The sequence below is a fragment of the Dendrobates tinctorius genome, unplaced genomic scaffold, assembly GCF_039654945.1.
Source record: "Dendrobates tinctorius isolate UK_male_01 unplaced genomic scaffold, ASM3965494v1 ptg000060l, whole genome shotgun sequence".
NCBI classification, from domain to species: domain Eukaryota; kingdom Metazoa; phylum Chordata; class Amphibia; order Anura; family Dendrobatidae; genus Dendrobates; species Dendrobates tinctorius.
In genome coordinates, this window is record NW_027361728.1 from 34051575 (window position 1) to 34123663 (window position 72089).

Genomic DNA, 72089 nt, shown 5'->3' on the forward strand with positions numbered 1-72089 from the left:
GGATACAAAACCTACAAAAGACAAAATAAAAAAAATAAATAAAACACAAAATAAAAAAACCCTGCTATAATTAAATAAGTAAAAAGCAAAAGTGCATTTAAATCATACAGAGTTCTTAGTAATACTGTATTTGATCAAACATAGCATAAAAGCCGTCCCACCATCGACAAGGTGACTCTGTGGTCGGGGCGGTCCTACACTGTCTAGTATTAGTAACCTTATCATGTGTCAAAGTTGACATCTGTGTGAATAAGGGCGGACAAGGACCGGGTCCCAACCACCGGACACCAGTCAGGGGAAGCCTTTAAATACAATTTCCAGCTCAGGAGAGGGAGGCCACAGCCCAGCTTGCACAGAATGAAAAAATACAAAGAAAAAACACAAAAATTGAGCTTGGTTTGAGTTGGTACACATGCAGCATATAAATGCATGTTCACATGGCCAAAAAGCATACAAAACCTACAAAAGACAAAATAAAAAAACCCTGCTATAATTAAATAAGTAAAAAGGAAAAGTGCATTTAAATCATACAGAGTTCTTAGTAATACTGTATTTGATCAAACATAGCATAAAAGCCGTCCCACCATCGACAAGGTGACTCTGTGGTTTGGGCGGTCCTACACTGTCTAGTATTAGTAACCTTATCATGTGTCAAAGTTGACGTCTGTGTGAATAAGGGCAGACAAGGACCGGGTCCCAACCACCGGACACCAGTCAGGGGAAGCCTTTAAATACAATTTCCAGCTCAGGAGAGGGAGGCCACACCCCAGCTTGTACAGAATGCAAAAATACAAAGAAAAAACACAAAAATTGAGCTTGGTTTGAGTTGGTACACATGCAGCATATAAATGCATGTTCACATGGCTAAAAAGCATACAAAACCTACAAAAGACAAAATAATAAAAAAAAGAGACAGAGATGATTATAATAAAGCCAAAAAAGATGGTATTAATATACCAGGACCACCCAAGACATCGAGATTACCGCACCCCGTAAAATCCAGCCTGGTGAGTACGGTAACAACCTCCTTCCCGGCAATTCTTTCCAGCATTTCCACACCAAAAAAGAAAAAAAAAAAATTTTCAATCTCTCATAGTTCCTCCCAACAATTGGGTGACACTGGATGTCACATCTACTTCTATGTATATCAAGAAGGCAGATCAGACAACCCAAAAAAGGAAAGTCCCTAATGAAATTCCCACTACAATTACATGTATGGACAAATTCCACCCTTCAACCAGTGGTGGAATTAATCAGGATGTTTCATCAGACCTGGTTCCCATCACCATGGGATTCATAGCAAACACAAATAAAAAGATTGACAATGATAGTAAGAAAATGGTTGCCCACGGTTCTAGTTAACTCTATTTTTATAAAATTTTAATATGTAGTGATTATAGATTTCATATACTTTTCCAAATTAAAGATTCATCATAGATTAGATCTTGATATAAAGTGATTGGTGTATGACATTTTGACATTGGAGGGGGCGTTTCCACAGGAAGTGATGTCTGTTGTTTGTAATTATGTCATGAAGGCTTTGTATAAAGCCACTGCTGTAAACAGATACTGTAATACTTTGGCCCTGAGGAAGTGGCAGATTTGCCACGAAACGCGTTGGCACAATAAAGCTTTGAAGTATAATCCTGTCCTTGTGTGGTCAGCGCGGATACATTGAAAATACGGTCTTTTTTTTCCTCCTTGGTGACAAAGGTCTAGTCAGTGAAAGAGGTGCTGAAGAACACTGTTAGAACAGAAGAAGACTATAGACACAAAGAAAAGAATGGACCAGACAATCCGGCTTTTCAAATGGACATTTGAGAGTTGGAAAAAAATGATCTTTTAGTTTTAATTTTTTTTCCATCACCTTTTAAAATCCAGCAAAATGACATGCAACTGGCTACTATTTTTTTATTCACTCCAAGCAAATAGCAAAGAATTCAGTGAATTAAATTAGTCTCAAATCGATTTGTGCATTTTTACTTGCTATTATTAAGTTGTAATGCTTGCCTTTTAACTTTCCATATGATAATTGGTAGCAGTGACAAAAATCTAGATCTGTTATTCTGTATGCTAGAAAACCTTTGTCTACAGCAGTCATAAAGGGTGTACTTCTATGTCCAAAAGAAAAGACATTCGTTACAATTTCTGACAGAGATTATCTTTAGGTATGAGCAAATACTTCAATATTCGGCTCAAATTATTATCGCCGAATTTGCAATATTCACCACATTATTTGTTGAATATTCACAGAACACAACCGAATGCCATTGGAGTCAAGAGGAGGCAAAAGCAAAAGCATACGTAACATGTTCAAATGTTCCAAAAGCTGGCAAAGCACATCAAATTAGGGGCAGACACCAGGAAAGTGGCCTTAATTCACCCACAGTCCAAATTTTAGAATGGCACGGCAGTGATCAACAATGCATGAGGTACCAGGGTCTGGGCCAGCATTTATAGCTTTAAATTGAACTTCAAATTAAGATGAGTTGGGTGAGGAATCAGTGTAGGTCTGCTATGCTTGGAGCCCTGATACCACATGCAACAGCTCAACCTGCTTTGATGCTCAGCCACACTCAGGTGGCACAAATATCAGTTTTCTAGACTACTAAACTTAGTGCCCGGGCCTACAACTGAACCTTGGTGACACCGACACAGGGGGAGAGATGCGGAGGTGGTGTGTGAGTGGGAGACACTGAATGTCCTGTCTGTTCGGTATGAGGAGATCCAACAAAGGGCCAAGTTTGTAATGCCAAAAGATCAGAAAGTCTGTAGTAGAGGGAATGGTCCACTGTGTCAAAGGCAGATGTCAGGTCCAGGAGAACGAGTAGGACAAACTAATGTCACTCAGATTTATCCTTGTGTTCCCCCACGTCACAACTTTCTAACCGGCCAACTGACTGTAAGGATCCACAGATGTCTGAGTCTACAGATCTGTTCACACATTCTATTCTATGGGCATTGGAAATGTACTCCAAAGATTTACAGAGTCGAGAAGAGGAAATCATCTGCGCCAATGCCCAATTTTTTTTTAGTTTGATCCAGGACCGGACAAAGTAGGGTCCAAGCAGAATCCACTTAATAGTCAAGAAACATTTACCCCAGGCGGTGGAGGTGATCCTGATGAGACTCAGATACTTGAGGCGCACGCAGACTGTACTGTGCTGTCAGGGCAAAAAGAGGAGGAGGGTGACTCTCAGGGTGAGGAGTGGAAGAACAGAAAGGATGATGATGAGGTATTAGATCATACTTGGTGTAAACCCAGAGGAATGCAGCTGAGTAGCTCAGCAGATGAAGCGGATGAAGGTGAAGAGGTTACATTGCAGACAGAGTTATTCAACCATAAGAATCAATGCATCCTCAGCTCCAGCTCTGTCAGAGGCCAGCACCATTCATGGGTCTGCAGTTGGATAGCTTGGTTCTTGTTTTCAGACCTCCAAAAATGACACAAATCATGTTCTGACTGATCTTAGATACCAAGCACACCCCATCTTTCTTAATCCACCACAACATTTCTGTCTGCACCTCTCTCACAGTCCAGCAGCTTGTCAGGTTCACCTTACTCCACCCTCTGTCAGCACAGCAGCAAACCCTCGTTTGTGAAGTTGTGCTCACATAAAAGATTGTTTATTCCTACACATGCCAAAGCTAAGAGCTTGAATCTCACCATCTTCAATTTACTAATAATAACCTTTATTTATATAGTGCAAACATATTCCGCAGAGCTTTACAAGTCGGCAGATCATATAAAACATTCAAAAAAGTTGCAATGTTTATGATAATTAAACACTTAAAGCAAAAATAATGATGACTCTGCTCTTCAGAGCTTACAATATAATGACGTGGGAATGACACAAAGTATAGGTGCTTATTTACAATGATGGGCCAACCATCTTGTGGAAATGGAGGGTAGATAAAGGTTGCATGAGGTTTTTGAGTACTGTTGAGATTGGTGTCCAATTATGTTCAGAGAAGTAAAGAATAGGCGATATATAAAGGACTTTGATTAGTGAATGAGATAGGCTGCCCTAAACAGATGTGTTTTTAAGGAGCATCTAAAAATGTGTAAATTGTGTTTAGTCCTACTTTCAAAGGGTACAAAGGGTAAGAGGTGAGTTATCTATCTGCAACAAACTTTCCTACATCCATGATATTTTCATTACTAACAAGCTTTCCTTCCTCACTATCACTGAATCTTTGTTCACCCCCTCTGACACAGCCTCTCCAGCTGCACTTTCGTATGATGGATTCCGCCTTTCCCACACACCCCGCCCTAGCAGCAAGCATGGCAGAGGAGTTGGTTTTCTCCTGTCAGATAACTGCTCCTACACCCACATCCCACTTTCACCCTCTGTTACCCTCCCTTCCTTTGAGGTGCACTCTGTGCGCATCTACTCCCCCACCATCCTCCAACTAGCTGTCATTTACCGCCCCAGGGCGATCCAACACCTTCTTCAACCACTTCAACACCTGGCTACTTCATTTCCTCTCTGCTGAAATCCCCACTATCATCATGGACGACTTCAGCATATCCACTGACACATCACACTCAGCTGTCACTAAACTTCTGTCTCTTACTTCCTCCTTTGGCCTTGCTCAATTGTCTTCTGCAGCCACTCACAAAGATGGCCACACACTGGACCTCATCTTCACCCACATTTGCTCCCTATCTAACCTCTCTAACTCACCTCTACCTCTTTATGACCACAACCTACTCACATTCTCTTCCTTTTCCTCTCCAGGTCCATAATCCCCACACCCTCGCAGAAATCTCAAACACCTTGATCTTCACTCACTCTCTGAATCCCTTCTCCCTCTTACAGACATAAGTTCCATACGCAATGTGGATGCCAATGCCGCTTTATATAACACTGTATACACTTCATGGATAAATCATTTGCTCAGATAAATACAGCTAGAATGAAGATGCAATCACTTATTACCATTGTAAAAGCTGGAGCAAAGAGATGTATGAAAATAGGACAATATTGAGAAAGTCGCACTGGAAACTAAATATAAGGAAAAAAACAAACTACCAAAAATCTGACAAAAGAATATAATAATACAAAATATAATTTATTGAACAATCAATAAGACCAGAACATGTGAGGAACACAGTGACATGGAAAATCCAAATCTGCTTGTGCATGCAGAAAAACACCAAAGGACACACATATGTCAGGAAGGGGAAGGAGGAAGTATAAAGCACATATGTAGTGCCTGTTAGCAGAGATAAATATAATTATACTAGCTCATAGCAAAATTGCACATCCCACACTGAGCCTCATGGAATCCACATCACCAGGCATGTATCCATAATGGACAATAGAGTATGATGAAAAATGTAACGTATTAAAGTCATACCTGGTAAGAAAGGGAGGCAGCCCGACTGGTGTGTGTCCCCCCCGATGCGCGTTTTGGCGTGAAATGCCTTTCTCAAGGGGTGGTGGGAAGGGGGAAGTGAAGGGATTAAAAACGCTGTGTCCACCAATCATGGGCAAGTATGCCGATCATGTGACCCACATAACCAATCAGGGCCGCGCAATAGCGGCTATGTAATTAGGAATCCCGATTACCATGGAAACACGCATATGCCTCAGTGTATCCATGTCATAGCCAGACCGCCTCTGATGACGCATGCGCTGCCGTGACAACCGAGGATGCCAGACGGCGTCGGCGTCAGCTGACCTGTGACGTCACAACACGTGACTAATCGCCAGGACAACAGAGACGCCGAGAGCCTCCGGGCGCCGCGGGAGCAACAGGGCGCATGCGTGCAGGCGGTCAGCATGAGATGGAGTAATGGATAATGCTGGCTCAAAAACGGGAAACCAATAATTAATGGTAGATATTAAGTGCATAATCCATTAGATATATATATGCAAATGACACTCAGCTAATGTAACTGACAAAGAAGCCCTATATCAAGGGATAGGGTGCATAAACAGGGATAATAGCAATAGAGCATGCGAGATGAAAAATGTAAATGCAGTATTCGCAAAAAATAATCATAATGCTATTCAAAAATGATGATATTGGTTACAATGGAATAGATTAGAATAACATCATTGCAAATAGATGTACATCTAAATACGAAATTAATGATAGATCATAATATGATATATAGACAATTATTAAAGGGATATATGTAAAGAGAAATACTACAATGATAGATGCTATTATTTACCACCATGGACCTAATTGTCCTAATGTAAAGCACAACCAGTTCCCTTATATATAGAAAATACAATATGTTCACAATTGCATTTAAAGAAATAAAAACAGAATGCCACTTGAACAAGATATCATATAACATAGGAAAATGCAAAACAAAATAGAACTGAATCACACAGCGTGGCAAACGTCTTGATATCATATGGCGTATCCGGATCCACCGATGATTCATGCCTCATAGATATACAAATGGTGAACAAAGCTGAATAATAAAAAATTAAAATGTAATATTAGCACAAAATAAAAACAACGCATAACGGCAAAGCAACAAGGAGACTATACATGTTAAAGCCAGACCAAGATGTTATAAAAATGGAACAAAACTATTTGATTCATTTAGGCCCTTAGGGTGAACAGTATCTAGTGCCCAGATCCATCTTGTCTCACATTGAGACAATTTTTGGCTTATATAACACTGCAATAGCTGAAGCTCTTGAATCGGTCGCCCCTCTCAACATACCAATGCCTGCAAAATCAACAGACAACCCTGGCACACCAGCCTGACCAAAGAACTGAGGTGGGCTTCCAGGGCTGCTGAGTGAAGATGGAAAAGATCACACTCCAATGAGGACTTTGTCGCATTCAAACAGTCCCTCACTACTTTCAAGGCCACACTCGCCACAGCAAAGCAAACCTACTTCTCATCTCTCATATCCTTCCTGTCTCACAACCCTAAAAAGCTATTCAACACCTTCAATTCCCTCCTCTGTCCATCAGCACCTCCTCTCTCTCCCCTTATCTCAGCTGAAGACTTTGCCTCATTCTTCAAACAAGATTGATAACATCAGACTTTTGGCCTACAACCCCAAGAGTCCCTCCTCCTACAAAACCAGCTTTTTGACCATTACAGAAGACCAAGTTTCTGCCCTACTCTCGAGATCACATCTCACCACCTGTGCTCTTGACCCAATCCCATCCCACTTCATCCCAAACCTCACCAGTCTTCCTTCCAACCATAGCCCATCTCTTCAACCTGTCACTAACTGGTATTTTCCCCTTATGCTTCAAACATGCCTCAATCACACCCATCCTTAAAAAGCACTCGCTTGACTCATCCTCTATTTCTAGCTATCGCCCCATATCACTTCTTCCCTACGCCTCAAAACTACTGAAACAACATGTCCATTTTGAACTGTCCTCTCACCTCTCTTCCTACTTCCTCTTCAACCGCTTACAGTCTGGCTTCCGATCTTGTCACTCCACTGAAACTGCCATAACAAAAGTCATCAATGACCTATTGACTGCCAAAGCCAAGCAACGACCCTGTCATGTCTTGACATCACTGACTTGACCCTGTATTGGATCATGTCATACCTAACAGACCGAATATTCAGTGTCTCCCACTCACACAGCACCTCCTCACCTTGCCCCCTATCTGTCAGAGTCCCGCAAGGGTCAGTCCTAGAGCCCCTGCTCTTCTTCATTTACACCTTTGGCCTGGGACAGCTCATAAAATCTCACGGCTTGCATCTCTATGCTGATGACACACAGATCTACCTCTCTGGACCAGATATCACCTCCCTACTAACCAAAATTCCAGAATGTCTGTTGTCTATTTCATACTTGTTCTCTGCTACATTTCTAAAACATAACATAAACAAAACAGAATTCATTATCTTTCCCCATCTCACTCGACTCCCCCAACAGACATATCCATCAAACTAAATGGCTGCTCACTCTCCCCAGTCCAACAATCTCGCTGCCTTGGGGAAATCCTTGACTCTGATCTCTCCTTCAAATCACATATCCAAGCCCTTTCCACTTCCTGCTGACTTCAACTCAAAAATATTTCCCGGATCCGTACATAGAATCTGCAAAAACTCTAGGGCATGCCCTCATCATCTCTCACCTTGACTACTGCAACCTCTTACTTTGTGGCCTCCCCTCTAACACTTTTCCACCTGTCCACCCACTATTCCCCAGCCTCTCCTCTCTGTCAATTGCTTCACTGGCTCCCTATTACCAAGAAACTCCAGATCAAAACCCTAACCATGGCATACAAAGCCATCCGCAACCTGTCTCCTCTATATACCTTGTCTACCGGTACTTACCTACACGCAACCTCCGATCCTCACAAGATCTCCTTCTCTACTCCCCTCTTATCTCCTTTTCCCACAATCGCATCCAAGCTTTCTCCCATGCATCTCCCTACTCTTGAACTCTCTACCCCAACATAACAGACTCTCACCTACCATGGAAGCCTTCAAAAGTAACCTGAAGACTCACCTCTTCCAATAAGCCTACAACAGGCAGTAACCACCAATCCACCAAACCATTGCATGACCAGCTCTGTGTTTGCCTATTGTAACCTCACCCAAACCTTGTTGATTGTGAGTCCTCACTGGCAGTGTCCTCTCTCCTCCTGTACCAGTCAATACTTGAATTTTTTAAGCTTACTGTACTTGTTTTTTATTATATGTACCCGTTTCACATATAAATTACCATGGAATAAATGGCGCTATAATAATAAATAGTAATAATAATAATAATAATGATGATGATTATGATGATGAAGATTCAACAGAGCTGGGCAAAGACCCGATCAGGGGTGTTACCATCTTGGTGTGCCTCAGAGGTTGAATGTTGTAAGAGGCCATGAGAAATGACTAGAGATAGAAACTGTGATGCAGTTGGAGAGGTGGAGCTGTTGAAGTTTCCCAGGATAAGGGTTGGCAGTTCAGAGGACATGAAGTGTGGCATCAAAGCAGAAAAGTGGTCAAGGAAGTGGGTGGGTGAGCCTGGGGGACGGTATATGACAGCTACTCTGAATGAGAGAGGATGGAAGACCCTGATGGTGTGAACCTCCAAAGAAGAGTGGCGTCCAATGGGCTTGTATTTTAAAAATAGGATTGGAGTTGGGGTGTATGGAGTGTTCGTGGAGTTAGCAATGATTGTACAGCGGTATATGCACATATTCCATGCGTTGTAATCAGGAGGTGGATACGCCGTACGCTCACTATTAGTTTTACGAAAACTAATTATTGTGAACAGCCTGCGGCATCAGTTCATCATTGCCCAGTCATGTAATTGTCTGGATGATAGTAGCAAGCTGGGAGCTCTTTGTTCCAAAGATCACAGCAGGTGGTTCTGCATGACTCACGGCATGTGATTTCTGTAATAATTGGATGGCCAATCCAACCTGTTGGCCATGGAAATGAAGCCTTTCCACCTTGTGGATACAGAGGGTTTCCAAAAGCTGATGACCTTCAAAATCCCGAAGTACCAGTTGCCCAGTCAGCATTAACCCCTTCTTGACCTTCGCCGTACTAGTACTGCCCTGCGGGAGCTACGTTTGTGCCCAGAGCAGTACTAGTACGGCGGCAATGCTAGTACTAGTACGGCGGCAATGCCGTACTAGTACGGTGGCAATAGCAGTACTAGTACGGCGGCCTCATGCTGAGCGCAGCAGCGATTGCGTGCGGGTGTCAGCTGTTTGTGACAGCTGACACCCCGCAGCAATGCTCACGATCGGTGCTAGCTCCGATTGTGGGCATTTAACCCCTCTGTTGACACTGTCAGTAGTGACAGCAGCATAGAGAAGCATCGCACAGAGAGGGGGCTCCCTGTGTGCTTCCATCAGCATATCGCAATCACATAGCAATATCCAGATGGTCTCCCTGGAGACCCCCGGCACCAAGATGGCTACGAGGTCGTTCCGGGTCCTACAGGTAAAGAAGCTTATGAGTTCCTGTTAAGAGCAGGCACCGACATGCCTCCTTCCCTGCCTATCAGATCCTGATCTAACATTCTGCACTGCAGAACATCAGATCACTGATCTGATGTTATATAGTAATGTCTCATACTGGGACAATGTAAAAAAGTTTTTTAAAAAAATTTTAAAGTGTAAAAATATTTTTTTTAAAAATCCCTAAATGAATAATGAATATATATATATATATATATATATATATATATATATATATATAGGCCAATAAATACATTTCATTATGTAAATAATGAAAACAATAAAAGTACACATATTTAGGATCGCCGCATCTGTAACAACCTGCTCTGTAAAACTGTCCTATTAGTTAACCCCTTCAGTGAACTCCACAAAAACATAAATAAAAAACGAGGCAAAAAACAATGCTTTATCATCATACCGCTGAACAAAAAGTGCAATAAAATGCGATTAAAAAGAACAGATGTAAATAAAAATGGTACCGCTGAAAACACCATCTTGTACTGCAAAAAACAAGCCACCATACAGCTCCATCAGCAGAAAAATATAAAAGTTATAACTCTCAGACTAAAGCGATGCAAAAATAATTATTTTTTCTAAAAAATAGTTTTTATTATGTAAAAGTGCCAAAACATAGAAAAATTTAAATGAGGTATCACTGCCATCGTACTGACTCGAAGAATAAAGCTGCCTTATAAATTTTACCACATGTGGAAAGGTATGTAAAAAAGCAATTCCTGAATTGCTGGTTTTTATTCATTCTGTCTCCCAAAATTCGGAATAGAAAGCGATCAAAATGTGCCGAAAATGGTACTAATAGAAATGTCAACCCGTCCCACAAAAACAAATCTTCACATGACTCTGTAGGCTGAAATATTAAAAAAATATAGTTCTCACAATATGGTGATGGCAAGAAAAAGTTTTTTTTAGTGTGTGATAGCAGCCAAAAGTAAAAACCCAATATAAATCTGGTGTGGCTGTAATCGCACCGACCCGAAGAACAAAGTTGCCTAATCACTTATACCACATAAGAAATGGCATAAAAATTAAATAAAGCCAATTTTCCCCATGCTGTTGATTTTTTCATTCTGCTTCCCAAAGATCACAGTAAGGCTCAGTGCACATTTATCCTTCATTCTGCACTGAGCGCTTACACTGGGGGTTCTGTGTAAATCTGAAATACGTGATTCAGACAGAACCTAGGATTGCATAAAAGTGCTATTGGCCACAGTTTTGTGCACTTCTAAAAAGAACGACAATGTGGAACAGAGGCCAGATGGAGTCCAGAGTAACTCTGCTGCCTCAATATAGTGAATGGATCCATTGGGGGTTTCAACTGTATCACGTCACTCAAAGATTTAGATGGAAACCCCAAAGTAAGTGTTGAGTGTAGAGCGCCGGATAATTGTGATCCCAAACGTTATGTAAAATGTTCCCAATAAAAGCTTCTACTCAATCCACAAAAAAAGTAAGTTGCCACTCAGATTTGTCATCTGTTACTAAAAGTATAGGGGGATTCCAAGTTACTGGTAGCACAAAGGTTCTGGAAAAGCAAAATGGCTCCTCACCCGCCAAAAGAAATTCAGCAAATTCTCCACTCCCAAATCCAAATGCCCTCCTCCCTTCTGAGCCCGAGTGTGTCTAAACCACATATAGTGCCCACATGTTTGGCATTTCTGTAGTGATGAAAGCCCACCTAATTTACAGGTGCGTGTCTCCAGAAGCATGAGCTGGGCATAATGTACTGGTGACTACAACGTACTGGTCACTACAGCGTACTGTCACTACAATCGCAGTTTGCAATTTTTACTCAGCAACATCCATTGCTGCCTGTTTCTGGAAAACACCCATGTAGTCAAAATCATCACTACATTACATCTGTAAATAAATTTCCAAAATATTATAATTTACAAAATAGGGATTCTGCTTTTCCAGCACTTAGGGGCTCTTTATATGGAATCCACAAACTTGTCCAGGAAAATCTGCGCTCCAGGAGACAAATAACGCTCTGTCCCTTCCAAGTCACTCCATATGGCAAAGTAATACTGTATAGTGACATATGGGTATTTCTACATTCAGCAGAAATTGTGCGACAAATTCTGGTGCCATTTTTACCCATTTCCCAGTGTGAAAATTTAAAACTTTGGGCTAACACGCAATCTTGGTGGTAAAAATGTAAATTATTTTTTCTTCACTGCCCAATGGTAAAAAAGTTTGTGACACATATGTGGTGTCAATATAATCACTGCACCCCTAGATTAATTCATTGAGTGGTTTAATTGGTAAAATGGGGTCACTTATTTGTGGTTCTGCTGTTCTGGCACCTCAGGGGCTCTGTCAATGTAACATGGCACCGTCAAACAAGTGCAGCAAAATCTGCACTGTAAAATGGCGCTATTTCCCTTATTAGCTTTGCACTGTGCCTCCAAAGTAGTTTTCAACCACATATCGGTGATCTCAGACAAAATTGCACAACAAAATTTTGGGTCCATTTCATCCTTTTGCCCTTTATATTTATTTGGGAAAAATGTGATTTTTTATTTCCACGGCTCTACGTTATAAACTTCTGTGAAGCACCTGTGGGTTCTAGTTTCCAAAATGGTGTCACGTGTTGGGGGTTTCCACTGTTTAGGCACATCAGGGGCTCTCCAAACGCGACATGGTACTTGCTAATTATTCCAGCATATTTTACATTCAAAAAGTCAAATGGTGTTCCTTTCCTTTCGAGCCCTGCTGTGTGCCCAAACAGTAGATTTCTCCCCTTTATGGGGTAACGGCATACTCAGGAGAAATTGCACAACAAAAGGCATGGTCCATTTTCTCCTGTTACCCTTACAAAAGTAAAATAAATTAAGTCTAAAGGAAAATTTTTGTGAACGAAAAGTAAATGTGTATTTTTTCTTTCCACATTTCAAAAATTCCTGTGAAGCACCTTCTCGAACTTCTTGAATGTGGTTTTGAGTACCTTGAGGGCTGCAGTTTTAGAATGGTGTCACTTTTGGGTATTTTCTTTTATATAGGCCCCTCGAAAGTGACTTCAAATGTCATGTGGTCCCTAAAAAAATGGTTTTGTAAAATTTGTTGAAAAATCGCTGGTCAATTTTTAACCCATATAACTTCCTAACAAAAAAATATTTGGTTCCAAAATTGTGCTGATGTAAAGTAGACATGTGGGAAATGTTATTTATTAACTATTTTGTGTGATATGACTCCTGGATATAAGAGCATAAAAATCAAAAGTTTGAAAATTGCAAAAGTACAATATGTCACAAGAAAAAAGTCTCAGAATCACTATTCCAGTGGTCAGAATTGTAACAATTGGCCTCTCCATTAAGGTGAAAACAGGCTTTGTTTCAAAGAGGTTAATTATCTAAGAAAGATGTGTCTGTGCTGTGCTACACCAGCATGTTGCAGACAGCATCACCTGTTCTCTGAAAAATTCTACGTATGTCTGTCAAGGTGCATTTCAACACTGACACCTGGTCGAGTGAGCATGGACCGGGGCATCTTGCTGACTTGGCACTGGGTGACTCTGGTGGCTGTGGGAGCAGTCGGAAAAGGGGCTGCCCCCAAGTCTTGTAATCCCCAAGGCTTGCAGGGCATTTAGGGATGGAGAACTATACCACTACACACCATAAAAAGAACTAAACTACTAGACAACAAGTCTTGGTGAAATAAACTGCTAAATACCTAAAGTTATCTGAAGCACTACACACCATAAGATGGAGAACTAATCTACGGGATAGCAGGGGTTGGAGAACTAAACTACTAAACAGATAGGGTTGGAGAACTAAACTGCTAAACAGCTAGGGTTGGAAAATGAAACAAATGCACACCACAACATGGAAAACTAATGTAATAGACAGCGGTGGTTGGAGAACTACAGCACTAAACAACTTGTGTTGGAGAACTAAACTAGTACACTCCAGGGGATGGAGAACTAACACACTACACAGTGGTGTCACCAGACACCAAGTCGTGGAATCCCCAGGGCTTGTGGCACAAACTTCTGTATGTAATAATAATAACAATAATAAACGTTATTTATATAGCACAAACATATTCCACAGCACTTTACAATTCAATAGTCCATATACAACAGTCATAGCAAAGTTAATGAAAATATAACAATTAATGCAAAGATAATGATGACTCTGCCCATAAGAGCTTACAATCTGCAATGAAGTAGGGGTGACAAAGTGCACATGCTTATTTACAATGATGGTCCAGCTATCTTGAGGAAATGGGGGGTAGATAAAGGCTATATGTGCTGTTTACCAGGTGTCTAAAGCCTGTTTCACACATCAATTTTTTTGGTCAGTCAAAATCCGCTAAAATGGCAGATAACGGATCCGTTCCTGTACTGACCACAATGTTTGGCACCGGACGGTTATTTTAATGGATCCGTCAAAGGAAGAATTTTAAAGGAACCGCTGCCTGGGGAAGAGAGAGAGAAATTTTCAGACGTCAGAACAGAGTTTAGGGTTAAATTTGAGGCTGAGTGAAGTCTTGCATGCGCAGTGACAAATGCGGATCCGGCCGCCTGAAAAAACGTTGCATGGTCCGTTTGGGCATGTTGGCGGAAGCCAAAATTTTGGCGGATCCGCAAAAAACCGGAACCAATGGATTGCCATCCGTCAAGATCCACCGGTAATGCAACTCAATGGGAAAAAAACGGATCCGCCAAGAAAAATGGCGGATCCGTTTTTTTTTGCAAAACGGCAGACTTTGACTGATGGACACAAACGGATGTGTGAAACAGGCCTAAGGGGTGCAGTGCTCCTCTGGGAAATTTAATATGCAAACTGCTTCTTCAGAGAGAAAGAGGACTTGAACTTTGTAGCACCACCTCTTGGAAGTAGCGATTCTAAAAGTCACAATCAACCCTTTATCAAGTCTTGCAATATGACTTAGGCCTCTTTCACACTTCCGTTTTTGACCATCAGTCAAAATCCGCCAGGTTTTGAAAAAACGGATCCGCCATTATTTTTTGTGGATCCGTTTTTTTCCCCATTGAGTTGCATTACTGGCGGATTTTTTGCGTCCGCCGGCATGCCTGGACGGATCTTGCAACGTTTTTTTTTGTTGTTGGATCCGCATTTCCCAGAGCGCTTGCCCGGAGAAAGGAAGTCAGGGAGAAAATTAACCCTGAAATCCTTTCAGGCGGACGAAAAATCTCTCTCTCTCTCTCTCGCCAGAGGTTCCTTTAAAATTCTGCATCCGTTCACATCAGTTAGGAACGGATCCACTTTTCCGCCTTTTTGGCGGATTTTAACTGACACAAAAAACTGAAGTGTGAAAGAGGCCTTAGGATAAAAGCCAAATCAGAATCTCAATTTACAGACACGGTGTTGCAGGTTATTGGCCCATGTCAGTGCAAAGTATGAAAACTGATTTGGTAGGTGAGGGGCTCTGGACTTAAAGGGTTGATTGTGACTTGCAGGATCGCTAGTTCCAACAGGTGGCGCTATAGAGTTAAAATCTTCTTTCTCTATGAAGAGGCAATTTGCATATTAAATTTCCAAAAGGAGCTTTGCATGGTGCTTAAGCCTCCTTACCTTGACAAGCCAGAGCTGGTATGTCTCTTTCCACAAAAAGAAACCTCACCCCTTAGACCCCAATCCAGGGCATCTCACCTAGCCAAATCAGTTCTCACACTTTGCACTGATGAGGGCCAATAGCTCGAAACACCGTGTCTGAAAATTGAGATTCTGATTTGGCTTTTATCTTAAATCATATTGCAAGACTCGTTAAAGGGTTGATTGCGACTTGTAGGATCATTACTTCAAACTGTTGGCTCTATAGAGTTCAAGTCTTCTTTCTCTATGAAGAGGCAATTTGCATATTAAATTTTCCAGAATAGCATTGCATGGTGAATAGGCCTCCTTAACATGACAAGCCAGAGCTGGTATATTACTCTCCACTAGGAGAAACCTTACCCCTTAGACCACAGTCCAGAACCTCTCACCTAGCCAAATCAGTTCTCGTACTTTGCACTGACAAAGTCCAATAGCCCAAAACATTGTGTCTGCAAATTTAGATTCTGATTTGGCTTTTATCTTAAGTTATATTGCAAGACTCGTTAAAGGGTTGATTGTGACTTGTAGAATCGCTACTTCCAACAAGTGGCGCTATAGAGTTAAAGTCATCTTTCTCTCTGAAGAGGCAATTTGCATATTAAATTTCCCAAAGGAGCATTGCATGGCGAATAAGCCTCCTTACCTTGACAAGTCAGAGCTGGTATATCTCTCGCCACTAAAAATGATCAATGACCTTCATAGGGATGTATTAATGGATAGTACACATAATTAGGTGCAAAAAAACATTTACTTACCATAAAAGTAATAAACTCTAAAAGTGCACACATTTCACAGCCCCCGCCAAATAGCTCCCAGTTTTCAATGCGGAACTATTATTAAAAAGTAAATATAGGGGAAAAAGCTTAATTTTAAGGTACCTAATATGGTATTAGACACATATGCATTCAGAATTAGATGTTAAAGGTTCACCAGAAAAAAACACATTTGCAGAGCAAATAGCAAGAATTGCCCATCATTTTTGCATGTGTCAGGCAGATTGCATTATGCAAGATTCATAATTAGAAAGCCTTCTGTGTCTGCTTTCCATGATGCATATGGTGCATCTTCCTTCTTTTGGGAGGTGGTAGAGGTGGTGGATTTTCACTATCATCTTCTGGGCAGAATCTTTTGAGCTGAACTTGAAGGCTAGAGGGGATACCAAGAGTTTTCATACTTCTCCTGCATAGCTCTCCAAGCACTAGTTTATGGGTCAATTTTTTCAGATAGGCCCTTCTACGGAGTGGTTCAAGCTGGTTTTCAAGGTAAATCACTTGTGAATTTATACCACCCAAATTCAACATAGTGAAAAATATGACCATTCGCCAGTGCTTGGTGTTTCTGCTAACGCTGAAAGTTGAGCACATCTGATCAGCTGTATCAACACCCCCTTTGGTTGCATTATAAAATGTAATTATTTCCTTTTTTTGTGCCTCAGACCCAGGATGGATAGCATTATCATCATGAAGCATTGAGACAAGAATTACATTTTTCTTTTTGCACGGTACAAAGAAAACCAAAACCTTTCCATTATTTAATGCAATCATACTGGTGTACTGTTTTCTCCAGTTCACAATTACAAACTGTGGCAGCAATTCTTTATTTTTTTACAGTAGATACATATGAAAGATTTTGCATTTTTAGATAACAATTTGAAAACCAATTGTCAGTTGTTATATTGCGACCCAATCCAAATAAGGGCTCAGCCATTCTTTTCACAACACCACTGGGTTTGTTGCTGACATGGTATAGACCTTCTGGCTGTTTTCCTACATAAATTTCAAGATTATATGTGTAGGTCTTCCAGACTTCAACAAGGGCATAAATTTGAATTCCATATTTGCTAGGCTTTGACGGAATGTATTGACGCAATGCACATCTTCCACGAAAAACCGGGGAGTATTTTGTCAATACTGACGTTCTCCCAGGGCAACAGCTTTTCTTACAGTTTTCAACACAGTTTTGGAAAAAAATCATGAATTGGAGCAAGCTGGTAATATGTTTTACGTTGGGTAGTTCTGTCGTTAAACCAATGGCAACAAATTAGAATCTTGAATCTTTTTAAACACATAACAAGGCCAAATTTTTCTATTCCATCACCATCTATATCCCAAAGTTCCTCCAAACATTGGCAATTTGCCCCCTATAAGCTCCTGCAAGGTATAACAATCCAAAAAAGCACGCAGTTCTATTTCATCTGTGCGCCTGATGATTCTGTTGCAGATGAACTTGTCCTTTATAATGTCTATGTATTGATTTGTGTATGTGACAATAGAGTCCAGAGTGTCATCTGTGCATAAACTAATCCAGGATTCAGCTGCAGTTTTAGCAATCCTTGCTTTTCCGTTAACTGCAGGAAGGTGAGTAAGAATGTTTTGAGGTTCCCTGCGTTTAATTTGCATGGGTGGCTTATTGCTGCATTTTTTTTATCTCTTCCCATATAACATGTTTCTATATCATCTTCATCCATATGACTCTCACCATCTTGCTCTGTTTCAGAATTAATTTCACAGACTTCCACCTCATCATCAAAATCATTCTCACTTTCTTCTCCTAAATCCTCAAGCAGTGTGGGCTCTGCATCATCATCATCATCATCATCATCATCTAACAGCATCTTCACTTCATCAACATCTAGGGGGTTTTGACAAATCACATTTTTCTCTCCATTTCAGCAGATAATCTGAAGCGAGAGAGAATATGTGTTAGGAAACTATGTGCCTGAGAAGCACACTTTCATTTGTAGGAAAACCTTACATATTTCTATGAATTTAATATCTACAAACTTTGCACTATACATTCATAAAACAAGCTAAATTAACAATTGTAATGACTAAAAACATAAAATACTAACCTTGTATAGTGTGACGTGTTCGGGAACAATGTGTCTGAGTAGCCAGCACAGTTACTTTATATCTGCTCTCCTGTGATATCAGGTTTCACAAAGCATCAAGAGTCAGGAAGGTATTGGGCAGTGGGGAATTTAGCTGACAATCTCAGAGAGAGAAATGAAACTGAAAGAGCTATGCCTGTCAGATCAGTTGCTCCTGACAGAGGCTTAAAGGGAATCTGTCACCCTTTTTTGAATATGAGCTGCCGGCACCGACATCAAGGGCTTATCTACAGCATTCTGTAATGCTGTAGATAAGCCCCCGATGTAACCTGAAAGATAAGAAAAACACGTTAGATTATACTCACCGGGGGGTCCGCTCCCATGGGTGTCGCGGTCTATTCCCGCGCCTCCCATCTTCATACGATGCCGTCCTCTTCTTTTTTTCCTGTTGTGGCTCCAGCGCAGGCGCACTGCTCTGAGTCCTGCAGTGCGCAGGTGCCGGGAGAGGTCTCTCAACAGGGCAGAGCAGTGTGCCTGCGCCGGAGCCACGACAGGAAGGAAAGAAGAGGATGTCTCCGCTAGAAGATGGGAGGTGCCGGACCACAACACCCATCAGACCAAGACTGGACCGCCCCCCGGTGAGTATAATCTAACTCTTTTTTCTTATCTTTCAGGTTACATCGGGGCTTATCTACAGCATTACAGAATGCTGTCTAAACCCCTGATGTCGGTGCCGGCAGCTCATATTCGAAAAAAGAGGTGACAGATTCCCTTTAAACAAGAAATACTCTTCTAAACACTGTCCAATGCTTAAATGGGGCATGGATTAAGTACCACACTATTAGCACAAATAATTTATATTGTGAAATGTGGAATCCTGGCTGGAGTACAATACTAGCCCAAAATATTTAAAAGATATAATGTGACCTGCCTAATGTAACACGGTATTAATAGAAAAAATTAGATTTTTTACTGTGGACGATCCTTGGATACAGCAGAATCTGAGCACAAAAGAATTACAACCTCAGATGGACAAATTTTTGAAGTACAGTAGTAACAGAACAAATTTATATTTTATCATGTGTACCCCTGTATAGAGAGCAATATCTGCACCAAAGAATGAAAAGATAAAATGTAGCTTTCTTTAGATAACATGATAGAAAACCAATTTTGATTTTTTTCACATGTACCCTTGCATGGAGAACGATATCAGCACCCAAAAAATTTAAAACTGACATCTAGACTACTCTATAATGTTAATAACAGAAGAAAGCATTTTTTTTTACTGCAGATGAGACCTGTATATCGAATATATGCTCTAAACAATTTCAATTTCAGATCAGACAGCTGAATTTCACTGCCACTAAATGACAAGGTGAGATAAGGCACGCTGAATCACGTTAGCAACTGCCAACAATATTTTTTTACAGTGCAATAATTAAAATCACAGAACACTTTCACTGTCACTAAATTACATGGTGAGCTATGGCATGCGGCATGCTGAATCATGTTAGCAAGTGCGAAAAAATATATTTTTTTACTGTAAAACAGCTCTGCTCAAAGCTGAATTTCATCCCCAATAAATGGCAAGGTGAGATATAGCATGCTGAATAACGTTAGCAACTGCCCCCCCCAATTTTTTTTTACTGTGCAACAGCTCTTCACACAATTTCACTGCCACAAAATGGTAAGGTGGGATATGGTGAGCTGTAACACGTTTTCCAACAGAAAATTTTATTTTTTTTACTGTGCAGCTGTACAGTAAGATGAATTTCACCACCACTGAATGAGAGGATGAGATATGGCATGCTGAATCATGTCAGCAATTGCAAAAAAATTTTTTTTTACTAGCCAAGAGCTCAAATCACAGAAAAATGTCGCCCGCCACTAAATGACAAGGTGACATATGCCTTTAACACCCGAAAAGATAAGTGTCTACTCGTGCATGGAGCACAATGGAAGCAGTGCACAACATACTACCTCAAGGATATATCATATGTAACTATATATGGGAAAGGTGCATGGTAAGGGACAGGGCGTCCCCTGACGAAGGTGTTCTGAATGGCGAGTTGGGGTGGCCACGTGGACCCTCTGTGTGGCTGCATTTGCTCTTACCAGGTGATATGTTTGTGCCATTTATTATCTATTGTTTGTCTTGATTCATGCTTGATGAGTTATTCTCCATGAAATTCTAGCCAGTACATATGCCTATTGGCCTTGATTAACTATTTAATGGGCTGACTATTATGTACACCAACCTATGTTGTATATATTTAAATCTTATATATTAGGCATTCATGGTCCACTGTGCCCCTGTATACATTGTTGTGGATTATTGGCTTTTTATATGTTTTACTGTTCCTTGCCTCTCCACAAATAATGTAATTTTACGTTATAGACCAATGGTTGTCCTTTTTGGATTTGTTCCTCCCCCTTTCACTTATTGTCTTTGACTACCGGTCTTAGTATAGTCCTTGGTATTTACTTTTGTGGGATGTTAGCTGCAACTTGGCATAGTATGGTGTACTGTACATTTCATCATTCCATATGACCTATATACTGTACCTTTGTTCACCACTATCCTCTCTTGTTAAGGGACAGGAAAGTAGATGAGATGCTGATGGAGAGCACAGAGGAAAAGGCCATGGGCAAGGTGAAACTGTGCCTTCTGCAGGAGCACAAGCACACACATATTTTTCTGTCCCAATTTGTAGGGGGCTTGGAACACCAATCTTGAAGCCAAACTAATGTGAAAAGGTTGATAAATTAATAGCAGATAATGCTTCCAGTCAGTTTGTCAGCATCGCCCTGTCTTCCATATGGTCCAGTCTCAGTAACTCAAATAAGTGTATTCAAGAACTTATTTATTGAATATAGAAATTCCAGAAAAATAAGAGACGTTTCAGTCAATACCTGACCTTCATCAGTCTATAAAAAAAACACCATCTTTTAATATCTAAAGACCACTGACAACATCTGTTATTGGCCGGCCTACTTGACTCCCTTTCTTTGGCAGCCACCTTGTAGATGAGTCACAGAAATATCATGTGCTCCAGTGGATGGCAAGTGCAGCATCAAGTGGCCTCTCCTCCTCTTCCTCCACCTTAATATCACACACAGTACAATCCTCAGAGGTGGCACCTCAATCACCCTTGCTTCCCCCGCCTCCAAAATTTTCAAATGCTTGTGGGGAACCTGAGATGGGCCATTTTGAAGAGCTGTTCACACATTCTATTCCATGGACACAAGAGGTCTGCTCCAAAGAATGACAAGATCCACGGGAGGAAATCATCTGCTCCGATGCCCCAATTTTGGTCCTGTTGGATTCTGGACCTGATGAAGTAGGGTCTGAGCAGAATCCAGACCCTCATCATCAGATGTTAACCACCAAGGGTGGAGGGGATCCTAATGAGACTCAGATACCAGAGACGCACGCGGACTGTACTGTAGTGTCAGGGCAGGAAGATGAAGAGGGTGACTCTCAGGGTGAGGAGTGTGAGAATAGAAAAGATGATGATGAGGTTGTAGATCCCACTTGGAGTCAACTCAGAGGTACAGAGCTGAGTGGCTCAGCAGAGGATGTGAATGAGGAGGAAGATGAGAAGGTTACTTTGCAACTTCCCACACAGACACAAAGTGATGCAACCATGACAAGCACTGCAATCTCAGCCCCAACTCTGGCTGTGGCCAGCACCAGTCGGGAGTGTGCAGTTCCCAGGGGCAGCAAGGGCTGCCCAGCCTAGGCATTTTTGGAGACTGCAAAAGATGATCCAACGCACGTTATCTGTCAAATTTACAAAGAAAAACTCAGTAAAAGAAAAAATTGCAATAATTTGACAATGACATGCATGAACCTGTACATGTGCAATCAACGTGTGGGAATCTCACTGCTCTAAAATGCAGAATAGTGGGCATCACCAACCACAGGCCATTCCAGCAACCCCATCTACTGCTTCTTCCTCCTCCACCACCATTCCAATCTTCACACAGTAATCCAGCCAGAAACTACAATTGTTTACCCACCACAGTTGGGGTGAGTGAAAGCCGGTCAGCTGTTATGGAAGTAGACATGACTGCTGCTTTTGTGTCACTTAGAACAACATATCTTTCTTAATCCACCATAACATATCCACCTGCACCTCACTCACAGTCCATCAGTTTGCTCTGTTCTCCATTCTTGCCCTCTCTCAGCACAGCAGCCAGCCCTCAGTCCTGCAGTTGTGGTCAAGTAAAAGAATGTTTGCTCTATCACATGGCAAAGCTAGGAACTTGAGCTCCACCATCTCCAATCTGCTGGCCATGAAAATTCTGCCTTTCCACCTGGTGGATACAGATATTCTCCAAAAGTTATTGGCCATCACGGTCCCCCAGTACCAGTTGTCCAGTTGCCATTACTTCTCAAACAAAGATGTGCCTGAGCTACACCAGCATGTCGTCGACAACATCACCCATTCCGTGAAAAAATCTATCTCTGCCAGGGTGCATTTAACTTCTGACACCTGTACGAGCAAACATGGGCAGGGACATTACATCTCTTTGACTTTCACTGGGTGACCATGGTGGCTGTGGGGGCAGGTGCTCAAGGGGCTGCTCCACAAGACTATGAATTCCTAAGGCTTTCAGGACAATCATCTGTATCTAAGGGTTCCTTAAGTGCTTCTGGCTCCTCTACCTCCTCTAGGGCCTCATCCTGTGCCCTCAACCTCTCACTTAATCAGATGCACATTCCAGCAGTGCAGATAGAATCTCCCCTACCTCTGTACTGCGCAGCCCTGGCCCACCGCAACCACGCAGTGTTTAAATAATATGCCACGGAGATCACAGTCACACAGTTCAAGAGTTGTAGACAGGTATTCAGGCTGAGTTAAAGCAATGACTGTCTCCACTAAACCGGGAGCCAGGGAAGGCCGTGTGCAGTAATGGTGCAAACATGGTGGTGGCCCTACATCGTGGCAACCTCACGCACATGTGTTCCATGGCTCATGTCCTCAACCTGGTGGTACAGCAATTTTTCCACCACTATTCTGGCCTGGATGCGCTGCTGCAGAAAGCACTATCTTTGTGTGCTCACTTCCGATGATCGCAACTCGCAAATCATCACTTGCATCGCTACAGAGGTCTTTTGACCTACCGGGTAACCATTTGATTAACGGTATTCCAAAACAGTGGAATTCTACTCTGCACATGTTGCAGTGGCTGTGGCAGCAGTGAAGAGCCCTGGTGCAGTATGTCCTTTTGCATATCCTGGGTCAACACTGTCAGGAAGTGGTGCAAATTATGCTTGCGAAGTGGGCACAACTTAAGTACCTCTGCACCCCTCTGCACAGCATTGAAATGGCTACTAAGATTGTTAGTGCTGACAATGCCATCATCAGCATCACCATTCCAGTCATCTATATACTGTAGCACACTTTGAATAGTCTGCGTGAGGAGGTCTCAGAGGAAGAGTTGGAAGCAGAGGAGGATGCAGAAAGAAAGGATAGCGATATCTCAATTTTCCAACTGTCGTCGCACAAGCAGGTGCCTTGGGAGAAGAGCTAACTGTGATCAAGGGGGGCTCATAGTACAAGACAAAACTGTTAGTGAAGATGTAGGAGCAAAGGAACAAATTGAGTAGGATGAGGTGATGGGCATGCAACACTCAGGAGATGAAGAAAATAATGATCTGCTCTCTGTTGTCCATGGTTGGCGGGAGGGGATGGAAGAAGCAACATTGTAACAACCCTGCTGGCATCACTGCATGGCCTCCCATCCCCTGCACACCAACTTACTTACTGCTTCTAGCCATGCTGTGAATTCTCTCTGTTGCCAGCCCTGCCAGCTCCATGCGCTATGCCTCTTGTTTTCCTGCTTGCTCTCTTCATGTTTCCTGACTGTGTGTATAGGGGGGCGGCGCCTGAACTCTCTGCTTCTTATGCAGTCAGGGTGCACTGGTCTAATCTGTACCCGACCAATCACCTGGAGCCCTTTACTATATAGGGTCGCCACATTCACTAACCCTTGCCTGTGCAATGTCTAAACTCAGTTAGCTCCTTGCTGCTGAGCTAGCCATGCCCTGTCCTATGTCTTGCTTTCTCTGAAGGCTCTTATTGCGTATTCCTGTGTCTTGGTACCTTGCCTAGCACTTCTCTGTCTGCCTGCCAGGAGGCAGAATATCCTGGTCCTTGTGTCTTTGTCCCTGTGTCTCTGTCTGAACTCAGTCTTACCTCGGTCTGTCAGTCTCCTTGTCTTTGGCTTCCTTCTCTGCTGTGTCTTTCCTTGCGTCCTCCCTATATGAGGCTCTGCACCATTGCAGCTCTGCCTGCTCTGCTCTCTTGCAGCTCTGCCTGCCTCGCCCCCTTGCAGCTCTGCCTGCTCGGTTCCCTTGCCGCTCTGCCTGCTCGGCTCCCTTGCAGCTCTGCCTGCTCGGCTCCCTTGCCGCTCTGCCTGCTCGGCTCCCTAGCCGCTCTGCCTCCTCGGCTCCCTAGCTGCTCTGCCTGCTCGGCTCCCTTGCAGCTCTGCCTGCTCAGCTCCCTTGCAGCTCAGCCTGCCCGGCTCCCTTGCAGCCCAGCCTACTCCGCACTCCTGCAGCTCTGCCTACTCTGCACTCCTGCAGCTCCGCCTACTCTGCACTCCTGCGGCTCCACCTACGCCGCACTCCTGCGGCTCAGTTCCTAACCTGTTCCAACATACTCCACTTCTTCCTGCCTAAACCTATACCTGCCCCTGCTATGTGAACAGGCCCCTACCTGTTCCTTTCCGAGCCATGCCTGCCTGTCCTATGTCTCCGAGCCGCGCCCGCCTGTCCTGTGTTTCCAAGCCGTGCCCGCCTGTCTTGTGTCTCCAAGCCATACCTGCTTGCCCTGTGTCTTCAAGCCGTGCCTGCTTGCCCTGTGTCTCCAAGCCGTGCCTGCCTGCCAGTGTACCAAGCCGTGTCTGCTTGCCCTGTGTCTCCAAGCCGTGCCTGCCTGCCAGTGTACCAAGCTGTGCCTGCTTGCCCTGTGTCTCAGCCATGCCTGCTTGCCCAGTGTCTCAGCCTGCCTGTTAGTCACACCTGTTCAAGTGACTTGTCCCCGAGTGGGATCAGCAGCCACAAACACACACCACCCTGGAGTGGCACCCGACAGATACCTGCCTCACAAGCCTGACCTCACCATCAGAGGCTCCAGTGAAAACCGAGGTAGCTGTCGTAGTCACGCCCCTTCCAGAGTAGTCTAGTTTGTGGCACAGTGGGGCCACAACCCCCCGGCTCACGCAATTCAGCCAAGGTGCGAGCGTGACAGTTTGCACAGGCCATGGTCCCCGCTGAGTCCCATGTTCTTCTGCTCGCAGAGCGTCATGAACTTGTGTCCTGCCAGTATGAGCAACCAGAGGTATTTGTTCCGTCCTGCGTGGTTCCGATTGTGGAGACGTCTGAACCAATTATCGTCTCCAATGCCCTCTAAAATCAGCTCCTGGCCTATGAAGAGCACGACCCAGCAGACCCGCCCAGGTTCTATGGGAATCCTACTGAGTGCCAAGGGTTCCTGAAAAAGTGCATGCACCACATCCTGCAGAATGCAGCTTGGTTCCCCTCTGACCGGTTAAAGGTGGGATGCATCATGTCCTACCAAGCAGAAGATGCTCTAATGTGGATTACTCCCCTCTGGAAAGCAGGGGATCCTATCGTCATTAACCTAGGGGCCTTCCTGGTGGCCTTCCGTAAAGTCTTTGATGTGCCTCGGCCAGTTGCTCCTGAAAAGTCTTCCCCGCCAAGCTTCCAGATACAGACCAGACAAGAGGAACCTATGGATGAATCCTCTCATCCATGTATGACCATCCATCACCCACCTGTTCCACAGTCTGCCAAAGCAGCCCCCCCGTGCAAGATCCAAGAGGTCTAAGAAAAAGGGGCGGGCTAGGTTGTCGTTGGAGTCCAGTCCTGAAAAGGAACATCCTGATGGTCTCTGCCCCATGAAGCTTGTACTCCAGAACCCTGGGCCAGTAGGAAAGGCTGCCCTTGGTGAGAGTACTCCCTCTCTATTAAACTCTTTGACTGTTTCTCTGCCTTCAGGGAGCTTTGGTGTGTTTAAGTCACCAGTCATACGGAGTCAGTGTGTGGTCTTGTCGTACAGCTCCCGAAGCCGGCGTGGGCGTTGTCTCGAGGTGGCCGAGCCCTACTTGAGAACAGTCTAGTCCTGCAAGGACAACTACAGCTCCAGGTCGGAGCCTTATACATGAGGAAGTTCATCTTCCACTTGCTGACTGGTATGCCCATGGGTCATTCTGATCCAGAGATTCTAGTACCCGTTTATGTCTGGAAACCTAGCAGGGCACCGCGCTTGAAACAATGAAGTGACAAGAGGTGTCTGGTTCCCTTGCGTCAGAGTTGGTCAACAAGGTCGCCTTCTTCATCTGGTCTGCTAGTCGTCGAGTCAAGGGGTGATGATGTCTCCGAAGAAGGGGAAGCGGTGTCAGTCTCCTCACACGTCTCCAGTGACTATACCAGTGATCTGCTCCCAGGAGCATCCCTGTCTCTTGATTGTCCTCCCCTGGATTACGGGCTGAAGATGGGTCCTAAGTATATGCCTTCAACCCTCGTGTGGCCAGTGAGTGAAGATACTGAGACAGAGATTTTCTTACCCTCTAACCTGGTAGAGGAGGACCAGTTTTTTCAGGGTAACAGGCTGAAGTGGCTCCCTGTATGTATGCCTCCAGCTTCCATTTGGCAGGTGGGTGAAGAGGTTAGAACAGTGACCTACATATCTCCGTTTCTCACCAACCAGGAGGAGGAGGTCCAATTTTTTTGGCATATCGGGCTGAAGTTGGACTCGGTGAAGGTGTCTTCTGTTTCCAGCTGGCCGGCTGATGTAGGGGTCAAGTCTGAAGCTTCCAGGTCCCTGCTTTCTGCCAATCAGGAGGAAGTCCTTGTACCCTCTGTGTTAGAAGCTGTCGGGCACCAAGAGACTGGGCACTCAGTGATTCCGGATCGCACGCCTTCTTCACATCACCAGAAGGATACCCTGTCACCCTGGAATGTGTGTGGTCCTGTACTCCTTCTTCTAGTCATTCTGGCAGGCTTGAGGAAGAGGGGCCATAAAGGGGGGGTACTGTAACAACCCTGTTGGCATCACTGCATGGCCTCCCATCCCCTGCACACCAACTTGCTTACTGCTTCTAGCCATGCTGTGAATTCTGTCTGTTGCCAGCCCTGCCAGCTCCATGCGCTATGCCTCTTGTTTTCCTGCTTGCTCTCTTCATGTTTCCTGACTGTGTGTATAGGGGGGCGGCGCCTGAACTCTTTGCTTCTTATGCAGTCAGGGTGCACTGGTCTAATCTGTCCCCGATCAATCACCTGGAGCCCTTTACTATATAGGGTCTCACATCCACAAACCCTTGCCTGTGCAATGTCTAAACTCAGTTAGCTCCTTGCTGCTGAGCTAGCCAGGCCCTGTCCTATGTCTTGCCTTCTCTGAAGGCTCTTATTGCGTATTCCTGTGTCTTGGTACCTTGCCTAGCACTTCTCTGTCCGCCTGCCAGGAGGCAGAATATCCTGGTCCTTGTGTCTTTGTCCCTGTGTCTCTGTCTGAACTCAGTCTTACCACGGTCTGTCAATCTCCTTGTCTTTGGCTTCCTTCTCTGCTGTGTCTTTCCTTGTGTCCTCCCTATCTGAGGCTCTGCACCCTTGCAGCTCTGCTCCCTTGCAGCTCTGCCTGCTCTGCTCTCTTGCAGCTCTGCCTGCTCAGCCCCCTTGCAGCTCTGCTTGCTCGGCTCCCTTGCCGCTCTGCCTGCTCGGCTCCCTTGCAGCTCTGCCTGCTCGGCTCTCTTGCCGCTCTGCATGCTCGGCTCCCTTGCCGCTCTGCCTGCTCGGCTCCCTAGCCTCTCTGCCTGCTCGGCTCCCTAGCCGCTCTGCCTGCTCGGCTCCCTAGCTGCTCTGCCTGCTTGGCTCCCTTGCAGCTCTGCCTGCTCGGCTTCCTTGCAGCTCAGCCTGCCCGGCTCCCTTGCAGCCCAGCCTACTCCGCACTCTTGCGGCTCCACCTACTCCGCACTCCTGCGGCTCTGCCTACTCCACACTCCTGCGACTCCACCTATGCCGCATTCCTGCCGCTCAGTTTCTAACCTGTTCCAACATACTCCACTTCTTCCAGCCTAAACCTATACCTGCCCCTGCTGTGTGAACAGACCCCTGTTCCTTTCCGAGCCGTGCCCACCTGTCCTGTGTCTCCAAGCCGTGCCCGCCTGTCCTGTGTTTCCAAGCCGTGCCCGCCTGTCTTGTGTCTCCAAGCCGTGCCTGCTTGCCCTGTGTCTCCAAGCTGTGCCTGCTTGCCCTGTGTCTCCAAACCGTGCCTGCTTGCCCTGTGTCTCCAAGCCGTACCTGCCTGCCAGTGTACCAAGCCGTGCCTGCTTGCCCTGTGTCTCAGCCATGCCTGCTTGCCCAGTGTCTCAGCCTGCCTGTTAGTCACACCTGTCCAAGTGGGATCAGCAGCCACAGCCAGACACCACCCTGGAGTGGCACCCGACAGCTACCTGCCACACAAGCCTGACCTCACCATCAGAGGCTCCAGTGAAGACCGAGGTAGCTGTTGTAGTCACGCCCTTTCCATGGTAGTCTGGTTTGTGGCACAGTGGGGCCACAACCCCCCGGCTCACGCCATTCAGCCAAGTCGCAAGCGTGACAAACATTGAGTGTTACACCACAAGCAACACAGCATACACTTGGACCTCAAGGAAGGACTCAATGCATGAGTGTCTTCTTGCTGCACTATCTTCAACACGATACCTGCATTTCTAGTTTTACAAATAGTGCTGACTACTGGATTGCCACTCGACTTGTATTATTTCCACGGTACAAGAGTAAATTTAGCCAGATGCTTCCCCCCTGGAAAGGGATGCGCACATGCTGGAGTATTGAAATAAACTTGTAGACAATCTTAGGAGTGTTTTTTCCCAAGACAGGAATGAGACACACAATGTGCATCCCAGTTGTAGACGTCCAACCCCGGGAACGTCACGTCGTCATTGCCAAAACATTAGCAGCAGCGTAAGTGGCATAAGCAATTTCTGTATGTTTTTTAACACATTTTTTAGACCAGCCCATACACCAGCAGAACACAGTGCAATTTTGAAGCATTGTGAATGACTGAGGAGAATTCTGCTGGAATATCAGGACCTCAATATTAATGCCATCAGGTGGGATTTGGACCCTTTTACATTTCGTTCTTCAAAAATGGAAGAGTTTCCTGAGCTCGCCTGTCATGCCTTTGTCAAACCAGGCAGCCAACATCATTTCAGAACGTGTCTTTAGCACTGCTCGTGGTGTCCTAATGGATAAGAGCATCCAGCTGTCCCTTCAAAGTGTCGAGCACCTAACTTTAATGAAAATAAATAAATCATAGCTCTCCAATGACTTTCGCACCACAGTTGCAGATTGGTCAGACTAGGCAATTGTGTAATTTTTAGTGTCATGTATTGATCTCCCATTAGTGTAGTCTGTGCAATCTCTTTGGTGTCTTCTGTGGCTGCTGTTGCTACTGTTACTGATGTTACAAACATTCTTTTGAAATGTGGATAGTTGGGTCTCTATCAGGTGGGCTGCCTGTAGTCGAATGTGTGCCAGTGGCCTATAATACTGTTTCTGCTCTGTGGAAATTTATGCCACTTTAGTGCTGTGTGTGATAATAACTTTCTGAAATGTGGAGACTTAAAGTTGGGTCTCCATCTGATGTGTTGCCTGTAGTAGAAGGTGTGTCAGAGGCCTATTATACTGTTTCTACACTGTGGAAATTGACGTCACTTTAGTGGTGTGTGACAATAATTTTTTGAAATGTGGAGACACCAAGTTGGGTCTCCATCTGGTGTTTTGCCTGTGTAAGCAGGGTTCCCAGAGAGGCAGGCCTGCACTTACTTTAAGTCACCTACCTGTGTTACTTTCTTTGCGTTTTTCTAAAATATAGTACTGTATGAAACTGATGTCTGTGCCATCTGTGTGGCTGGAATAAAAAAAAAAATAAAGGTGTTGCAGGAGTTGTGAGGTCTCCCAGCTAAGAAGGCTTACATCACTTCCTTAACTACCAAGTCCTCATTGAAACTTAAATTTCAAGCTGTAAATGCTGGGCCATATCCTGATACCTAATGCATGGGCCATGGCTGACTGCTTCTGTGCTATTATAAAAGGTTCTACTGTGGGTCAATTGATCAGTTAACAACCTGTGTTACTTTCCTTACATTTTCTATGAATAATACTGTATGAAACTGATGTTTGTGCAATCTGAGTGTGGCTTGAATAAAAAATAAATAAGTAAAGTTGTTGCATAAGGTGTGAGGTCTCCCAGCTAAGAAAGCTTACACCACTCCCTTAACCACTAAGTCCTCATTGAAACTTTTATCCAAGCTGTAAATGCTGAACCAGGCCCTGATATCTCATGCACGGCCCATGGCTAACTGCTGCTGTGACGTTTGCAAATTTATACTGTGGGTTAATTGATGCCACTGTTGTCTAATTATTTGGTTTTGCCTCCCATTGAATCTAATGGGGTTTGGGTATGTTTATTGCACAGTTCAAAGAAATTCAAACAGAACCTTGAAAGTTTCGCTCATCTCTACTTATAAAGGCTTAATTTTGCCCTATTTTGACTACTAGAATTTCTTATTAAAGTGCCTCCAAATACAGATTGTTATAATCTTTTTAATGATGTATGGTATAATTGCGCATTTCATGGCAATCAAGAATCATTAAGCGTTTGCTGTCATTTGATTGTCTTTTTGATTAAGAAGGTAAAAATGTATATACAGTTTGAACACTGAGATAATAGTAGAAGTCTATACTTATTGCCTTTCTAATGTGGTCTAATATAAGTATGCTGTCCATGGTGCTGTGGCAACTATGTAGTTCACTGTCAATTTTTTGCAGACTTAATTGACATGAAATCTGATGTGTCTAGGGTGGAGATGTCAGTAACCTATTAGATTTTTATTTTTAATTAAAGCAGATTATCACTGAAACATTACACCTCCTTCTTCACATCATATATGAAAGATCACTTACCACAATGTTCAATAAATATATTTGGTGTATTAGATCTTTTATATTTTAAATTTAATTTTATCAGTGTAGCACACTTCATTGATCATATCAGCAAGGGAAAACTAATTTAACAAATTAATCACTAATGGTTCATGTGTTAAATACCATATAAATTCATATTTTTTAATATTCTGTATTTGCACCTAAGGCCTCTTTCACACTTCCGTTTTTTACAATCAGTCACAATCCGCCAGGTTTTGAAAAAAAACGGATCCTCAATTTTTTTTTGAGGATCCGTTTTTTTCCCATTGACTTGCATTAATGGCGGATCGTGACGGATTGCTGTCCGTTACATCCGTTTTTTGTGAGGATCCGCCAAAAGTTGCTGTCCGTCACCATCCTCAAAAATTTCAAAACGGAGCTTGTAACGTTTTTTTCTCTGGCGGATCCTGCAAACACTGATTTAACCCAAATTTCTTTCTGGGTGCCGGACAAAAAAAAAAATCTCTCTCTCTCTCTCTCTCTCTCTCTCTCTCTCCTCCCCCGGCCAGCGATTCCTTTAAATTTCTTCATTTTCAGGATCCGTCTGAAAACGGATCCTGTGCCATCCGTTCACATCAGTTTAGAACGGATCCGCTTGTCTGCCTTTTTGGCGGATTATAACTGATGCAAAAAACTGAAGTGTGAAAGAGGCCTAAGACTGCTCATGCTTTGTACTTTTCAAACACAATAAATAAGAACAGTTGAAAATTCTATTGGGATGTTAACTTTATTTCTTAAATGTTTAGGATTAAGCCCGTCATTCTATCACCTATATTGCCAAGCAGAGTTTAAAGAGTCAGTTCTAAAGCCTTGGCAGTGAATTTTATATTGCAAACGATTAAAACACAGGTAAAGTAAAACATTTTCAAGCAAATTCTGGAATTATTCTTTAAAGTTAAATCATCTCTGCTTATATATAACATTTAAAATACAACGAAAAAATTAACGACAGAATACATTAACAATGGTGCACAACTTTTAGAAATGTGATTAAGAATTAAAAATTACACTAAACATGCCAAAAGGCACTTATTAAATTATAGATAACCCCCCACCATCTCACACACACACTTGTGTTTGAGTTGGTAAGATTTATTGACTACACTATATTACGAGTAAGACGTGTTGTTTTTTTTATGATGCACCTTTCTGTAGGATGAAATCTGCTATCTCTACACTAAAAGTGACAGCTCCAGCAGTACCCATGACCAGTAAGAAACATTTCTATAAGCATAACACAATATAGTCAACATGAAACATACTGCAGTTACTATTGGAGCCACTACATCTGTCAAAACATTTCTTAAGTTTGTTGCATAAAATTCATAAATTGAATTTGAAACATACACTAATTTATATTTTACTGTAAAATATAAGCCAAATAAACAGATATGAACGCTGCTTAATATTAAATAAAAATGCATGCAGATAGTTCACTAAAGCATGATTCATGGATCATGTATTATAATAATTCCTAAAAAGAAAAACCTGTCTAAACAACTTTTCTGGCTTCTATTATTACAGATGTGCACTCTTATAACAGCAGAGATCGCATGATAACATTGTAGTCGTTGATTATCCCAGGAAAAGATCAATTTGCAAATTACAAGCAAAATGATAGATATTTAATCTTTTTTTAATCAAAAACAGGGACGGTTTATGATCACTTTAACGGGATAATACACTTTTGATTAATACTGTATATAGCCCACAAAGCCTACAAGTGAATTAAAAAGAAGACTGTATTTTTTTTTGTAACCATCAGTTTAGATGAATGTCACTAATGTTAAAATAATAATAATAGTAATAATAATAATATAATTGGGACATTTAAAGATTAAGCATGCAGTAGTGTAATGCATGAACAGGGCAATTGGTTAGCACTAGAGATGAGCGAATATTTCAATGTTCAGTTCGGATTACATTTGCCGAATTTTGAATATTCCCCGATTAATTTGTCGAATATTCGTCGAACATTACCAAATGCTATTCAGCTCAATAGGAGGCAAAAACAAACGCATGCACAACACCTTATAATGGCCCCAAATGCTGCCAAAACACATCAAATGAGGGATAGACACCAGGAAAGTGGCCTCAATTCACCCACAGCACAGATTTTAGCACGGCACTGCAGCAATCAGCCAGGCATGAGGTATCGGGGTCTGGGACAGCATTCACAGCTTTCAATTGAACGTCACAGTAAGAGAAGGTGGGTGAGGGATCGATGTAGGCCCCCTTTATTGGGAGTCCTGATACAACATGCAACACCTCTACCTGCTTTCATGCTGAGCCACACTCAGGTGGCACAAATATCAGTTTTGTAGACTACCATTGTCAGAAAATTTTAAGGATAGTAACACAGGTAGTTGAGTCCAAGGAAGTGGAGGCCTGATGGTGTTGGTAGCCTAGTACACCAAATCCAGCAGATGGACATCCAACCAGGAATGTTCACATTTCCAAAAATTATTGGCAGACACCACTAAAGTGGCATTAATTTCACCACAGAAGAAATAGTTTAATAGGGACCGACAGTTCTTCCACTACACCCAATACAGCAGATGAACACCCAACCAGGAGTGTTCACATTTCCAAAAATTATTGACAGACACCACCAAAGTGGCATCAATTTCACCACAGTAAAAATAGTATAATAGGGACCGAAAGGTCTTTCACTACACCAAACCAGCAGATGGACACTCAACCAGTAGCGATGGGAGATCCCGAACAGTAAAGTTCGGCGTCCATACCGAACACCTACTGTTCGTGCATGGACACGAAACACGGACTTGTTACCATTCGGGTTTGGCTGCCCAAACACCGGGTGTTTGTCGCACTGTCATGTGCTTGGCAGCATGGCAAACTGTTAGCAGCGGATTAATCAGAGTATCATCTAGAGTCAGCAACACAGAATGTAGATTTATTCATATCCAGGTTGAACAGCTTACAGCATGAAATGTGATCAGTCTGGTATCTGCTGTGGCTTGCAGCATGGGAGCATTACAACAACAAGAAAGGAAGAGAAGGAGGGGGCTTCCTCTCTGGGTTTTTTTTCACAGAACTTTGTTAACAATCTCACAATATGCACAATATATAAAACAGTACAGTAGTAGTTGTTGCAATACATACAGATCAATATGCATTATTCCAACACCACCACTCAACAACTACTTATCCTCTTAGTCCCAGTGTGGTCCTCAATTCTTGTAACCTGGCTCGTGGCAATGGCTTTGTCATAATGTCACATTTCCAAGGTCTTTCGTTTCAAAATGCTGGTTCAGAATTTCAGCTATTTTTCCAATTTCTGCGTCTTCCTGATGAACTACAATCACATCGTCCACATATAAGAGAATATACATCCACTTTCCATCTGTATATTTTGTGTATAAGCATTTATCCGCTTGACCTCTTTTAAAACCTTCTTCCAACAAGACCTTATTCATCTTGGTATTCCATGCTCTTGCTGATTGCTTAAGACCATAAAGGGATTTTTGTAGTTTGCAAACAAGATTCTCTTCACCCCCTTTTACATAACCTTCAGGTTGAGTCATGTATAAGTCCTCCTCAATGTCACCATTTAAAAAGGCAGTTTTTATATCCAAATGTCTGACATTCATCTTTTGTACAGCAGCTACAGCTAGCAAAGCTCTGAATGTGGTCTGTTTAGCGACTGGAGCAAACGTAGCATCGTAATCTTCGCCATACTTTTGAGAATATCCTTTTGCCACCAACCTTGCTTTAAATCTGTGGACTTTACCTTCAGAGTCATATTTGGTTTTGAAGACCCACTTGCACTTGATTGCCTTTTTGCCCTGTGGCAGCTTGGTGAGTTTCCAAGTTTGAAGTTGATGAAGCGATTTGATTTCCTCATGAGCAGCATTGATCCACTTTGTTCTTTCATGGACAGGTAGTTCTGGCATTTCATCCCATGACTGCGGTTCTGATTCAGGTAGTGTCTTGACTATGTAGGATAGACGTTTAGCTGGTACGCCTCTGTTTGATCTTGAAGATCTCCTGATTTCAGATTCACCTGATTTTTCTGTTGTTCCTTCAGTGGTTGAAGAATCCAGCCAGACCTCTACATCCTCCTTGTTATTGTCTTGTAATTGTGACTTCAGCTGGACTACTGGCGTGATGTCACAAAACTTGTTGGACACAAAGTTGTCATCAATCACTACATCTCTACTTATTGTGACCTTGTTTGTTTCTGGGTGTAGAATCCTATAACCTTTCTGGGTTTCACTGTAGCCTACCAGGATCCCTTCCTTAGCGTGGGATTCCCACTTAGTTCGCCTTTCTTTGGGAACATGTACAAGCGCTTTACTTCTGAATATTCTTATATGATGTAGTTTTGGCTTTCTGCTGTTCCATTGCTCAAACGGAGTTTTCTCTGTAGCTTTACCTGGTAGTCTGTTCTGAAGATAGCAAGCTGTCATGATTGCTTCACCTCAATATGCTGTGGGCAGATTTGCATCAAACAACATACTTCTTCCACTTTCACAGAGTGTTCGGTTCCTTCTTTCCGCGACACCATTTTGCTCAGGATTGTACGGTACAGTGGTCTGAAATAGGATTCCATTTTTCTTTAAAATGCTCTGTGTCTCATTACTTGTGTATTCAGTCCCATTATCTGCACGTAGAATCTTTGGCATTCTCCCAAATTTATTATATACCTCAGCTAGATATACTTCAAGTTTCTCTGGAACTTCTTTCTTGCTGTGAAGCAAATGGACAACTGTATATCTTGAATGATCATCATCAATAAATGTGAGAAAATATCTCTTCTTCCCAGGAGTCTGAATGCTCATTGGACCACAGACATCTGTATGCATTAAATCTAGTGTCTGTTCTGTTCTTGTAGTGCTTCTCTTAGGAAAAGCTTTTCTAGACATTTTCCCTTTGATGCAGCTAGTACATTTCATTATCTTTTTACATAGATCAATTGTAATGTCCTCAGCTAGTTGATTTTGAACTAACTTCCTTATTGCTTCTGGGTCTCTGTTTGCTAGGCGCCTATGCCCCATACATGAATGCAGTTATTGTGCCTTTCTTCCTGAGCAGTATACACACACTCTTTGCATTTAAGCTGGTAAAGTTAATTTGTGATTTTTCCTTCTGCTAGTGTGTGGCCCTCTTTTGAGATGATGCAGCTATCATGCTTAAATGTAACTTCATTTCCTTGTTTTGTGAGTTTCTTCACAGATAGTAAATTACTCTCAAGACTAGGCACATAGAGCACATATTTTACTGGGATCTTCTTGCTTTGTGTTGGTGAGATTTGACAATCAATATAACCATCTCCTATACCTTGTGAAGTCATGTACTGACCATTAGCCATAATCACTTTCTCTGACTTACTTTGGTTAAGCTTAGAAAAGAAGTCCCTGTTATTAGTCATGTGACTAGTTGCTCCAGAGTCTATACACCATGCATGCTTTGATGTATTTACACTGACAGTAAATGCAGTTTCAGTATTCACATAATCATTTTCTGCAGACACAGCACTTTTAACCCTTTGAAGACTGCTTTGCTTTTTCAGCTGATTCATTCTAGCTTTCCAGACTCTGCAGTCGGCTTTCAAATGTCGTGATTTCTTGCAAACAAAACATTCACGTGTTTCTTTTAGGTGCTTTCTGTTATCATTTAGATTTTGTGTCTGTAAAGCAGATTCTGTATCGCATGTCCTGCTGTTTACACCTTCCGCTTTCCACTTATATTCATCTATGAGCTTCCCTCTGACTTACTCCATTGTAAGCGCATCATCTGGGCGCACATCTAGTGCGGTTACAAGCATGTCATAGTTTTCTGGAAGACCACTAAGCAGTAATGCTGCTACATGAAAGTCCTTCAAATCTTCCCCAATGCCTCTCAGGCGTTATACAATCTCTAGAATGCTTGTTATGTAGTCCTGCATATCCTGGCCATTCTGTAGTTTAGACTGGTACAATTTTCTCATGAGATAAAGTTTATTGCTTAAATTTATCCTCTCATGCACCTTTTGCAGCTGCTCCCACATTTCTCTTGCAGTTTCACTTTTACACACATGCACAATCTGATCATCATCTATACTGAGTGATATGGTACTTTGTGCTTTCTGATCCATCTCTATCCACTCCTGTGATACTGGGTCAGGTTTAGGCTCCTGTGTGTATTTCCACGTACCTTCTCTTATCAGCAGCATTTTCACTTTGAATTTCCAGGATTGATAATTCTGGTTAGTGAGACTTGGTACTGTAAACTTCATGGAGTTGCTGCTGCTGGTGGCCATCTTTGCTGTCTTCCTTTCTTTTCTTTTCTCTGTGCTCTGGGGATCTGGGAATCTAGGACTCTGGGCCGATAACCTGTTAGCAGCGGATTAATCAGAGTAACATCCAGAGTCAGCAACACAGAATGTAGATTTATTCATATCCAGGTTGAACAGCTTACAGCATGAAATGTGATCAGTCTGGTATCTGCTGTGGCTTGCAGCATGGGAACATTACAACAACAAGAAAGGAAGAGAAGGAGGGGGCATCCTGTCTGGTTTTTTTTTCACAGAAGTTTGTTAACAATCTCACAATATGCACAATATATAAAACAGTACAGTAGTAGTTGTTGCAATACATACAGATCAATATGCATTATTCCAACACAAACACAGCTTCTGATCGGTGGTGAAATCATCTCTGCCGGTCAGAGAGCCAAGTTCCCACGCTGTCTGAAGAGTGAGAGCAGGAGCAGTGGATGGGAGTATTCATCAGCCACTCCTGCACTGTAAATAAACATTTTTAAAAAAATGGTGTGGGCTCCCCTGTATTTTTAATAAGCAGCCAGACAAAACTCACAGCTGGGGGCTGCAACCCTCAGCTGTCAGCTTCAACAAGGCTGGTAATCAAGAATAGAGGGGTCCCCATGCTGTTTTTTTAATTTTTTTAAATAAATAATTTAAAAATTGACGTAGGGTCCCCCTTTTTTGACAACCAGTCTTGCTAAAGCAGACAGCTCAGGGCTGGTATTCTTAGGCTGGTTAGAGGACATGGATATTGGCCCCTCCAGCCTAAAATTAGGAGCCTGCAGCTGCCCAGAAAAGGCACATCTATTAGATACCCCAATTCTGGTTCTTTAGCTGAGTCTTCCCACTTACCCTGTAGTGGTGGCAAGTGGGGTTAATATTTGTGGGGTTGATGTCACCTTTGTATTGTCAGGTGACATCAAGCCCACGGCTTAGTAATGGAGAGACGTCTGTAAGATACCTATCCATTACTAATCCTACAGATGTATTGTTAGTAAACACACTGCCAGAATAAAGTCCTTTATTAGAAATAAAACAAGGCACAGTTTTCCATTTTTAATTAAAAATAACAAGCACAGTTATACTCCCCTAATGCCTAACTCCACCGAAGCCCTCGATCTCCTGTAATAAGCTAAAATAATAAAAAAAAATAATATACCATACCTGTCTGTCATTTTGTCCCACACTGTAATCCATGTCTGGGGGATAATCAGAATCACTGAGAACCATTGGTGACTGAACTTCTGCGAGAGCATCATCAGTTACTGATTTTCCTGTCATTGAGGTTAACTCCAGTTACTGAGGCTCCATTCAAGGCTGTGCTGAACTGCTGTGACCTAAGTGAGAGCCTCACTAGCACTGTGGGAAAACTGGGCACTGGCTGAGCTTGCTTCGCTGAAGGTCTGCCACCAGGTTCGCACTGTTATCGGATACGGCCTTCTCTGGATTCTGGTTCAATGGAGACAGCCATTGAACAAACTCAGCCTGTAGTGATGCCCACAACTCTTCAGCTGTATGATTGTGATCTCCAAAGCATATCAATTTTAAAACTGCCTGATTGTGTTGAGCCCTGGCTGCGCAGTACAGAGGTGGTGGGACTTCACTCTGCACTGTTGGAACACGTGTCTCATTAAGTCAAAGGTTGAGGGCGCAGGTGGAGGCCTTACAGGAGATAGAGGAGAGAGGAGGCAGAAACAGTGGAGGAAGTGTTAAATGTAGAGGTCTGTCCTGCAAGTCTTGGGGATTCCAATGCTTGTGGAGCAGCACCTGTCCCCACAGCCACCCAGTGCCTAATCAATGAGATGTACCACCCTTGGCCATTCTTACTCGTCCAAGTGTCTGTGGTGAAATGCACTCTGGCAGACAGAGATTTTGGCAAGGAACGGGTGTTGTTGTCTGTGACATGCTGGTGTGGCGCAGGCACAGCTTTCTTAGAAAAGTTATGGTGACTGGGTAATTGGTACTGGGGGACTGCTATGGCCATCAGCTTTCGGAAACCATCTGCATCTACCAGGCAGAAAGGCAGCATTTCCGTAGCCAACAGATAGGAGATGGTTGCGTTCAACCTCTTAGCTCTGTCATGCGTGGGCTTGCTGCAGTGCTGTGAGAAGTCAGAATAATGTGAACCGGACAAACTGCTGGATCATGAGAGAATTGCAGGCAGAGATGTTACTGTGGATTGAGAAACTAGTGCTGTGATCGTTCTCTGAGATCAGTCAAAATGAACAAGGCATATCCGTTACAGCTGAAGGCGGCATCGCAGTCTGCGTGACTGGAGTGGGTAAAGAACCTGAGGTTCTGCAGTCGAAAACCTGCATCTCAATAATTGGCATACAGTTGTAGGATATGTGCCCTGCTGGCTTTGTCTGTGCACCTCAGTAATATCCCCCCCAAAAATAAAATTCGGGAAGGTAAATTTTGCAGACACACTGGACTCTATCTAGCTACGCTATCTGACTGATATACAACTGCCTAACTAACTAGCTAAAATCTTGCTGTTAACAGTGGCAGCATCAGGAGCAGCCTCTCTGCGCTGTTACAGTGTCGAAATGGCGCTAAAACAAGATGTTCGCTATTTATATGGAGAGGGACATGTAATTTCAGCAGCCAATGACACAAACTATAGTGTCAGGACATTGTAGGGGTTTTCTGTGCCCTGATTGGCTAGCGGAAATGTGCACACACAAAGTTAGGAAAAGAAAAATGACTGCTCTGCTGTGCTTACAAGAACTCTGCGCCTCTGAGCTCTGCAAGCCCTCTCCCCTCATTAAACATGTGCCAAACGCTCATGATACACCACCATTATCATTGCTAAAGTGATGAAAATATTTTTGTGGCAACGCAAATATTTTCCAGCACTTTTACCAAATGTTACTGATTTTAACTGATTTTATAAAATTTTGCTCGTGTTTCCGATCACGAATCCGAATATGTCGTATTGATGCCGAATTTATGTTTGGCGATCATTTTCTGAACAAACTCGCTCATCACTAGTTAACCCTGCAGCCTTGCAGCACCGGGTCCTGGGTTCAAATCCCACCAAGGACAACATCTGCAAGGATTGTATGTTTTCCCCGTGTTTGCGTGGGTTTCCTCTAGGTTCTCTGGTTCCTCTCACACTCCAAAGACATACGGATAGGGAATTTAGATTGTGAGCCCCATCAGGGACAGTGATGATAAAGTATGTAAAGCGCTGCAGAATAAGAGAGCACTATATAAGCAAAGCATAATAAATAGTATATCCATGTTATACATAGATTAAAAAAACATTTAAAAAAATGTTTCTAACAATGTATTTAAAAATCATTTTCTTTATTGTAGCTATGGAATAAAGGTTTAAAGGGGGTATATTATAGCAGACAATCTTTTTCCAAATTTGGGTGATCAGCTGGTGGACTGAATACTCCAAACACACCATGCAAACATCTAATTTAACCAGTGGAATCCACTACTAGACTGACAATCCACAGAAAGAAAAGGGAAACATAGTATTACATGGCAGCCAGGGCTGTATTTCTTGATATTGCTGCTCTAGGCATTGAGATCTGTCCTTTTACTGGGAGTCTCCTGTGCATTACAGGAAAGCTGGCAAGTATAGTATTAATTTACAGCAGTTGTCCACTACTAAAAAATGAACAATTTCTCACTTCCATTGGTGGCAGTGTTCCTATGAGATCAGCGTCTGGTTTCCTAGAGATATAGTGACATAATGTCATGTGATCCCTGTTGCCAATCAGAGACTGATTTCTTGTCACTTCTTTCAAGCAATATTGTCACCTGGAGGAAGTCAGAGACAAGCAATCACACTCACTTCCTTCGGATGTCAGTTTTGTCCAAAAGAAGTAAGTGGAAAGCAGCAGCCAGTTGGCTGCCAGTCTTGTGTGATATAATAATGCCATGAGACTTCCAGGAGTCCAGGCACCAATGTTGCAGAAACAGCTCCATGACCAGAGGTTAGAACAGCTATTATTATTTTATATGGAGAAAACATATTGCTTGTGAAGAGGCTATCAAAGTAGTTGACAACCAGTTTAATGGGCTGTCCGAGACAATAAACTGTGTTCCAAATTATTATGCAAAAAGAGTTTAGGAGTGATAAGGTTAGAATTTTTTTGTTTGTCATTTAAACTCATTGATGGTGATGTGTGTCAGGGCTCTTTATATCACTGAAAGCAATTGCAGATACCTGTGCAAATTAGTTTGGCAGGTGTGTCCAAATAAAGGCAAGACTACTTAAGAAGGCTGTTCCACATTATTAAGCAGCCTACATTTTTTGCCAAAATGGGAAAGAAAAAGGATGTGTCGGAGGCTGAGAAGCAACAAATTGTGGAGTATTTAGGTCAAGGCATGACTACAATCAACATTGCCAAGACTCTTCATCGTGATCATCGCACAATCAAGAAGTATGTAGCTGATTCCCAGCACACACGTGTGCGTGCTGATAAGGAAAAATTGAGGACTCTTTCCAACAGGCAATTGCGTCAGGTTAAAAGAGCAGCTGCAAAAATGCCTTGTCATAGACAAGTTTTTGAAGCTGCTGGTGCCTCCAACGTCCCCCGAACAACAAGATGCAGGGTCCTTCAGAGGTTTGCAGCTGTGCGTAAGCCATCCTGTCGACCACGTGTGGAATGTCACTTTTATGTTGAGGTGCCCATACTTTTGCACTGGTCAAATTTTGTTTAAATGCAGATTGCACATTTTCTGTTAGTACAATAAACCTCATTTGAATAGAGAAATATAACTGAGTCCATCAGTTATTAGATATATGAAACTGAAATAGCTGTTGCAAAAACCAAAATTGTTATAAAGAAAAAAGGTTAACATTAATAGGGGTGCCCAAACTTTAACATATCACTGTATACTGTTTTCATAGGCAGTTTGTTCAAAAACATTGCAATTATACTAGAATAGTAGATGACTGGAAAATAACAATGACTGCAATTCATATAGGTAATTTAGAGAAAATATGAGGAAATATGTTTTGCATAATAATTTGGAACACAGTGTAGTTTTTATTTCATACATTAAGTATCCTCCTGCTCCAGCACTACAAATACAGTGTATCTTGGAGACTTGGCAGATAAATATTGCACTTGTATGGTTGTTTTTACTTTATTTTATACTTTTCCCTGCTGCTAGTTTTTTTTTTCTTTACAAAGGGCAACCTCTTTAATAAATGCCAACGACAGTACACATATAGAAACAAACATATATATCCACTTTTGGTTTATGTCTGTATACAAACACGTATATAAACATAAATCAAAGAATGCATATGTATGTACACATACATCCCAGATGAAATAATTATTAAACACACTACCAATTTTGTAAGTAAATATTTTTCTAAAGGTGCTATTGACATAAAATTCTCACCAGATGTCGTTAACAACCTATCTAATCTAATCCACACAGGCAAAGAAATCACACCATAGATATTCATAACTGTAGTTATGTGTAATAATGAGAAATTACACAAGAAAAAAGTATTAAACACATGAAAAAAGAAAGGTGCAAAAAGCCCTAGAAAGTCATTACATCAGCTGAAATCTATCAGTAGCTAGAAAGCATTCCTGCCACTTAGTTAAAAATAAAATCAGCTGATTTCACTGATGGTCTATAAAAAGGTGTTTCATTATCAAGGTGCCAAACAAGAAACATGGTGGGTAAAACCAGTGAGCTGTCTCAAGACCTTTTGCCACCTTATTGTTGCAAAACATACTGATCGCATTGGTTACAGAAGAAATTCTAAACTACTGAAGGTTCCATTGATTAATGAGACAAATCCCAGAATAATTTTAAATATATATAAATAAGGTCATAGTAGACTCATTATGCATTGAAACAATTCAAAGTTACTTCTCATAAACTAGACAAGAAAATGGAGAATTCGAGTAGTTTAGACATAAAAAGTAGAAATTTTATTTTGACAAAAAAAACACACATTAATAAATCACCAAAAAGGTTAAAAAATGTACAAACAGACAAGTGACAGCTAGCACCAAAAAGAGAAGGGTTCTTTTAACAGACATGCAGGAGGGCACCTGGGATAGGATGAGCATTCTGAAGGAAAGAGCCCCCGATGCACATGCAAATGCAGAGATCCCTGTGCACCAGGGGCTCTTTCCAGCAGCATGGGTAAGACTTACTCTTTGTGACTTTCTGATTACTCAGGTCCAGGATAAGGGTTATGTATTGAGCAGGTCTAAATGATTGATTGAGTGATATGATATGTTATCCTAAGTAACTTTCTTCATGCTCAGCCCTCCTTCACTTATGTCATGCTATTCCTACATATGCGTACTGAACCTATAAATTTATATCGTTTGCATTACAATATATCTGCCAGTTTCTGAGGTCTGAATCACTGTAGACTGTAGCATAAGTACATCATTGGAGGAGGATGGGGTCGGGGATTGTAGCTCTTGCAAGATGGACATACATTGCCTGCAGCAGACCTCTGCAGAGATTATCTCCTCTTCTGTGACCACACATTCTATATGGCACTTCTTATCAGCTTGGTGCTGATTTACAAGTCACTCACTGCAATGCTCACATCCATACTGGGTGCTCACATTCAATGTCAGCAGCATCAGACTGACCTCATTTTTTCTGTCAAGGTTCTACCAATTCCTTCCCTACTGCTGCCAGATAGTAAAACATTTATCTAGCTGTAGTGCTTATATTTTAAAATGAAAATAAATGATTAATTTTCCAGAAAAAGTGCTGCCTCCTCCTTCCTGCCACCCTAGGCATGTGCCCTCCTGTGCTTAGTTATTATTATAGCCCTGATGGAAGTCATTCCAATAACAACTGAATTACAACAGAACAAAAGCATGTTAAATAAAGTGGCTTTAAAGCCTGGCACAGAGTAGTAATCCAAGCAGGAGGTACCCCTTTATCATATCAAAGAACCTTAGTAAGAAACATAGACAGAGGCTGTCTTCAAAACTGTTCTAAAGGGTTTATTTAACAGAACTTGGCTTTGCAAGGTTAAAAAACTGATCTGATGTATGGCATACTGGGAGTAGTAGTTTGAGAATAGCTAATAAGTTAAAACTTGTGCATAAGGTTTAAACTACAAAATCATACTTGATTCCTTTCTCAACATTTATGTATACTTGTCATTATACATTGTGGGCCATTTATATGGATACACCTGGGTGGGCCATTTATAAAATGGCTGCCATGGTCACCACCCATCTTGAAAAGTTTCCCCCCTCCCATATACTAATGTGCCACAAACAGGAAGTTGATATCACCAACCATTCCCATTTTATTTAGGTATATCCATATAAATGGCCCACCCAGGTTTAACCATATAAATAGCGGGAGTTGGAAGTTTCGCCCCCAGCAGTTCGCCCCCAGCAGTTCGCCCCCAGCAGTTCGCCCCCAGGTACACTTCGCCCCCGAACATTTCACCCCCAGGTTATTTCGCCCCCGCACATTTCGCCCCCGCACATTTCGCCCCCAGCAGTTCGCCCCCGGATGTTTCGCCCCCGGATGTTTCGCCCTCAGCAGTTCGCCCCCGGATGTTTCGCCCCCAGCAGTTCGCCCCCAGCAGTTCGCCCCCGGATGTTTCGCCCCCGGATGTTTCGCCCCCAGTTCGCCCCCGGATGTTTCGCCCCCAGCAGTTCGCCCCCAGCAGTTCGCCCCCGGATGTTTCGCCCCCAGCTGTTTGCCCCCGGATGTTTCGCCCCCGGATGTTTCGCCCCCAGCAGTTCGCCCCCAGCAGTTCGCCCCCGGATGTTTCGCCCCTGGATGTTTCGCCCCCAGCAGTTCACCCCCGGATGTTCGCCCCCGGATGTTTCGCCCCCAGCAGTTCGCCCCCGGATGTTTCGCCCCCGGATGTTTCGACCCCGGATGTTTTGCCCCCAGCAGTTCGCCCCCAGCAGTTCGTCCCCGGATGTTTCGCCCCCAGCAGTTCACCCCCGGATGTTTCGCCCCTGGATGTTTCGCCCCCAGCAGTTCACCCCCGGATGTTTCGCCCCTGGATGTTTCGCCCCCAGCAGTTCACCCCCGGATGTTTCGCCCCCTGTCAGTTCGCCCCCAGCAGTTCATCCCTGGATGTTTTGCCTCTGGCAATTTGCTCCTGGATCTTTCGCATCCGGGAAAGACCTGCCTGAACTGAACATTGGCAGGTTTGCTTATCACTAATAATACACCATATGAGTCTAAGATATACAATTCTGATCAAATTAGTTTTTTTTATTCTCAAACTTTGTTTTCTAGATGAGTAATTTTACAAACAGACAGGAAAATAGTAGGATTTCATTGGTTACTAAGGAGGTTGTGCCCCCTTGGGAGCAGAATGGATCCTGGCTCCCTATGATACATTCAGGGCTGCTTGTTCACAGCCCTCTGCAAAGCTCCCCTTCACCCTCCGCTCATGTGCTCTGCCCTGGACAAGAGGAGGGCTCCCCCCTGCCTGTGTAAAGCCGTTACAGGACGAAACACATAGGGGGGGCTTTGCAGAGGGCTGTAAACCAGCAGCCCTTTATACATCATAGGGAATATATTGTTAGCTGCATGCTCCTGTGCAGCCACGCCCTCTAGAATCCATCCACAAGTACTGCTACTAAGGAGAAACAACCTCCTTAGCAACCACTGAAATCCTGCAGCACATGGAGCTTTAACTTGGATGAGACTTTTCACACAGAAGTGAAGCTGCTAGAAGGTCTCCTTTGGAAATGAATATCATGGGCACAGGTACTATAACATAACATGTTTTTTGCAGAGTTATGCTTTAACTGTATATATACAAACTGTTTTAACAAGAAACATAAAAAGGTATAGAGGGGAAGGATTAGAGAAAAAGAGAAAATACAAATTGCAGGTTATAATGCTTGAATTATTTTACAGCTAAAAACACTGCTCTCAAAACATACAATATGTGACCATGAACTAAAAATCAAAGCTGTAGGCAATGCCTCTCAGATAATCCATCAAGCTTCTATTATCGAAATCTTGCACGATACGTTTAACCCTTGCTGAAATTGCAGCATACTTTTTGTTTCTTGCAGCGATGGGATTTCCTGCTATTATCTGAATAATTTCAAAACTATGGAGCTCTTGCTGATGTTTCAGACAGTTAATGAACCAGTATATATTTTGGAGAAGAGTACCACATGTTTCTCGAAAGCTACGGTGCCATCCTTCGACATCATTATTTGTTCGCTGTTGATCATTCAATGTTCGTTCATACACATTCCAGAATTGAACTGGAAACAAAGGTGCTTGACGTCCTCTGCGAGTCATTCAACCAATATACGTATCTTCATAATAGCTGGCAATGGGTATGGCTTCTTGTGGAAAGTCAGGATCTTCCACCAATTCTTCAAATGATTGCACAACATTCTGTGGTGGTAGAAAGGCCAGGGCAGGTATCATGCGTATCCAACGGGCAAATTCATGGTCACCTTGGTATTGCATCTTTAGTCCTTCATTTTGAACTTTACGCCAAACCGACTGTGATAGGTGGAAAAAGCAACCAGTCTTCACAAGGTTGGGGAATTCACTTTCAAATGCCTGTATTGCAGCTAGTTCAAAATCCAACATCAGGTTGTCTGGCTGCAGTCCAGGCTGCAAGTTCTTCAGCTCTTGCAGCAACCTCTGGTATGTAGAACGGCTCTTGTCTGTCAGCAAGGTGTACACTACAGCAACAACATGTAGACTACATGGATTGTGTAAAGTTGCTTAAACAAGGCTGGTGTAGTGAAAAACATGCCATCAGCAAACCACTCTTTACTTTGTGCCAGTAGATGGAGATTGTCTCTTGTTCCAAATATCAACATACGGCTGTGTCCATTTCCTAATTTAAAATGAAAGTATTAGTAGAGGAAATAACAGGAAAAGTGTAACAAGCAGCAGACAGAGTTTTGGGATAAATTCACAAAAAAAATATCCTAATCAGAAGACTCTGTTCATATCTCACATTAAATACTCACATTTTGCTCCAGATTTTCTGATTTCATAATAAAAAAACTGAAGCAAAATCTAGTGTGAAGGGGCCAACCAATAGTTTTTTACAACATATATTGTCCCAGTGGAAAATTATATATTTTTGTTTAAAATTAAAATTACTTCCAAACTTGAAATAGGTCACATTTTTAGGGTACCTTTAGACCCTTCAACTAGACGGCCGTTCAGCACGGCCGATCGCCACTATGCTGAACGGGCCGTCTAGTTGACAGCCGCATCCAGACGCGGCGTGCGGCTGGACGTCTGAATGAACGACTGGGCGGTCCGCCCGCCTGAATGGGGCATTCCATTCAGGCGGATGGGCGCGCTAGTCGTCGGGTGGGCAGCGCGGACGTTCGTGACGTCCGCGCTGCCTATGCTGTCTCATTGAGAGGATTGTGCAGGACGCAAAAAACGCCAGTAAAATCACCAGTGTGCTTTTGGCCTAAGGCATAACTGAATGGTCCATTAGGCTGGGGTCATATGCAGCATTAATGTGTAAATCCCATCCACATGCTGATGAAAAAATTTTGTTTACAAAAAAAAAAACATGCAGTGCAGCATGTCAATGTATGCTGCCATTATACAAACAAAATTCCAGCCATTCAGACAAGGGGCTGAAATCCTGCACTAAAACCTGCACCTAAATCCATAGAGTTAAGTGAAGATTTTGATACAGAATTAGGGTACCACAATAGTGGCCACAATTGCAGGCACAAATAGATTCCTGTGGGATCTCCAATTGCTACCGCAATTACAGCCGCTGCGGAGATGCCGCTCCACAATCCCCTTCCGTCAGTGGTCACGAGGCCTCAGGCTTTATCCAGACAAGCTGGATTTACAGGCGTATTCCGTGCTGTGTTTCCTGCCTGAAACCCGCCCTTTCATGTCTATGGTGCGGGTTACGGGCGGATTCCGGCCGGGGCCGGAAAACGCCCCACCGGAAAATAGCTTCAAAGCTATTTTCCGGCGGATCCCGGAAGGAATGGGAATGGGCAAGAAGGAAACCTCCCGAAAAATGCCTGCAAACCACGCCAAATACGCTCGGTTTAGGCCATAGCAGGGCATGGCCACGCCCATAGCAGAGCTTGGCCACGTCCCCTATTTGCAGAAGCGTTTTGCCAAAGCGCTTGCAAAGTGCTTAAAAAGTGCTTGGAAGCAGCAGGCAAAACGCATCTGCAAATCATGGCGTATCTCACCTGAGCTCCGGAGTTCAGCCCGACCTGTCCACGGATCTGCAGGACTGAACTATGAGAGCCGAGGAATCAGCCGGCGATGGCAGTTCAGCCCGTGCATGCCGCAGACAGGCGAGGCTGAACTCCGGGGCAGCATCCAGGACAGGTATGGCCAGTACAATGCTGCATATTTGGAATTAGTGTTGGCCGGTCCGATCACTGAAGATCGTAATTTATTACGATTTTCAGGCTGATCGTTATTTTAAATTACGATCCGATTTGTAGCCAGATCATGATGATGATCTGAATTAGAAATCGGAATCCTCCGTAATCTGAAAACACTGTCCGGGCATACACTCCAGAACAGTGTGCGCATATATATATATATACACACACACACACACACACACACTATACAGATGTACAGCGTGTGTGCATATTTAGCTTTAGTAAATGGCTCCAGGCTGCGCTGTTAAAAAATAAACAAACCCAGATACTCACCTCTTTCTCCAGTGTCCAGTACTGGCTCCGGCTCCTAGCCCAGCAGTGCAGGGAATCCCGAAATCCAGGCGGCGCATCGTACTATAACTACAGTGGAGAGTGATCCCAGGACCGCTCACTAGACGGTCCTGGGAAAGCACCACATCACGTCACAGAACAGCCCGGCACATGTGCAGAGGTGGTGATGCACAACCCAGAATGCATAGCATTGGGATTTCGGAATTCCCTGCACCGCCGGAGACAGCGCTGGACACCGGAGAGAGAGTTGAATAACTGGGTTTGTTTATTTTTTAACAGCGCAGCTTGGGGCCATTATATATATGCAAGAAAGCTGGAAGAAGAGTGGCTCAACTGAGATTGTTGCTGAGGACTCAGTGTGCTGCTAGAGCATGGGTTGGCTTCCGCCCGTACTTAACATGCATCCATGAAGAAAGACCTCCGCGCTCCTGAAGTCCTATACAAATCCTTTATTGCATTTCAAAGTTCCAAAAGTGCCAGACCACCATCACCCACCCACATATATGCATATATATACACACACACACTGTTCGGGCGTACAGTGTGCATATATATATATATATATATATATATATATATATATATATACACATCTAGCTCTGGAGATTGGATCTGAACTAATTCCAATCTTTCGGTATGATCAGCCCGATCTGATCCTATCTTTCCAGTGATCGGCCAACACTAGTTGGAATCAGTAGGCCTCACTACATTATATTACCCTCAAAGTTTCCCTTGAAGGCAAAAATCACATAGTATTTTATATCAGCACCTTATAGTGTAGCATTTTTCACATTTGTGCAAAATAAACTTTGCAATAATTATGCATAATGGAATTGTTTTAATACAATGTTAAATGGTTAAGTAGCTTACCAGAGTCATGCAGAAGGAACTGCTGCTGGACACCATCAATACTGATCTCCTGGAACTCGAGGGGGATAACAAGTTGATCAAGGGTTTGAGGTAACCTTGGGATATTGCCAAGTTGCCTTGCTAATCGTATTGTCCTCTTCAGTGATGCTTTCCTTGGGAGAAGTGCTGCAACATTAGAATGGGCTCCTGAAACGACGTCTGTGAGAATCTGTTGTGGTGTCTCCTGTGTTGTCCTTGCCCTGGTCACAGCCTCATTAACAAGTCGGATTGCTTCAGGTCTTGCAGCTTGTGCTGCGTGATTGTGAAGATTGACTACTTTCACAACTTCGCCAGATTCTTCATTGGTCCAAACACGTCCCTTGCAAGTTGACCGTTTTTCACATACCCAGATGGAATGGACATCATCAGCGGTTCGTTTGGAAAATAAGTAATTGTGATTCTCATGGACCAACTTCCTCCTTCCACGTTTGGACAGAACTGAATTCATAGTTGTAGAAAGTGAATTGCTGTGGAAGCTGACTGATTTTTTGTGGCAGTACACTTCTCTCTTTGTGGAGATTTCAGACACTGCTATATTCTGATATACAGATGGAATAAAAGCTAGTCTAATGTATCTTGCAGGACATGTGACCATGCTACTTGTTACATCTGCAACAAAACTTGCAACAAAGCAGGTCAGTGCTGGGTCAGGTAAAAGTTCAAAATTGTTTAGATTTTAGGCCTCCTGCACACTGTAATTTTAGAGTGGTTTCACACTTGTGTTTGTGGCCGCCAGAGGTCGATCCGCTCTGGATCTGACATCCAGCTGACCCCAGGGCAATGCTGGCTGAATGCTGGCATTCCGCATGCATTGCCCATAGAAGTGAACGGCTGGGTTCCGCGATCTGCAGACGCCCGTTCGCTTTCGTAATGCCGCATTCCGCTATCAGTGTCAGAACAAAAAGAAGAGCATTTTCTTCTTTTCGTTCCGCTGCAGGTTAGCGGAATGCGGCATTACAGAAGCTAACGGGCGGCCTGTAGTGCATATGTTTGATAGCACCCTTATGCTGCCACTGTTTTAGAACTCCAAAGCACGTGCTTTACTGGCATTTTTCAGAGTGCTTTTGTGAGCGCTCTCGGTAATGACCCATAAGATACAGGCTATTGATGAACGCTAAGTGCTCAAAAATAGCTCCTGTAATAAAATAAAAAGAGCTGGACGAAACACCTCGCTTTCCTAGCCATTGACTTATCTACTATATAATTGTCTAAGGGTCACTTTCGTCTTTCTGTCTGTAACGTTTTATTCGTATATTCATTGGTCGCGGCGTCTGTCTGTCATGTAAATCCAAGTCGCTGATTGGTCGTGGCAAAACGCCCACGACCAATCAGCGACGGTCACAGTCTGCCATAAAAATGGCCGCTGCTTCACTGCCCTGCACTCACCGCTGACCGCTCACACAGGGTTAATGCCAGCGTTAACGGATCGCGGTGTACCGCACTCCGTTAACGCTGCTATTAACCCTGTGTGACCAACTTTTCGCTATTGATGGTGCCTATGCAGCATCAATAGTGAAAAGGTGTAATGTTAAAAATAATAATGATAAAAAAAAAAAAGTTATTCTCACCCCCTCCAACGTCGCGCTGTCCTCCGCGCCTCTCTCCAATGCACACCGTCCAGGACCTGCGATGATGTCACGGTCATGTGACCGCGACATCATTGCAGGTCCTACGCTCAGACCGGAAGCCACCGCCAGCACTGCAGAGAGGCGCGAGGACTTCAGGGCCCGTGGCTGAGGTGAGTATATCTTTATTATCTTTTTTTAAACACGAATATAGTGCCCACATTCCTAGACTATGTGGACAGTGCAATATACTACGTGACCAGTGCAATATACTACGTTGGCTGGCCAATATACTATGTGCGCTGTGTAATTTACTATGTGTGCTGTGCAATTTCCTAGCAACAGAGCCCACCACCTGCGTGCGTCTTCTCCTCCACCCGGATCCATCACCATAACAGGATCCTTCACCTTAGTGCAGCCTTGGAGCAGAGTCCACCACCATTTGCAGCTGCTTAGAACCAGAGTCCCAAGGAAGAGTTCAGTTTCTGACACGAAGTCGAGCATGATTGAGTCCAGCTCAGCGGCCAAGTCCCACATGGTGAGTGCCACTCTCCATAGTCGCCACTCCACCAGACCATGCAGACACTTCCCGCTGACACCATCACTGCGACTCCACCACGCCATGCCAGCCCTTCGTCCAGACACCATAGCTGACACTCTTCCCCCCTGGCTAAGCTGCGCAGGACTCCTCACCAGCTCCATCCTTCCTCCAGGCTCTTCAACTCAGAGTGAAACACAAACTCACAATATCACATGCAGTGAGTGAACACCCTGAGCACACCTTTATAGGGTGTCACACCTGATCCATAATTAAGTGCAAAAAACCCTAAAGTGCAATACCACTCACCACCGGGGACAGTCAAGACACCTTGGAACTTTCCAAAGTAAAAAAAGTTCACCCAGTGCAATTTAAAACTGTCAGATCACTTCAGATCATGACACTCTGCATACAAAAACATGGCCTCATAAGGCTATTCTAAACAAAAAATAAAAAATAGAAACATTGTTAAACAGGCAAAATGAAGAACGTTTTCATGTTTTGAAATTCAAAATTGTCCTCATTCTTAAGGGACTAAGCAGCAGCTACTGGAGGGATAGAAGCAAATGGCATAAATCAAACAGAATGTCACTATAGTGATTTTTTTAATGTAAAAAATAAGTTTTGGCACCTGTTGGCCAAGGCAGAAATAAAACAATGCCTTCCAACACCATTGGTCCATGAAGATGAGAATGGTAATGAGATTGTCCAATGTAATGCACTTTTATTCTTGGTACCCTATGTTCTGCTCCTATTGTCAGTTTTTTCTTTTTGTAGGAGTTGCAATTCTAGGGCTATACTTTAGCTCATTCTAGATTTGTTAATATTATCGAGATTTTCAACATGGCTATATTGGTCTTAGACTATGTCTTTTACAATCTAAAATCTCAGCTCTAATTCCTTTTCCATAGTAGGCATATTGTTTCTTTGTTAAGAATTCTGGGAGGTAAATTATTTTATGAAAGCATATGTTTTACTCCAATAACACCTTCAGTGTCCTGATATTTTCATTTACATATTCATATTTTTGCTCCAACACTTCACTGTGGGGAGCTACTCATTAGAGTTTTTAATGTGTTTTCATTGATTAGGCAAAATTGTTAACATGAAGCTGTGCGCCCAGCCATAAAATGTTCATAACAACACCAGGTTGCCAATGTGTTTAGTTGCGAACAGTAATTTGTACTTCATAAATGAAATTTATAGCCCAAAATAAATTTTTAAGAAAGTTCAATCAGCTGTTAATCTACCCAGATGTTATATGTATGTTAACTCCAGTTAGCCCCATGCCTTTATAATGTTCGAGAACAAATAACAATGATTGAATGCACTTTGTATGAAAGATCTGAGAACATTTGTTGATTGATATTATGACTTGAATCACATTGTTTTGACAAATAGCTCAGTGAAGTAAATAATGAGTAATAGTATCATAAAGTATTAACCTGAATGCTTGTCAGTTTATCTGCAGAGACTCCGAAAATTTTCAATTAACTCCTGAAAAAGGAGAAGTGGATGATGTATCATTATACAAATAAATATGCCATGAAACATACATATTTTACGTAATATCGAACAAAGTATCCCACAGGTGTACAGTTTTCTGGATAGGCAGCAGAAGGTTTTTGGATGAAACACAGTAGTGATTGTCGAGCACTAAAATTCTCAGGTGCTCGTTGCTCGGTTTGAGCAAATTAGAATGTTTGGGTGCTTGGCCCGAGCAGCGAGCCAATTTAAGTCTATGGGAAAACTGAGCATTTTTGCCGCGATCCCCCTGGGGATCCTTTTAGGGTCTAAAAACATCTGCAATAGATGGGAACAGTGCTCGAATGCCTTGGGAACATCATGGGGATTACCCCTGGAAGCATTTCTGACTCCCAGGTCACAGCTGTGAACAATGTTGTCAGAGTCTTACGCCACTTTTACAGGCTGTGGTGTAGTGACCACTGTGTCCACTAGGGGGCGCTGTGTGGATGTCCTAGGAGAGAGGATGAATGGCAGAATACTGAATGACCATTGTGTATCTCAAGGTGGGTGGCCTTGAGATGGAGACTTATGTGTGTGTTGATCAGCAGTGATATTGCTGAGGTGCTGTTTCAATGTGTCCGGGGGAAGTCTCCTGGTAGCTGGAGAGACTGGCAGAACTAGTTACCTACAAATCCACCCAGGGGTGTGGTTAAGACCGCGCTTGTAAAGTGTGTGAGAATGGTTCTAGAACCTGTGATGAGGTCATAGTCATTTGACCCAGTGGACGTGGCTACGAACCATATAAGGTGGCCTGGGTAGGTCACATGAGGTGAATGCAGGGACCTGGTTGGTCCTTTTTGGAAGGCCCCATCTGGGAGAGATGGGGGCTGTCTTCCTGACAGCAAGGAACACTGTGTTGAATGGCTGCACGTGCCTGATGATTCCCTGGAGGGAATGGACATCTGCAGCGTGATGAAGGAACTATGAGGAAACCCTGACGTGGGTGACATAACTGAGGCTGAAGAGCTTGTGTATGCATAACCTGTGTGACCACAGGGGTTACAAATCTGAACTCTGTCATGGACGCTATGCTGATGTTATGAAGTTTATGTTGCTGCTGTGGGTTTATGATGCTAAATAAACCGCATGGACTATGATTGTTTATGGAAAACCTGTGCCGGATCTGGTTTTGTGGTGGCTAAGCGAGTATCCTCTACTTGACTAACAGAGCTACCTTACAAGGCGCACACTAAAAGATACAAAAATGAAGCCAAAATTCATTTTCCTGGGAAATATATTAAGGAACATCCTTTCCAGGGTAATGATTTGTATGTAAGGCAAAATAAATAACCCCCCCAAAAAAAGTACCTCCATTACTTGGGCTATATTCACATGTAGCGTTGTTGATGCGTTTTTCGACTGAAGCAATGCTTTCAACCAATACAAATGCATTCGCTGGAAAATGTCATTTTAACATTTAACAACCTTAGCTGGTCATGTGTAGTGTGACACATTATCAGACACATCCTGTTTCATTTATGAAGGAGGGACTCTGAAAGTCACAAAGCTTATTTTTATTGGGCATCAGGTGGCATTAATGTTCTTAAAGGACCATCAGCCACCTATGCTTTGTTGTTCCCATTATTAAACAGTGGGTCTCCTATACTGTTATTGCCTATGCAGTGAGTGACTGAGTTGCCAAAAATTAGGACACACCCCAATACCCCTTTGACGAGACGTACAGAAGGACATCATGAAAAAATGTTCCCATTACAAGAAAATGGGCCTCCCATACTGTTTACCTATGTATTTAATGCAAGGTCTGCCTTGCCCCAAAGTTACATGCTCCCCAATAACAGTTGCAACAGACATCTTAGATGGCCACATGAAACCAAAGTTGCTATTTATTTCATTTGATACTGCCATACTTTTAGCCTATGCACTTACACACACCCCAAGAACACTTGTAGCAGATGTCCTGGATGGCCACATGAAACCAAAGTTCCCATTATTCTTTTTTTTTACTCCCATACTGTTTGCCTATGCATTGAATGCAAGGCCTGCCTTGCCACAAAGATACACACACCCCAATCATCCTTTGAACCGATGTACTGGATGGCCACATGAAACCAAAGTTGCCTTTTTTTTTTTAATTTGGTACTGCCATACTGTTAGACTATGCATTGAATGCAAGGCCTGCCTTGCCCCAAAGTTACATACACCCCAATAACACTTGCAACAGACGTCCTGGATGGCCACATGAATCCTAAGTTGCCATTTTTTCATTTGGTACTGCTATACTGTTAGCCTATGCATTGAATGCAAGGCCTGCCCTGCCACAAAGTTACACGCACCCCAATAACACTTGTAAGAGAAATCCTGGATGGCCGCATGAAACCAAAGTTTCCATTATTTTTCATTTGGTACTGCCATACTGTTAGCCTATACATTGAATGCAAGGCCTGCCCTGCCACAAAGTTATATGCACCCCAATAACACTTGGAACTGACATCCTGGATGGCCACATGAAACCAAAATTCCCATTATTCTTTTTCTTTACTTCCTTACAGTTTGCCTATGCATTGAATGCAAGGCCTACCTTGCCCCAAAGATAAATGCACCCCAATAACACTTTGAACCAACATACTGGATGGCCACAGGAAACCAAAGTTCCCATTATTATGAATTTTGTACTCCCATAAAGTTTTCCCATGAAGTGAATGCAAGACCTGCCCCAAATTTGCATGCACCCCAATCCCCCTTGGATGAAACGTGTTCCTATTAAAGAGGCGTGGGTCTCCTATACTTGTAATGCCCATACACTTTAATATGGGCTGACAAACCTTTCCCCCTGGGGAGTACACATCAACATAGTGTGTAATTTTTTTTTTTAACAGGCATCATAAACATCCTTGAAAACAATAATGTGGTTTCCTACACAGTTGCTGCTGGAAGGTGCAAGTTTTTAGCATAAATATGGCGGATGAGTCATTGGATGAAGTGATCAAGAAAAGGTGTATGGTGATGGCAGGAATGGGAACATACAGGATTAATAACAGGGGGGCTATGGAAGGTATGAGATACAGGATCCAGCCTGCAATAATTAGATGTTTACCCACCATCAACAAGCCATGAAGCACAGCAGGACGTAAATCAAAAAGAGACATCATCCAAATTATCAAGCATCACGAATGAATGTAAAAAATCTAAAATATATAAAGAAAATATGTTAAAAAACAAAAAAATAAAACAAGAGCATTACTATAAAAATGGAGCAAAACTTAGTATTTCATTAAGACCCGCTGGTTGAACCGATTGAATCCTAGAGATCCAATGGGCTTCTAATTGTGCAAGTGTTTTTCTCCAATTACCTCCCCATAGATCAATATGAACCCTGTTGATGCCAGTGACTTTTAACAATTTGGCAGGCATTGCAATCATGGTATGCTTTACAATGCTTAGCTATTGGTTTTAATGATGTCCAGTCGTCCTCATCTTGCACATTGAGAATGTCATGATAGTGTTCTCTTACCCTAATTTTCAAGGGTCTGGATATCAATCCCACATAAATCTTAGGGCATCGGCATACCGCATATTATACTACGCCCACAGAGTCACAAGTTATATGTTGAGTGATAGTAAATTCCTTCTTACCATTACTGGAATTGAATTTGAAGGCTCGTTGCACGTTGGGACAGGCTATGCATTTTTCACAGGGGTAAAATACCATTTAGGTCCCATGGATCCAAAAGTTCTATCAGACCAAGGTTCAGGATAGTGGCTGTGCACTAGTTGATCCTTAAGATTTGGTGACCGTCTGTAAGTTACAGATGGCTGCAGAGGAATATATTTAGCCAATGTACGGTCCATTTGCAAGATGGGCCAAAATTTATTTCAAATATCCATCATTTTCATCCAATGATGATTATAAGTGGCAATGAATCTTACCTTCGATTCGTTCTCAACTTTAGCATGTGGTTGTAGTAAATCATTTCTATTGGCCATTCTAGCTCTCGTATAACCCTTCTTTATGCTCCTCTTAGAATAGCCGCGCTCCTTAAATCTGTCAAATAAAAGATTAGCCTGTTCAATAAAAGTCTTCTGCGTAGAGCAGATCCTTCTTGCCCTCAAAAAATGTCCGGTGCGTATTCCATTTTTTAATGGCTGAGGATGAGATGAGGAGGCATGCAGTATGGCATTCACTGCGGTTTCTTTTCGGAAAACATTTGTTTCCAGAATGCCTATGGGGCGGCCTAGAGGGTTCAACGAATCTTTATGTATTTTTGGAGTAAAATAAATACATTTTAGGGTATTCAGGAATTAGATGTTTCTGCAGATCTTTAGTTATAATACCCTTATCAAAACCCTCATCCAAAATAGCTTGTGATTCCCCTTGACATTTAGATGTGGGATTGAAGGTAAGTTTCCGATAACATTTGGTGTCCCTTAATTGGTGAAATGCCTCCTTCTCATACATTTTTGCTCGGCCAGATCACCACGTTGCCCCCTTTATCAGCAGGCTTGATAACAACCTCCTTTAGGTTTTTTAATTCCCTAAGGGCTGTTCTTTGCTCCATAGTTAGGTTGTCATTAGTTATTCTACTAGGAATGTTTTCTAAAGCCTGTGTCACTAGTTTAACAAATATATCAATGTTAGGATATAGTTGTAAAGGGGGAAACTTCTTGGGAATGGGTGGAGTGAATTTACCTACCCTGGTATCTGCTCTATGCTCCTCTTGAAGATCCTCCAGAGTAGCAATAGCTTGCAATTCCTGTTCAGTCCAGCATTCATTTGTGTTGGATAATGTCATGCAACTTTTTCAAAACTAACTTTCGGGCAAATAATTGCAGATCCTTTACTAAAAAAGAATTAAAAGAGGAAGCAGGTGAAAAAGATAGGCCCAGACTTAACACCTCTATCTGCGATGGAGTGAGCTCTATTTCAGAGAGGTTAATCACCTGCAGCTTAGAGGTGGAAGGACCATCAACACGTCTTTCTCGTCTTCTAGGAGTATCATTTCTTCTCCCATAATTTCTCCTTAAGTTATAACCCTTCTTATGATTGTCATCATCTTCTTTAGATGATTAAGAGGATAAGGAGACCGATCTGGAAATATTGTGTTCACTTGTGTTGATGATTGCCCTTTATATACAGTGCCATTTTTAAAATCTAACAGATGTCTCTGAAATGTCTTGGCTTTAGTCTCTTTTATTTCTTTCTCCCAGATAAGTGATTGGGAATCAATGTCCTTATTCAAATTTTCCATTTCTGCAGCAGGGAGACTTTGCTGTAGTTTAAGACGAGTGCTCTTTATGTCAAAATCCATCTTTTTCACGCTTTTTTTATTATTTCCTATAAGGAGCTCCGTAAAAGATTTAGAGCATGTTGTACAGGCTTCTTCCCACCTAGTTTTAAAAGCGTTATCCTCAATTGGAAAAGAAGGCATTATACGAATACATAAGCCACTGGGAATAAGGCCCTTCGCCAGATAGTTCTCCAAAGAAGCCTTATTCCACCATGTGCGAGCTCTCTTCTTAAGGGAGGATTTCATGGAGTTTTTTAAAATAGCTTTTTGCCCATTTTCAGTATTATCAACTTGCATATTGCCACCATTAAAAACAGTGTCCAAACAAGACAGCCAATCTTGGTCCTTGGCCTTAATATCCATCTGGGCAGAAAAGAAAAGCTGTAAACTTAGTACAGCAAAAAATACAAATATCACAATACTATAAAGTGCCTAAAAGAAATGGCATTTCCAATTAATTTATAAATCATACAAAAAAAGAGAGTAGAAACCATAAGCCATAAAATCACTAGAGTTTTATTATAAGTCAATTAAAAAGCATTGAAGTGCAATGCAGTACATGTGGGAGCAGTTAATGCAAAAAGACAAAGGCCTATAAACCAGGTACAATGAATTTCATAAAGAGAATATATACATGAATCCAAATCTAATAGTCCATATATGGAGCTTTAAGAAAAAGGCTTCCAGGGAATATAATTCCCAAATAAATGTACAATTGACAAAGACTATATCCAAAAAGCTTTACATAAAAGGCCCGCAGAAGCGTTAATCATAGAGTGGCAATAATATATATACACTATTCAAAAAATATATAATACAGAGTACAAATAGAGTGTATCGAAAAATAAGATTATATTTAATTGCCTACAAGAATAATGGCATACAGCAACAAAACAGATCCTCAATCCCTAATAAGCAAGAACATTAAATCATGGACATAATACAGTAAGCAAGCAGGCTGAAAAATAAGGCATAGTGCAGTCATAGAAGCCCAGAAGCTGCTTACAAACGGTATAGTACAAGGTAAACCAAAGAGGGAGAGGGAAGAGTTAAGAGTTGCTGCTGCTGGGCAGATACCGTACCTGGATGGCCAAAGCACACCTGACACGCGTTTCGCGGTGAGGCTTTATCTCAAGGGATTGTGCGTGTATGAATGCTCTTCAGAAGATCTATTTTTAGGACGCCTGTTGTGCTGGTCACAGCGGTCGGTTAATGGCGCTTCCGCTAGTGAGACCTGTGTGACGTCAGCATAGTTCAGCGTCAGATGACGCCCAGCCCACCTCCGGCCCTATGCGTCAGAGCAGGGAGGCGGAGTAGGCGGCAGGAAAGAGGCGTCGCCATGGCTGCGCCAGAAACAGGAAGCCAGGAGGAGCGCTCATCGCAGTGATCAACAAAAAAGGTATCTGACTGCAACAGCGTTATAGGGGTGAGCAGAACAGAGCATTCAGAGAAAAAAACGAGAAGAAAGATTTGTAAATATATAAAGTACATAAATGCATGACATATTCAATTATGTATAAGTATAAGTATATAAAGTGCATAAATAGGTGGCATATTCAGTTATATAAGATGAAAGTGCATAATAAGTATATAAAGATGAAAGTGCATAATAAGTACATGATTCATAAATGTCATCAGTCAATAACATTAAAATAGTGAAAACATCATATAAATAAAGTGCTATAGTGCATGTATCATTATACAAAAAATATTATATAGATCATGCAAATGCACAAAAAAAGTGCTTATAATATGCAAAAAATATATATAAATAAGTGAATTAATTAATTTTACCCATATGAGCACATGAAAAATACATAATTAAAGGAATTTGTGCAAAAATATATGTATAAAAGAATGCATAAAAAATTAAATTTCTATATAATAAAAAAATGAATAAAAAGTGACATTAAAAATAATAACAATCTTTATTTTTATATAGCGCTAACATATTCCGCAGCGCTTTACAGTTTGCACACATTATCATCACTGTCCCCGATGGGGCTCACAATCTACATTCCCTATCAGTATGTCTTTAGAATGTGGGAGGAAACCAGAGTACCTGGAGGAAACCCACGCAAACACGGGGAGAACATACAAACTCCTTGCAGATGTTGTCCTTGGTGGGATTCGAACCCAGGACCCCAGCTAACCACTGAGCCACCGTGCCGCCCCATTATTTTCTTCTCAACATCTTCTCTTTTGTAGATAATCTTGCTGCTCAAGAAGAATGAAGAACAGGCCATGAAGCACAGCAGGACGTAAATCACAAAGAGACATCATCCAAATTATCAAGCATCACGAACAAATGTAAAAAATCTAAAACATATAAAGAAAATATATTTAAAAACAATAAAGTAAAACATAAGAGCATTACTATAAAAATGGAGCAAAGCTTAGCATTTCATTAAGACCCGCTGGTTGAACCGATAGGATCCTAGAGATCCAATGGGCTTCTAATTGTGGGAGTGTTTTTCTCCAATTACCTCCCCGTAGATCAATATGAACCCTGTCGATGCCAGTGACTTTTAACAATTTGGCATTGCAATCATGGTATGCTTTAAAATGCTTAGCTATTGGTTTTAATGATGTCCAGTCGTCCTCATCTTGCACATTGAGAATGTCATGATAGTGTTCTCTTACCTTAATCTTCATTGGTCTGGATATCAATCACACATAAATCTTAGGGCATGGGCATACCGCATAATATACTAGGCCCACAGAGTCACAAGTTATATGCTGAGTGATAGTAAATTCCTTCTTACCATTACTGGAATTGAATTTGAAGGCTCGTTGCATGTTGGGACAGGCTATACATTTTCCACAGGGGTAAAATCCCCATTTAGGTCCGTTGGATCCAAAAGTTCTATCAGACGAAGGTTCAGGATACTGGCTGTGCACTAGTTGATCCTTAATATTTGGTGACCGTCTGTAAGTTATATATGGCTGCAGAGGAATATATTTAGCCAATGTATGGTCCATTTGCAAGATGGGCCAAAATTTATTTAAAATATCCCTCATTTTTATCCACTGATGATTATACGTGGCAATGAATCTTACCTTCGATTCGTTCTCAACTTTAGCACGTGGTTGTTTTTCCAATAAATTTTATTAAAATTTATAATATTCAGGAAAGGGAAAGGGTAGGGGTAAAGGGAAATAATGCATTGTCATGCAATCAATCCATAAAATACATAGAACAGATAGATATTTGTCAGATCAAAAACATAGTCAAAATATTTTACACAAATATAAACTAGAAATAAAAAACAATGCCCTTATGGAAATAGTTCTATCCAACGGTTCTATTTACAAACAAATTTGTTAAAGCAGTTATTTGAAATAGCAATTTTATTTTCATAAGATTTATGTAAAGATGTTTTATTAATTAAATCTTGTAATGAGGGAATATTAGGGGACTTCCAAAAAAAAGCAATATTATTTTTGGTAACTAAAAAAGTGAAGAATAAGTTGTCTTAAGAATGGATTGAACTGATCAATGCCCATAGAGAGTAAGGCCAACTGAGGGGTTAAAATAAAATCATTAATATTTAAAATTTGACCAACCAAGGATTCAACCTCTGTCCATAATGGTCTAATCTTTGGACATGACCAGTATATGTGAAATAGAGAACCAATCTGTCCACATTTTCTCCAACAATTTGGGGAGTTGTCTGAGTTGATCTTGGCTAATCTAGAGGGAGTATAGTACCATTGAGATAATAGTTTACAAAATGACTCTTGGAGAGTCATTGAAATAGTGGAAGAGTACGCTGTTATAATCGCCTTTTCCCAATCGTCTATCTGTACTGAAAGGTGGCGGTCCTCTTCCCATTTAATTATGTAAGGTGATTTACAAAAGGTTTGATCCAAGTTAAACCATTTATAAGGGTATTGATTGCTCCAAAAAATATTATGACTTAAATTTTTTAACATAAGGACAGAAGGTTCAAAGAGATATTGTTTCATCTGCAGAAAAAGCTCCATTTGGTTCTTCAAGATTAAGAATTGTAAAAAGACAGAAGAGGGAATCCCAAATGTGGCCTTGATTTGTGCAAATGGGTAGAAAAATTTACCATCGTAAATTTCTTGAATTTTGGTAACACCACAAGTAGCCCAGAGTGGATCTAGATTAAACTCTGCAATAACCTCAACCAAAGAAAGAGGGAGTACCGTATATACTCGTGTATAAGCCGAGATTTTCAGCCCATTTTTTGGGGCTGAAAGTCCCCCTCTCGGCTTATACACGAGTCATATACCGGGGGGATCGGCAGGGGAAGGGGAGCGGGGGTGTCAGATCATACTCACACTTCTCTGCAGCTCCCCTGCTTGTTCTATGTTGTCGGCGCTGCTCTCTTCCTGCTTCAGCTGTCAAATGGTACCTGCTCATTAAATATGCACATATTTAATGAGCGGGTACCACGTGACTGCTGAACCAGGAAGAGAGCAGCGCCGACAACATGGAACAACAAGCAGGGGAGCTGCAGAGACAAGCGCCAGGACCCGGTGAGTATGAACGGGGGGGCGAGGCATAGTCACCTGTCCCTGCGCTCTGCTGTCTTGCGTCCACTGCAGTGACATTCAGGACAGAGGGCGCTATCGCGCTCTCTGCCTGCACAGTCACTGCAGAGCGCAACGCTGATGAGCAGGGGGCAGCGACTGAGGTGAGTATACAGGTTTTTGTTTTTTTTGTAAGGGAGGCAGCGGCAGCAGCAACATGATGGGGCCACTCACTGTGCAGAAAAGCTGGGGCCACTCACTGTGCAGAAAAGCTGGGGCCACTCACTGTGCAGCAAAGCTGGGGCCACTCACTGTGCAGAAGAGCTGGGGCCACTCACTGTGCAGAAAATCTGGGGCCACTCACTGTGCAGAAAAGCTGGGGCCACTCACTGTGCAGAAAAGCTGGGGCCACTCACTGTGCAGAAAAGATGGGGCTACTCACTGTGCAGATAACTGAGGCCACTCACTGTGCACCCTCGGCTTATACACGAGTCAATAAGTTTTCCCAGTTTTCTGTGGCAAAAATAAGGGGGTCGGCTTATACTCGGATCGGCTTATACTCGAGTATATACGGTACTTTAATAATTTCTGATTTAGGAATTTGCCTTCTAAGTCTGAATAATTTCATCCAAGCTTCCGAAATTGCTAAGAAAATAGGATGATTAATAGGGAAAGTCCTTCTTTTGATAAGCAGATTGAAAATAATTCTGCTTAGTGGGGTATCTTTATTGAAAAATAATTCCAAGTCAATCCAAGATGGTTTATATAGGCTAGGCCACCACCAAAATAGACTGCTTTATGAGATTAGCATAATAATATGCTGTACTGTTGGGCAGACCCATTCCACCCACCATGTGGTTTTCTTTTAAGTAATTGATTAGTAGCAATCCTAGCCCTTTTATTACCCCACACAAAAAAATGAATATGAGATTGTAGGCTGGTTAAAAATGAGGTTGAAACAGATAACGGGAGAGATCGAAAAACATATAATATTTTGGATAAAGTAATGGATTTGACAATTACATTTTTCCCCCACCATGAAAGTCCTGTATCATTGTAAAAATTAAAATCCTTAATAATAGAATTAATAAGATCACTGAGATTAGTAGAAATCAAATAGTTAATATCCCTAGAAAACTTTAAACCTAGATATACAAAGTCTTTCTCTGCCCAGCTCCATGGGGATATGTTTTTAACTTCTTGAATTTGAGAAGAGTTTAAATTAAAATGTAGAATTTTAGTTTCAGTGACATTTATTTTAAAATATGAGATAAAAGAGAATTTATTGAGTAAATTTTGAATTTTATTGATGGATTTAGATGGTTCTGTCAGGGTTAATAAAATATCATCAGCGTATAAACTAATTTTATAGTCTCTGGAGTTAGTACTAATTCCTTTAATATCTTGGTCATCCCTAATTAATTGAGCAAGGGGCTTTACTGCTAAAGAAAATAATAAAGGAGAAAGTGGGCATCCCTGTCTAGTTCCATTAGTAATTTTAAAAGGGGTAGAAAGATGATTATTAACATAAATTCTTGTTTGTGGATTGGAATAAAGGGCCATAATTTTTGTAATACAGGGGATATTAAAACCAAATTTTTGTATAGTACAATTTAAATTATTATACAGATATACACCGGCGCTACCAATAGAAAAGGAGGGCTGCTGGTGCCTAGACAGAAGCTGTGCTTGTTCTGCCAAAAAAGGGTTAAATAAGTAAATAGAGGAAGGCACCTCGCTTACAGGAGGATTCACAGATGATAACGTAAAAGTGAAAGTCCTGCCTTTCACACATAAGCCGATAGTCAAAACATGCAGGAGATGAAAATCTGCCAAAGCAAGATACACTGATGAATGGTAAAGGACTTGTACAAACTTACCCTAGCTCTGCTGAATGAAGGTGCTGTGCTGATCACAGTGAATGATCCACAGAAATGCTGGAAAACCAGGTGAGAAGCTGGGAGGATGAAGTAAATGAACTAGCTGACTGGGGTGCAAGTAATGAAGAGAGCTGGGCAGAGCCAGGATAGCTCCGGCCGGTAGCGTCCTGGATGCACAGCTGAGGGGGGCCGACACTGTCCTGCATTGACAGCGTGTGACGTCACAGGCTGAGGCTGCGGAGCCTAGCTGGGGCAAAAAACCTACGCGTTTCAAAGCAAAACGTGCTTCTTCATCAGGGTTACTGCTCACCCAGTATAGCTGTCATATATAGTGTGTATATGTTCAAACACCTGTTTAACTCTTGGATTGAACACTCACCCCCACCCTCCCAGTAGAAGGCTAATTAATGATTAAGATAATATCATACATTTAAAAAGAAAGAGAAAAGAATAGCCATAGCGTATACCTCACAAAAATGGGTAGTAATATTGAGAATAATAAGGAATGTTAAAAACTATAACTTTATTATGCTGATAAATTTTTTAACATTTTAATATGAATAAAATCGAATACAAATATAAATATAAAGAAAAACTATGCGCGTAAAAATAAAATATGCTCCACCCTACCGCGAATACTCATACAAAAAGCAGACATTGAAAATATGAATATAGAGAATATGGTAGGGGAAGTCAAATGCATCTATCTAAAAAAAAAAAAGAAAAAAAAAAAATATTTATAAAACCACATAATGTATACAGTGGGGCAAAAAAGTATTTAGTCAGTCAGCAATAGTTCAAGTTCCACCACTTAAAAAGATGAGAGGCGTCTGTAATTTACATCATAGGTAGACCTCAACTATGGGAGACAAACTGAGAAAAAAAAATCCAGAAAATCACATTGTCTGTTTTTTTTTCATTTTATTTGCATATTATGGTGGAAAATAAGTATTTGGTCAGAAACAAGCAATCAAGATTTCTGGCTCTCACAGACCTGTAACTTCTTCTTTAAGAGTCTCCTCTTTCCTCCACTCATTACCTGTAGTAATGGCACCTGTTTAAACTTGTTATCAGGATAAAAAGACACCTGTGCACACCCTCAAACAGTCTGACTCCAAACTCCACTATGGTGAAGACCAAAGAGCTGTCAAAGGACACCAGAAACAAAATTGTAGCCCTGCACCAGGCTGGGAAGACTGAATCTGCAATAGCCAACCAGCTTGGAGTGAAGAAATCAACTGTGGGAGCAATAATTAGAAAATGGAAGACATACAAGACCACTGATAGTCTCCCTCGATCTGGTGCTCCACGCAAAATCCCACCCCGTGGGGTCAGAATGATCACAAGAACGGTGATCAAAAATCCCAGAACCACGCGGGGGGACCTAGTGAATGAACTGCAGAGAGCTGGGACCAATGTAACAAGGCCTACCATAAGTAACACACTACGCCACCATGGACTCAGATCCTGCAGTGCCAGACGTGTCCCACGGCTTAAGCCTGTACATGTCCGGGCCCGTCTGAAGTTTGCTAGAGAGCATTTGGATGATCCAGAGGAGTTTTGGGAGAATGTCCTATGGTCTGATGAAATCAAACTGGAACTGTTTGGTAGAAACACAACTTGTCGTGTTTGGAGGAAAAAGAATACTGAGTTGCATCCATCAAACACCATACCTACTGTAAAGCATGGTGGTGGAAACATCATGCTTTGGGGCTGTTTATCTGCAAAAGGGCCAGGACGACTGATCCGGGTACATGAAAGAATGAATGGGGCCATGTATCGTGAGATTTTGAGTGCAAACCCCCTTCCATCAGCAAGGGCATTGAATATGAAACGTGGCTGGGTCTTTCAACATGACAATGATCCAAAGCACACCGCCAGGGCAACGAAGGAGTGGCTTCGTAAGAAGCATTTCAAGGTCCTGGAGTGGCCTAGCCAGTCTCCAGATCTCAACCCTATAGAAAACCTTTGGAGGGAGTTGAAAGTCCGTGTTGCCAAGCGAAAAGCCAAAAACATCACTGCTCTAGAGGAGATCTGCATGGAGGAATGGGCCAACATACCAACAACAGTGTGTGGCAACCTTGTGAAGACTTACAGAAAACGTTTGACCTCTGTCATTGCCAACAAAGGATATATCACAAAGTATTGAGATGAAATTTTGTTTCTGACCAAATACTTATTTTCCACCATAATATGCAAATAAAATGAAAAAAAAACAGACAATGTGATTTTCTGGATTTTTTTTTCTCAGTTTGTCTCCCATAGTTGAGGTCTACCTATGATGTAAATTACAGACGCCTCTCATCTTTTTAAGTGGTGGAACTTGCACTATTGCTGACTGACTAAATACTTTTTTGCCCCACTGTATATGGCTGATAAAACAAATCATAAACAACCTCTATGTATGCATTTCACACTACTAATATTGGTCATAAACGCTGTTCTATTGCATACCAAATCTTAGTATAACTAGTGAGGATAATGATTAAAATTACTTGTATATAAATACCCCTTGGAGATATAGTAAAAATCCAGTTTGAATAGTAATAAAAATAGAATAAGTGTGAAAGAACTGGTTAAAAATAATTAATAGGTACATGAAACCTCTAATGCAAGCATCCATATGTATTCCTTTGTCTACAATCGTATTAGAAGGCATATAATTCCAGTTCGTGATTCAGGCCTTTTGGGGCCAAACTGTCCAAGGAGAATATCCAATAGGACTCTGCTCTAGACATTGCCTTGAGGAAATCACCCCCTCTCTGGTTATAATGGACCACCTGAATGCCGCAAAAGTGAATGCCTTTCAAAGATTGGCTATGTTTGTCTTTAAAATGGCGTGAGAGAGGGTGTCCTATAAAGCCTTTACGAATGTTAGAAAAGTGTTCTTTGATGCAATACATCAAACGACGTTTGGTGCGGCCCACATACAATTTGTTACATGGGCACCTAATGCAATATATAACCCCCCTTGTTATGAATGAGTCACCGTAGGAGGCAAAAGCAGAAATACAAGCTAAGTCCAGAAAACCAGAGAAGTTGGCAACTATCAGATTGCAGACCCCTGAACCTATCAACACAACTAGCAGTAGCCGTGGGGGGTTCCTACGATGCCCTAGACCCCTCGATCACAGCCGGAGAATTAACTAGGCCTAAAGAAAGAAAGGGGAAATCTAAACTGCCCCAGAGCAGACCCCAAAGCAATAGGCAGCCCCCAACATATAATGACGGTGAAGCAAGATGAAAACACTAACACAGACAGAAAGATAGACTGAGCAAAGACGGGGCCCAAAACTACCTAGATAGGAAAGGACAGGAAGGCTGCTGTCTGCAATCTGCCAAAACCCTATCAAAGACATAAGCCAATAAGCTGATATGAAAAAGGCCCTGAAGCAGCTAGGCTTCAAAAACTAAATCAGCACTCAGGTATTTTCAGAAGACAGAGCTAAAGGAATTCAGCACACCCCAGCAGGGAATGGCAAAAATCCAGAAAAACAAAGCAAAACAAAGTCAAAGCACAAATGCAAAAGGCCGAGCAGCAAACTTAGCTTTAGAGGAGCAGGAATTCAGACTGGTCTCCAAGGATCCCACAGAGAAATCACCCGCAGGGCAGAAGGGCGTCGGCAGCCTTATATCCAGTCAGTAACTCCACTCAGCCAGTCATCATCATCAGCCTCAGGTGTTTGATAATCAGGCTCACTACCTTTCTTTACCAGAAGAGGGAGTTCCTCGGGCCTCAGTAATGAAGGGGAAAATGAACTCACAACAGTACCTCCCCCTTGAGGAGGGGTCACCGAACCCTCAACTACGCCACCAGGGCGATCAGGGTGAGCCCGATGAAAGGCACGCACCAATCTTTTGGCATGAATATCAGAGGCAGAGACCCAGGAATTATCCTCCTGACCATAACCCTTCCACTTAACCAAATACTGGAATCTCCGTCTAGCCAGACGGGAATCCAGTACTTTCTCTACCTCATATTCCATGTTACCTTCAACCAATACAGGGTCTGGAGGTGCCACCCCCGGAACAACAGGTTCAACAAGCCTCTTCAACAAAAATTTATGGAACACATTATTGATTTTAAATGTGACAGGAAGAGCCAACCGAAAAGAGACCGGATTAATAATCTCCACAATCTTGTAAGGTCCAATAAATCTAGGCTTAAACTTAGGAGAAGCCACCTTCATAGCAATATTTTTTGATGATAACCACACCATATCACCAACTTTAAACTGGGGACCAATGGTCCTATGTCGATTGGAAAACCGCTGGGCCTTTTCCTGGGAGAGAGATAACTTATCCACCACTTGGTCCCAGATCTGGTGCATTCTCTCCACCACAGTGTCAACACCTGGGCAGGCAGAGGGCTCCACCTGCCCTGAAGAAAATCGAGGATGAAACCCAAAGTTACAAAAAAAAGGTGACATCAAAGTTGCAGAACTAGCTCTATTATTTAAAGAAAATTCGGCCAAAGGCAAAAATGAAACCCAATCATCCCGATCAGCAGAAATAAAACAATCTCAAATATGACTCCAAAGTCTGGTTTGTTCTCTCTGTCTGCCCATTGGTCTGAGGGTGAAAAGCAGAGGAGAAGGACAACTGAATTCCCAGCCTGGAACAGAAAGTTCTCCAAAATCTAGACACAAACTGGACTCCTCTGTCAGATACAATGTTCTCAGGAATCCCGTGCAAACGAACCACCTGTTGTAAAAACAGGGGCACCAACTCAGAGGAAGACGGCAACTTAGGGAGTGGTACAAGATGAACCATCTTAGAGAACCTATCACAAATCACCCAAATAACAGTCATCCTTTGAGAGACAGGCATATCAGAGATGAAATCCATTGAAATATGGGTCCATGGCCTCTTGGGGACAGGCAAAGGCATCAACAACCCACTAGAGCGAGAACACGATTTAGACCGGTAGCACGTCCCACAGGACTGCACAAAATTCCTGACATCACGAGACAAGGAGGGCCACCAAAAAAACCGACTCACCAGATCTCTAGTACCAAAAAGACCTGGATGACCAGCCAAAGCAGACCAATGAACTTCAGACATCACTCTCTTCTTCCACTGGTCAGGAACATACAACTTTCCACTGGGACAACGCTCAGGTTTGTCCTCCTGGAACTCTTCCAGAGCACGTCTCAAATCGGGCGAGATGGCAGAAAGAACTACCCCTTCGCCTAAGATGGTAGCAGGCTTGGTCACCACAGGAGAATCAGCAAAGAAGCTCCTAGAGAGGGCGTCTGCCTTGACATTCTTCGTTCCAGGAAGAAAAGAAACCACAAAAATCAAAACGTGTAAAAAACAAGGCCCACCTAGCCTGTCTAGGGTTCAAGCGCTTAGCCGACTCTAGGTAAATCAAATTCTTGTGGTCAGTGAGGACCACGACTTGATGCTTAGCTCCCTCCAACCAATGTCTCCACTCCTCGAATGCCCATTTCATGGCCAACAGTTCCCTATTCCCCACATCATAGTTACGTTCAGATGGAGAGAACTTTCGGGAATAGAAAGCACAGGGATTCATTTTAGATGTTACAGGATCCTTTTGGGACAAAACAGCTCCTGCACCAATCTCAGAAGCATCCACCTCTACCTGGAATGGAAGTGAGACATCAGGTTGCCGCAAAACCGGGGCGGAGGTGAATCTTCGCTTCAGCTCCTGAAAGAAAGAAACAGCCTCCGGAGACCAATTTAACACATCAGCACCCTTCTTAGTCAAATCAGTCAATGGCTTGGCAATACTAGAAAATTTTGCTATAAATTTCTGATAAAAATTAGCAAAACCCAAAAACTTCTGGAGGGCCTTCAAAGAAGTGGGCTGAACCCAATCGTAAATGGCCTGTACCTTGGCCGGGTCCATTTCAATAGTTGACGGAGACAAAATAAATCCCAAAAAAGAAATCCTCTGTACTCCAAAAAGGCATTTAGATCCTTTGACATACAGGGAATTCTCCCTCAAGATCCGGAACACAGTCCGAATATGTTCCACATGAGAATCCCAATCCTTGGGAAGATCAAAATATCATCCAGATAGATAATCAAAAATTTATCGACAAAATCTCGGAAAATATCGTTCATGAAGCACTGGAAGACAGAAGGGGCATTAGTGAGCCCAAAAGGCATCACCAGGTACTCAAAATGTCCCTCCGGAGTATTAAACGCCGTCTTCCATTCGTCCCCATGCTTAATGCGAATAAGATTATACGCCCCCCTGATGTCAAGCTTGGTAAACCAGCAAGCACCTTTAACTCTGGAAAATAGATCAGAAATCAGGGGTAACGGATACTGATATTTAACAGTAATTTTGTTGAGGGCACGATAATCAATACAAGGTCTTAATGAGCCATCCTTTTTGGCTACAAAAAAAAAAACGGCACCTAAGGGTGAAGAGGATGGTCTAATATGACCCTTCTCCAACGCCTCCTTAATATAGGATCGCATAGCCTCGTGCTCGGGTACAGATAAATTGAAGAGCCGACCCTTGGGAAATTTACACCCCGGGCTCAGTTCAATTGCACAGTCATAACTCCTATGAGGAGGCAGAGACGCAGACTCATTCTCACTAAATACATCATAAAAGTCCGCCAAATAATCAGGAACATCATGCAACTGAGGAGAGGTGGAAAACACCGGAGCCTCAC